The 59,565-nt window shown below is 31.4% G+C and overlaps 1 protein-coding gene across 1 annotated transcript; it reads left to right on the forward strand.

Annotated features, from left to right (window-relative positions):
- Positions 1–27,342: 27,342 nt before the first annotated feature.
- LOC132732082 (large ribosomal subunit protein uL11-like) lies at positions 27,343–54,199 on the forward strand. The gene is made up of 6 exons (XM_060718429.1): positions 27,343–27,512; positions 42,269–42,342; positions 45,145–45,325; positions 45,819–45,926; positions 52,578–52,669; positions 54,049–54,199. The coding sequence occupies exons 1-6, from the start codon at positions 27,476–27,478 to the stop codon at positions 54,052–54,054; spliced, it is 498 nt and encodes a 165-aa protein (XP_060574412.1). The 5' UTR covers positions 27,343–27,475; the 3' UTR covers positions 54,055–54,199.
- The last annotated feature ends 5,366 nt before the right edge of the window (positions 54,200–59,565 follow it).

A 59,565-nucleotide genomic window follows, 5' to 3' on the forward strand; every position in this document is an offset into this window, starting at 1 on the left:
ACATGTGCAGCTAGTCCCTGTTATGAGAAACATAAAAGTAGTGGCAAGCAAACGCCAGTGTACAAGAAACATACTTGACAAGGCTTTCAAGATAAAAATTTGATCAAATCCATGCAACCTAAATTGTCATTGTTTATCTCTATATTATCTTTAATATATGTAACCTCAGGCATAAACTCAGTTTTATAAGTACGTACAATTCAAAACTTCAGATATTATTAAAAAGTATCAGAATACAGAAAATGCAAACAACAGAGGCTTTAACACATATATTTGTGTGAAAATCTGAAAACAAAGTAATCCCTCGGAAGCATTAATCACAACAAAATTACATGAAAATCGCAGACTCGGTTGGATTGAGTCTGTACATGAGGGATAATGGATAAGTGCAACATCCCTCACGCCCCTAGCACCGGCTGAGCGGTACTCAATTCTCAACACTTAATAGTGCTGGCATCAATGGTCGCGAAGGACAAAAAATATAGCAACACTAAAGTGAAGTACGGGGCAACTTTTTACAACTGCAACTCAAACACCTACCCAAACATATTCTCTGATTTCGGAAATGCATAGCATAGTCATTTAATATAATTAATTGGACTTCTGTAGAAAAGCCTGTCAAGACATTAATGCCTCACTTCAATTTTTTTGCCAAGAATTAATTTACTATGTGGAATGACAAAATTACCGGACCCACCAGTTACTTCATAATCAATTCTGTCATGAAACATAGTAATGATCATGAGGCAAAACAATTAGTCACGTTATAAAACGTGTAATGCATACTGTTTTTGATTGGGTTTTAGTCGTCACACCGACACAGTATAGGTCATAATTATCATTTATTTTTACACACAAAAACAACAAATTAACCACCAACAACAACAACGACAAAATAATTCACAAATATATATAAAACACGATAGATGTATTTTGCTAATAATTACTGCTTAATTTAACTATTAATGTATGATTATTGTGAAATAACTTCTCCTTAAACTTGTTCTAGGGGCTTATCAGTACAGAGCTTTCTGCCCCAACAAAATAAAACATGACTGACCTGAAATTGACCTAAGATTCTGCAAAGCGTCTATTATCTGGTGATTTACATCAAATCGGCATGTTTCGTTCATTAACTAATGTCCAAACAACAGTTATTTTAAATAGCATTTATCATCAGAATCGAACATTAATCTGGTCCTAGGGAGGTGTCAAATGTGCTAGCATTTTTGACACGACAATACCATTAGCAGGATACAACAATGAATTAATCTAGGTTTAAACATTACAGCTATTTCATCAATTGCACAGTACATGCTGATCTAAACAATGAACTCTTGAGCCAAAAAGCTGTATGAAAATAATGTGTATACAAAAATAAGACAACGGAAATGAGATCTACATGTATCATGTATTAAATAATACAAAAATAAGGTCTGTAAAAACAATTAAAACCTGTATGAATTGATATTCATTTGAAAACAAAACCTGTATGGAAATACTATATGTACGCAATTAAGATCCTATTGAAAATAAATCTATACTAAAATAAGATATGTATGAAAATAATGTCTGTATTTCGTAGACCCGATTTTATTTTCGCTCACACGACACTGAGCTATTTTCGTACATATGTATTTTCGGCTCAACTGCACTTTTGTTTAGATATTTTTGGTTCTGAAATTTTAATTTGCCGTAAAATCATCCAAAGAATGCATAAATATATAACTAACATAATTATTTAAACAGATAAATGCACTAGCTATTTCAAAAATTAATCTTATTTTCGTAGCGCGATCTCATTTTCGCGAAATTTATTTACGGTATCCATCTATACCGCTCTACAATTTGATACAGGTCAGCTAGGTTCTTCTCTTAACTAACAAACTAGTTTGTTTATTTCTGTTTTTATTGACAATTAATTATATCTGAGACAAGGACGGTATCAAAATTACCTAAATTGCCTACACTACAGTACCATGTGTCCGGACAGAATGCACATGACGTGATTTAATTCAGATAAAAGCTTGGGTGTTTTGATTTTTAACATGATATAAAATATGTCAGCAACAAATGCTGAAGTTTTGGATATTCTATTATTCACTCAGCACATGATTATAGCTGGTATATGAGGTCAGGCATTGCTTTCTTGACCCCCAAATTTCAACGTCAACATTCTTGAAATAGACATTAAAATATTACCATTTACGAAGGTTGAAATAAATTTATTTACTTGATTTTAAAATAAACATGAACAACCACTGAACAAAGAAAATACTAAATTAAACAGTTTCGGGACCGTCCGGGTTTGGTGGTTTTGGTGGCTTAAAATTTTTTTTATTAATTGTAATCATATTTTTATGAACAAGTATTTAACTGTTAGTGTAAAATAATACCCCACAAAATCAAATTTATAGAATTGATAAGGTTAAATTTAAATATGCTCCATAATGGATAATTAAATAAGTGTTTTAAAGCTTTTTTTCAATGGCCATGTTTTTCAATTTTTCTAGTGTACAAATGGGAAAAATCAATGTGATAATTCTGGTCCAGGTTATTTAGTTTGTAACAACATAAACTATTTTTCATAAGCTCAAACAAATCAAGGAAAGGTTTATATTTAAGCTAACATATTATTTCTATAATATATCAATTCCTTATGTTCAATATTGAAAGAGAATTTTTAAAACAATATACTGTGATAATTTAGTATTCAACTGTGTAACGCTTGCATATGTTTTAAAGAATATTATCCATAAAATATATAAATTTGATAACTTTATTCAGTATTTCAATATTCAAAATTTAATGTAAAAAGGGAAATTTTTTATTGAAGAGGAGAATCTCAAGTCATGCTGTGTATTGGTATTTTCAGAGAGGGACTGTTTTCATTATACCACCCTCCTGCTGATAAGAGGGCCTCATGGTAATTAACAAAGAACAGTCAATTTTGCAGATTATAAGTATGCATTTAAATTCCTTGGTTTTCTCAAAATGCATGCTAGACATAAGCCTGGGACTCATCAGGCGTTGGCACTCAGGCTAGTTAGTCGTATAGATAAATGACCATAATTTTTGTATAATCAAATATACAAAAAAAATCATAATGGCATAAATGCATATTATATATTATTGTCTCTAAAGCGGAATTTTCTATATTTATCCATTTATCCACATTTCTTCCCATTCTGCATAATAATATAAAACTTAAGAGGCAATTCTTCATGTTCAAGATTGAAAGAGAATATTAATTCATTGATTTTAAAACAATCCATACACTGTGATATTATGTTTTTCAGCATACTTTTTAACGAATAAATAATTAAAAATTTTCCATGAAATAAATAAAATTGACAACTTTATTCAAGATTTCTATATTAAAAATTGAATGTATAAAGGGGATGCTTTTATACAAGAGGAAAGTCTCAAGTCATGTTGTGTATTGGTACTTTTCTGAGAGCAACTGTTTTCATTACACTGGTCTCCTGCTGATAAGAGGACCTCAGGGTAAATAACAAAAATGCAGATGTATGCAATATTAATTTAAAATTTCCTGTTTTTTCTCTCCAAAATGCATGTGAGACAAGATAAATGACTATAATTTTTGTATAATCAAATGTAAAAAATAATCATAATGGCATAAACGCATGTTAGATATTTTTGTCATTATTGTCTTTGAAGTGGAATTTTCCAATCTTATCTTAAAAACTGGTTTAAAATCAATATCAATGTTAACTATTCTATAAAGACCTCATATCAATATTTATCCACATTTCTTGCAATTCTGCATTAAAATTTGCAGCATCTTTTAGTTTCTGAACTGGGAAATGTTTTTTTTTCTATTATTGATTTGACAAATTTGCCTTGTCAGTTTTAACACATTTAGAAGATAATATATTTTAAAGAAAATATTTAAATACATGATTATAAAACTTTTGCAACTATCTTTTCACATAAATGCAGATCTGTTTTTTTTTAAAAATAAAATATCATACATGAGCAGAAAAAGTCCTGCTGTGTATTGGTGTTTTAATATAGACACTGCTGATAAGAGAGCTCCTCAGGGCAAAAGGCAGATGATAAATATAAATAGGCAATGTAAATTCTGCATTCTCTGGATGTTGGTGCAAATAACTTTCATTACAAGTAGTACAAAAAGAAAACTGAAATATTTTTGCATTTTATAATAAACTCATAAAAATAATCATATTTCATAATTATGTTACAATGCATGAAAAAAAAGATTGGTGTCGTCATTGAAAGATTTTCTAATCTTTTTGTTAATATCCATGTCAGTTAAAGTATACTAGTGTCCCACAGGTACATATCAATACTTAATCCACACATATCAATACCTCATCCACATTTCATACATACCACCATTATATATAAATATTTATTTTCAGAATAATATACATGTATATCATTTATATTAATCTTAAGTAGATCTCAGTTTGAGAAGGTAAGACAGATTATAAATGAGATAAAATTGACAAAATTTTGGCCAATTATAAACATATTTATTCTTTAATGTATTTTAATGCTTAAAATCATTACCTTTAACTAAAACAACCAAAAATAACTTATTGGTATAATTTGCCTCCCCCCACCAAAAAAAAAAAGACTGAAATTTGTTTTATTAGCATTTCAATGTTTCATATTTTATTACAAGATTATAATAAAGTAAAATCATATTAAATATCAATTAATTTTGTTTATTTATGCACTTATCAACATTAAATTTATAATTATTTATATTTACTTATTCTAACAATTAAGTATTAAAGTACAAAATCTGTAAAATTAATGACTATGAAAAATTATTGTTCTTATATTTTATGCCATATTTTACAAAATCCAATATTCACAACTTCAAATTTATTATGAAAAACTATTATACAGATATATATATTTATCTATCTTTTTGTAAAAGTCAAATTGCTATTCATTGAAATAAAAGGTAACTGCTTAATACATATAATAGGTCTGGTGCACTACAAAGTGAACTATGAAGTGCCCTAGTAGTGCACTAATAGTGCACTTTGTAGTGCACTAGTAGTGCACATCTAGTGCACTCCTAGTGCACTTTGTGTAACCTTTAGTGTGAACTCAACTGTATATATACAATATGATAAACAAGATCAACAAGGAAAGGCGGCGTTCAATGAACGCAACCCCATACGACCCAGCAACAAGAACCAGTGGCAAGGAGCCCAGGCGGACCCAAAACAAAAACAGGTCTAATATAACATAACATGCATGATACAAAACTAGATATATGTTAATCTAACAGGATATAGAACATATTATTGTTACAATTCTAAAATATATATAAAGTGTAGGCCATATCATTTCATTTCAAATCACTTTTTTACGTATGTTGTTAGAAAGCATCATGAAACCAAAATACAAGCCCTCTGCCGAAAATGCACCACAACCTGACAAAGTTTTATTGCACTGGAAACTTTGATAGTTAATGTCGGAGCAACATATTTAAATGATTTTATCACCAAGTTAGAATTGATTATTTCATTTATTTGTGTATATGTTGCTCCTATATTTATGCTAATGCATCAGCTGAGTGTTTCTGATAAACATATCGAATCTTGAACAAAATATTGAAATATTAGTCCCTGACAGGTGAAATGCTGTTGCGTCTATAGGAGCATACAAGTTGGAGATGGAAATTTCACAACGTCCTGCGTAGAGGTTTTCTAAAAACTTCATTCACGAGAAGCAGTCTGACTACCGACTAGATAATCCTGTTTTAAAAAATATTTATTTTACATAGTCTGACTGAATTTATCACATAGACAGTAAATCAACTTAAGTAAGTCAAATAAAATGAAAATATTTGCCTCATCATTTCTGCAACACTGAAAAGCTATTCATAGATCATGCTGTAATGTATCACAACAAGTATACCTGCTGAGTATTAATCAGTAGTTTATTGTCGGTGTCCACAAAAGCAATAAGATTTGATCTAATGTCCTACACCTTTATCAAAGAGTAAATGCATGTTAGTTTTTTTTACTTTAGCTACTATTAGTGTATAAGAAGGTAGTGTGCACGGAAATGGAACACAATCTATAATGTCTCATCCTTTAGATATTGCAAGAGGAATTATAAGGTAACTACTACATCTAAAATCCTAAAGAAAAAAATCTAATATTGAGTAGATTGAATCGAAACAACAAATTAAGGGCCGTTAATGTGTATTTACGGAGGCCGTTAATGTGTATTTACGGAGAGATCGCACACTAAGAAACGTAACATTGGTCTAATTCGTTAATAAAAGTCTCAATGATACATTAATACATGTATATATTCAGTGCTTACTTGTCGTGCAGCCTATTTCTGTTCTAAATTGTTAAAACAAGCATTACATTTTATTCATTGCATACAAATCCAATTTACATTATTTCGCTTTGTATTAGATGATTATAACATTCTGCAAACATTCGTGATTATATAAGAAATGACGTGTTTTGGGGCACCATATTGATTCATACTCTAGAGAAATCAGCTAACAGTCTATGATCAGATTCTATAACTAATTGAACGTTTACAATTATGTGTGTGCAATTTATTCCACTTTTTCATGTTTATCGTTTTTATCTCCAACGCCAGTCGTGAGACTGATTTTAACTCTATATTTGCCTACAGCCTAGTCCAAATAATTGTACTCTACGGTAAATATCGTTAAAATTATGCTAGGCGCTATCCAGTGTCCGAGCACCAACAAGACACCCGGCTAACCTTTGAAAATACTTTGTTCTTTGCCTATGTAATGCCAAAAAATTTTTTTATTGGGGCAAGAAAACAAATTGCAAAACGGGTACTGTCAATGATTTATACATTTTGTTGTTCTTTTAATATTTCTAATCATTAAAGTGTAAAAACTGAGAAATTATCTCAGAAAAATCGAATTCCCACAGCAGTTTTGGTGGTTGCCGGAGACATATAAGAACAGACTATAAAATTACCATATTTAAAATGAGTCTGCGTTTGAAGTCTGATTATCGAAACTAAACTGTCACTTAGCTTATCAAAACTTATACATTTCTAGTTATAAATAATAAATAACACTTTCTAAAAGCTAGCCTTGGCTAAAGAGAGGTCATAATAACACCATCATGCGTGCGTATTATTAAAAGTTTTGATCACTTATACACCCACTTGCATAATTTATATAATTGGGCTTTGGCAATGTGTAGAATTAGCCCACTGGCAAAAGAATAACAAACCACCAAACTTCCATTCCAATAAGTAAAAAATAAGAGTATTTGGTTATGAACAATACATATATAAACAGATAGTTATGTAAATTTAGATATTTAAGTGTAAAATTAGGATAATTTCTTAAATTACAAAGAGTAGATTGTTAATATAGTGCTAGTGAATTAATTTAAATATATTGACTGCAAACAAACAGAGTTTACAAACTGGTATTGTTTTGCGCATTCGGTGTTGTATTACGCTGTTTTAGTACACTGTAAAACTGAAAGATTTTACATAACGCATATGTACTTTTCCTTGAGACTTATTTCTATTTCAACCGAAACAATCTGGACTGATTCGCTTTTCAACTGAAAACGAGCAGAAAATGAGCAGATGTTGAATAACCTTTTATCAACGATTTTTACCAACAGTATATTATATGACGAGAGTGATTCTGAGAATTTGACTATTAATAACGATAGTGTTTTCATACCGACTTCGCCTGATAGCGTCAGTGAATCCAATATGGCGGCAGAGAGTGATAAGACGCCCTCGTTGTCAGATGTTATGTCTTGTTTAAAAAATATTGAAGGTAAATTATGCAACATGGACAAGAGACTGGATGCTTTGGAGGTAGTTAAGCAAAAAGTTGATAGATTTGACAATGAAATTAAGAAGCTATGGGTTACATTAGAAGACAAGAATCGGAAAGTGTCAGATAGAGTATCAGTGGTAGAAGACAAGGTAGAGAGTTCTGACTTTGCACTGGGTATGTTGAGTGATAAGGTGGTTACATTAGAAAAGGAAAGAGATAGTTTAAGGCAGGAAGTTACTTACTTACAATCTCAATCAATGAGGAGTAATTTGTTATTTTCAAATATACCAGAGGTTCCGGCTGGGGTACACGAGGATGCTGAGGCGACTGTTAGGGAGTTTATCTGTGACAAGATGAGGGTAGCGAAGGATGCGGTTGATAAAATGGTGCTAGAAAGGGTGCACAGAATGGGGTCCAAACAAGATGGTAAGTGCAGAACAATAGTGGCTAAATTCCTTTAATACAAGAACAAAGAATTTGTGATAAAACAATGGAAGACTTTGGAAGGCAGTGCTTTCTACGTCAGTGAAGAGTTTCCGAGAGAGGTGGTTGAAAAGAGAAAAAAGCTCGTTCCTAGGATGAAAGCCGCGAGGAAAGAAGGCAAGAGAGCTTGGATCGCGTATGACACTTTGTATATAGATGGAAAAGCAGAACAAGGCTAGGGGTTCCGGAGGGGGAAGTAAAGGTATTGTCATGGAACGTAAATGGTCTTTCGAGGGGCAAAATGGAATGCAGTGAGTTTATAAATATCATAGCTGAAAATGACATTATATTTTTATTTGAGTCATGGACGTGTTCTTATAGTAAAGTTGAGTTTGCTGGTTATTCATATCACAATTTTAACAGAAAATTTTAACATAGACAGGCAAGGAGAAGTAGTGGTGGTGTAGTGCTATACTATAAGGACTCGGTTAAAGATGGCATTGAAATTTTGAAAAATAGGCATGATTCTACGATTTGGTTAAAACTTGACCATACGTTTTTTAAAACTAATAATGACATGTACATTTGTGGAATCTATTTATGGCCTGAAAGTTCGCCAGCATATACTAGTAATGTTGTGAATATAGATTTTTTTGAATTTTTGGAGACTGATATAAGTTATTATAGTGAGTTTGGCGATGTATATGTGTGCGGCGATTTAAATAGTAGAGTGGTTTAAAGCCGGATTTAATTAGACATGATAATGTTAATGAATTATTTGATGATCAAGATATATTCCAGATGTTTATAGTGACAGGGCCTCTTTTGATACAAAGTGTAATAGTTTTGGGTTAAGACTTCTCGATGTTTGCAAATCCTCCTGCGTGAGAATTGTTAACGGTAGAATTGGCAATGATCAAGGTTTATTTACATATGTGTCCCGTAACGGTGCGTCGGTGGTGGATTATCTATTATGTAAAGAATGTAACTTTTCTAATATCACGTGTTTTACCGTTAAATCTATGAATGAATGGAGTGACCATGCACCAATTACATTTTCACTCAGTTGTAATAATGTTATCGACTATGATGATGATATATATGTTTCTAAATATAAGTGGTCACAGGTACATAGGGATTCATTTAGAGCCAGTCTTATTGGCCAATTGCCACTATTAAATCATTTAGTACATGGTATTGAACCAACAGAAAATTGTATAAATGAAGTTGTATCCGGGTTTACGAATATTGTTAAAGATGCTGCTGACAAATATTTTTTGAAAACTTATAAAGAATCAAAAACAACATGTTTTATAGATTCCCCTTCTGTTAGTAACGCTGATTGGTTTGATGGAGAATATGTTAGCGCTAGAAACAATAATGTAGAGGCTTCAAGGGATTTTAACAACTGTAAATCAAATATAAGTAGAATTCATTATTGTATTTGTAAACAAAAAGTATAAGAAGTTGATGCAAAAAAGAAAAACTAAGTATAAAATTAGATAATTAGAAGGAATTGAAAAACTTTGACTTTGTAAACCAGAAGCCTTTTGGAAAAAAAATAAAAAGAAGAACTTAAAGTCAGAAAATTCAATTACGCAAGATGATTATATCCTTTTCTTGAACGATGGCACTTTTTCATGTCAAAATGAAGAAGATGAACAGTTTGATGATACTCATGATTTTCACAGTTGCTCTGTTAATGTCGAATTTGACCGCCCCGTATGTTCTGACGAAATTATGAAAGCTGTTAGAAAATTAAAAACAAATAAAGCATATGGAAATGATTGTCTTTTAAATGAATATTTTATAGAAACTATTGATATTTTGATGCCGTACATATGTGATATTTTTAACGTTATTTTAGAGTCTGGAGTATTTCCAGAAAAATGGAAAGAAGGAATTATCATACCCATTTACAAGAAAGGTGATAAAAATGACGTCAACAATTATAGAGGTGTCACACTGTTAAGTTGTTTATCAAAGTTATTTACATCAGTATTGAATAATAGAATCGTTTCTTTTTGTGAAACAAATCAGGGAATAACAGATGCACAATTTGGTTTTAAAAAAGGTAGTTCAACTATAGATGCAATATTTTCTTTATACACTCTAATTGAGCATTATCTTAATCATAATAAAAGGTTGTACGTAGGTTTTATCGACTTAAAGAAATGTTTTGATTCTATATACAGAAACGCACTATGGCTTAAGCTTTTTAAATCCGGAGTCCAAGGTAAAGTTCTTAGAATAATTAAAGATATGTATGATGTAAAGTCATGTGTTAAACACTGCAATTCTTTTTTCTGGATTTTTTAATACTGTATTTGATTAAGACAAGGATAGATAAGGTCACCAGTTTTAGTATCATTATTCCTCGAAGATATAAAATTATTTTTGCAGGATAGTATAAACAGCGGTTTGTAATAGATGACATAGTTATATTATTTTATTGTTACTTGCTGATGATTTGGCTACTTTTGGAAAAACACTTGAAGAATTGCAGCACAATCTTAATTTATTATATAGCTATTGTATAAAATGGAGCATTGAATTTAACGTGTCAAAAACAAACATTATGGTATTAAGAAAAAAGTGGAAGATTAAAAAAAGATGAAAAATGAACATATAATGGCACTGATATTGAAGTTGAGGACAGTTTAAATTATTTAGGAACGTTATTTTCCTACAATGGTAATTTTGACCTTAATAATGAATATTTTTCTGGCAAAGCATTAAAAGCTTAAAATGCATTATTATATAATTGTACAAATTCACCGCTAAGATTGAAAGTACTCTGTCAATAGTTTGACTCTTTTGTAGGGTATATATTATTGTATGGCAGTGAAGTATGTGGTTTTAGCAAGTCTAAGGAAATCGAACGGTTACATTTAAAGTTTTGTAAACGTATACTTAAAGTACCTATTAATTCGAGCAATAATGCTGTATATGGTGAGCTTGAGCGATATCCTTTGTATATTTTACGTTATTGTAAGATTATTAAATTTTGGTGTAAAATTGTTAATTCTGAAAATATTATTGTTAACAAATTGTATAATTTAGCGATGCAAGATAGTTTAGAAGGTCATACGAATTGGATAAGTCGAGTAAAAAAGATTCTAGACGATTATGGATTTTCTAATATATTTGTAAATAGTTATGATAGTTTATCTTTAAAACATTTCCAAGTTGTATTTAAAACTAGAATGATTGATTGTTTTAAACAAGAATGGTTTGGAGCAGTTAGCAGAAATGGTATCCTTGATGAATACACACATTTTAAAAGATCCTTTACATATGAAAACTATTTAGACATAGTACCCTTTAATTTAAGATTTTTCATTACCAGGTTACGTATTTCTGCTCACTCTCTTCGCATTCATACCGGAAGATTCGGGGAAAATAGAATACCTAGACATGAACGAATTTGTTTAAACTGTAACTTACATGACATAGAAGATATTTACCACTTTGTATGTATATGTCCTTGCTATAGAAATCTTAGAGTAAAGTATGTCAATGATAATATATATAAAAGACCATCTGTATTCAAATTTTATGAATTGTTAAACAGCAATGATAAAAAAGAACTATGTAATTTAGCAATGTACCTTAAAGAAGCTTTTAAACATAGAAATAATATAAATATGGTAGCACAATAATGTCACATGCAAATTGTATTTTATGGAGACCGTTTCACCATGTTTATTAACTATGATAAGTTGTATTGTAATATACTTTCACTCTCCTGTTATTTGTAGATCAGTTTATATGAAAACAAAAATTAAAATTGTATTGATTTGTAACGCTTTAATCATGTGCAGAATATTTAGTTGTTAAATATATATGTGTTGAAGATGATGTACTATGTACAAGTCTGAATAAAGATATGTTCTGTTCTGTTCTGTTCTGTTCCGTATTATTAAAAGTTTTTATCACTTATACACCCACTTGCATAATTTATATAATTGGGCTTCGGCAATGTGTAGAATTAGCCCACTGGCAAAAGAATAACAAACCACCAAACTTCCATTCCAATAAGAAAAAAATAAGAGTATTTGGTTATGAACAATACATATATAAACAGATAGTTATGTAAATTTAGATATTTAAGTGTAAAATTAGGATAATTTCTTAAATTACAAAGAGTAGATTGTTAATATAGTGCTAGTGAATTAATCTAAATATATTGACTGCAAGACAAACAGAGTTTACAAACTGGTATTGTTTTGCGCATTCGGTGTTGTATTACGCTGTTTTAGTACACTGTAAAACTGAAAGATTTTACATAACGCATATGTACTTTTCCTTGAGACTTATTTCTATTTCAACCGAAACAATCTGGACTGATTCGCTTTTCAACTGAAAACGAGCAGAAAATGAGCAGATGTTGAATAACCTTTTATCAACGATTTTTATCAAAAGATGTTTAATTTGCCTGTTTGTAATTTTAATTCATCTTAGATATACTAAGATAAATCTTAACAGCACGTCTTTTGGTTTCAAAATTCGAGTGTAAGTCATATGTACTTGCATCTACTACATGAAAGAAAGTTTGAATAGTTTCAAATATGTTCAGGAATTAACCTGGTTTTCCAAACGGAAACAAACTGGCAATAAGATTGATGTATGTTACAGATGGGTGGATGTGCGGACGTACGCGCGGGTTATATAGTCAATTAAGATCATCTGATAAAATTATAAACATGCAGAAAAAGGAAAGACTTATCATTCAGACTTGAAATAATAATTAGTAAAATAATTATGTAGAGCTTTAAAAATTGCATTTAATTATTTCAGCCTGTGTTTAAAGTCAAGCAAACTTATGCTGTTAATCTGTGTCTAGTTTTATCTTGTCTTTAAAGCAGCACGCTTCCAGATTCATCCTTATGTTCACGAAAATTTTGAAAATGTATTTCAAAGTACAATATTGTGACGTGAACGGAGAAAGTAATTGACACGTTGTATATCGGTACTTATAATCCACGTTAATTACCAAAAAGAGGTCAAAATATGCAAAATAGACCCTACTGCGTTAGTAACGCAGTAGAAATATGGTGATAAATACTGCAAAAATCAGTCATTAATTGCACATATGATACCGGTATAAACTTGAATCATTTATCCGTTTACTTTTCTTAAAATCTTATAAAACATTTTACCATGTTTAAATGGTATATTTTGGCTAATAAGAGGCATGCAGCTTTAAGACTAAGACTGGATGATGAAAGATTGGTGTATAGTGTTGTAATTTGTAATTGCACAATGCATTACTAAGAAATATCAGACAAATATTCTTTATATCAGAATATATTGTTTTGTTTGTAAATTAAATCTGTTTGCACAATTCATGGCCAGATTTCGAGGGTTAAAATATAAACGTACCTACTTCTATATTTAAGTTTCAGGAAATTAACCCGTAAGTAATTAAATAAAGAATCTGGCTGACATATGTAGAACAATTCTATAAAGCTATGAGAGCAGGTCTGCAAGTTTCACATTTTGAATAATTTTGTGCTTTTGATGGATCTATCCAATTCAAAACATAATAGAAATCCTAACAATTCTATGTTTATAGTTCTATGGTGGTTTTTGTACAACTTGTAAAAGATAATACATTGTTGTATATATAAACGATCACAGGTTCAGAATGATTCGATCGTATTTACTGGGCATCTCTCAAACGATCGAAACAAAACATGCAGTTTGCGCACTGTCTGGTCACAATGTCATTTAAGTTTAATATCTTGAAGTGTTCCACAACTGAAACTCGTTCGATTCAATGCAAACTATTAGTCGACCGCGGCCTATTATATTTTAGATTAAAAGAAACTGTTCATCTTTGCTCTCTGGCAAAGAAGTTGTATAATTATGTAATGCACTTGCTATGCAGGACACCATTTCAATAACAACGGCATATACAAAAAGCTTAATTTAAAAGAAAATGCTCCCATCTATCATCATAATTAATGAATATTAAACATTTTCATTACATTATTCATATGTCATGATACTGATGGAAAGGCACACATCAGTTACGCATTTACAATGTACAGACGGTTGTGTAGTTATGGTCAAAGACAGTCAGTGCCTTTTTAACGCCAGGTCAGAATGAAATAAAAAAATAGATGACATACGGTTATGTAACAGTTAAATTATAGTATTTGACAATAATTTTTATTTGTGCTTGTGTTCAGACTCTATCGAATAATGTTAGCATAAATCTGAAGTCTATGCATTTGCAAAAGTCACAAGTAGTCCGTCTACATAAATTAGGGGGCACATTCACATAAATAAAAGATCTTTTTTGCATATTATGCAGAAAAAATGTAAACAATCAAAATTTCCAGTCAGCTTTATGGAATGATTGAAATAAATGCACATCAATTTGTTTCTTTTAATTGTTTTTATACAATTATGCAGGAGTCAACAAACTTCTTTGTAAACAAATCATTAGGTCAAGGAGGTTATTTTATAAGAATGTTAATATCTGAATCAGAAATGACACAGTTTGCACCAAATTTCTAACACGCTGGTTAAATTCATTTCCATATTTAAAATAAGCGATCTTACTAGCTGTGTTTTTGAGTCATACGAAGATAATACGTTTACTCGTTATTATTTGGTAAATCAATTGCGTTTATATATGTCTACTTGGTTAATCTTGTAATGGACTGAGCTGGTATTTTTAGAACTGACGAACATTCTGTTTATCTTGCTCGGATTGTTTGTATTTATACACCTCTACACACTACCACAAACTTCAAGAACATGTCGTACACATTATCGAAAACATTCAAAAAAGATCTTTATTCAGGTTTATATGTAACTTACTCAGAGTCTTTGTTATGATGCTTGTTGCCAAAAGAGAAAATGTGTTGATTGTAAATAAACAGGGTTAATGGCTGTCATGTCAAGATGACAAAAGAATTTTACTATTTGGGGCTCAAACAAATTCAGCGCATTCAGTGCCTTGATTTTTACTGGTATCATTGTAAAACGCCGTTGTATGTATTATAAGCCTTATGCACCGTATCAACCATATATTGCATGTTATTCATTATATTTACACCAAACGATATCACTAAACAACGAAGAAAAAATACCCTACACGAGCGGTTTGTACTCTTAAAAATGAAATGATCAATATAATGTAAAGAAAGTCACATTTTTATCTTTTGTGAACTTGGTTTGAAAGTTTCGTAAGCTTTAAAATTTAGAACTAATTTATCTTATGTGTACATAGCTTTATCTTATAAAATATTTTTTTACAATATTTATAAAAATTCTCTTCGAAAAACACCCTCTGATGAATTACTTAAACTGTGTTAATTGAGGAAATAACTCTTTTTGCTATCATTATGCCAATCTGGCCCTCTCTTGACCCTAGTTTATACCGTACAGCCTATCCCTATCACTATCCTTCGTTTCCACGATTCACCAGCAATTTTCTTTTAAAATAAACGAATAGTCAAGTTAAAAACAATTACGTTTTCAGATATTTTACAGATATTAATATTTCTTATCATTTATTTCGTTTTATTTAAATTTCAAAGTTTCAAAATATTTAGGTATTTACAATGAATCCTACTTAACTTAGTTAAAAACAATTACTTTTTCAGATATTTTACAGATATTAATATTTCTAATTATTTATTTCGTTTTATTTTATTTCAAAGTTTCAAAATATTTAGGCATTTACAATGAAGCCTGCTTTATCTAAGCATTTAAAGTTTGCCAACAAGGTGTTTTATCTTCAACACTTATTGAAGCGCTTGGCTAAATTAAGAATAAAACGTTACCTTAATTATACATTATAAATGTAATAATGTATAACATAAAAAATATTATGGTGGCTGATTTGTGTCAAATATAAGACCTTTATTTTATGAATTTTCAGGAAAAAAATACACCTTTCATTGTGTTTAGAAAAGCACCTTATTGTTAACACGGACTAGCTACAAAATTAGTTAAAGCTGATTATGATGCTGGTTCTTCGGGAGCGTTAATGGGAATTTTATTGGCTTGATGTAACACCCTGATTAAATGGCTGATTTTTACCAGTTCAATATAATAGATTCTGACTGGCTAACATGATCAAGGGGTGTGAACATTTGTTTATTACTACAAATAATAAACAAGTTAAATGTTGATGCTGCACATCAAAGACGTCGCCAAATGATGTTAACTTTCACAGGTAATGTACAAAATCAGCCTTGACAATTGTTCTCTATTACAGTTGAATATCCGAAGCACTAATCAATTTTTCTCCATGTTCTTGGTGTGTGCTCGTTGTTAATAATAATAATTAAGTTGCATTTTTGTGAAAAAGTAGAATCTACTGTAGTAATGCCATGTTTGAAATTCTGAAATATTTGTCTGTTGCGACAAAGATTGAAAGGTCTGGTCGAAGCAAAAAAAAGTGGATAACAAGTTAAAATCAAAGCAGAAAAGGGTGCTGAATTTGTTTGGGTCTCAGAATGTCAGACAAGTGAAAGTTGTGAGATTATAAACCAATGTGTTTTTGTATAGTGCCCTCAATGCTGTTTCCAGTGTTATAACTGTGGTAAACTGGCTATAAGGCTTATTACAACACTGATATTCAATTCAATGTTTAATTGGTTTAAACAATTAAAAAAATGCGTTACCTTAGCTGGGATTTGGACTCTAGACCTCTCGCATTCTAATCGAGCGGTGTAACCCCTCGACTACGCATTGTTTACTTGTTTATAAAAGATTAAACCAAATGATTAAACGCAACATTTATATTTGCCTGGAATTTACGTACACAATTACTAAATGTAATAAAAAATCGAGGCAAAAGAAAACAGAATCCTTGAAAATAAACTAATGCAAACATTTGTGCTACATTTTAAAATAAACGTACATTTTTATCAGTTAATCTGTTTTATATCTTAAATGTTATATTGTTATATATTTTCATGAATAAGCACACGTTTTGCCAGTTTTGTAAAATATATTTTCGTTGTACCCGAAACGCCGAAAAAATGCATTGTGTATTTTAGTCAAACCCCTTGTTCGCTCGAATTTGGTTCCCGTCATTAGAATATAGACTGGCTCATTGGTACGTTATCTATTACGTAAACAAAATTAGAAAATGATAAACAGAATATGATATACACAGATGGCACTATCACTTCAGTTAAACGATTATTTTAATTCCTTAGGCCTCGGTGACATGCTGTACATCATGAAAGCTATTCTTATTAGAAAAATTGAAAACAGTGTGATTTTGTTAAAACAAAAAATATAAACAAAAGCACGACTAACATTTTCTCCATTTCTAAATATACGAATGCATATCTACTAGACGCCCTAATGAATTGACGACAGATTAATCCTTGAATTTGTGCAATGAATGGTTTGCTGGGAACTCCAAGCTGCCAAGCTAAGGTTTTAATCAGAACAGGAAATTCACAACTTCCTGAAGTGTTTGATGTGGTTAAAATCCTTTATGAAGGAGTTTGCATAAATATTGGCCGTCAGTTCCTATAAAATTGTTTCACAGTTTTTCAATCAATGAACCCATTCTTGAGTTTTTTTTTCACTTTCAATAAATTAGAGAAGGAAACAGATACCCACAAATAATTGATTTGTGTGTAACTCTTTTTTCTGGCAATAGTTTCAGTGAAAAATGTGTTGCATGGGCCTTCTATACTGCATATAAAATTTTGGCTCATTTGAACCACCTATGAAAGATTTGAATATGTTTTAATACAACAGTAGACTTTTTCATATTTTGTTATCATAAAAGAAACTTGTAAACTATTATTTAAATACAATTTTATTTTAGCATGCAACACTTCAGACATGAAGAGAAAAATTCAGGCATGTTATGGCAAGTCACTCCTGTACTCCCTAGTGTATTTCAAAAAAGGTTTAAAAAAACAATATCTGCATTCACATATTAATGATGTATGCAGCGTTTTATTAAAGATCGTGCTATTTCTTGTTGACTTCAATGAAAATTTAAAACATCATTATAATTATCATTAAATCTTACAAATTCAAAGTGAGACTTTATGTAGGAAAGTATACGATTATGTTATGAACGTTTTATTTTGAAATTGAAAATGCGAAACAAAAACAGTAAAGTTATATAAGTGACACAAATAAATTATAAATCAGTTTTAAGGTTTTATGTGCGAAATTCAATTTAGATGATACATTAATGTGTTCATGAATTGTTAAAATTATTCAGAAAATTGCATGCCATTGTTAACTTTTAATATGTGATTATGTATAATTGTTAACATACATGTGTTATGATTCACGACATAACACACGTGATTCTCTTTAAAATATTATGCTTCACATACATCAGACACGATGTTATTGGTATTTGTTTCAAATCAATCAGATCTATTTGAATATTTAATACTTATTTATTGAACTTTAATAGAAATATTCAGGTTAGATAATTTCACCGAAATTTTTATTTTATTTACTCATTATATTCGCATTTCTACGGCTGCGTTTTTATTGACGCTATATGTTATAAACGGAAAAAATGTCGTACATTCTTGATATTCAGGGAACTTATAATATGTAATGTGATTATGAATAGACAGAATGGAAATAAAAAAAGTGGATTTGTTTAAATCTTTTCCTTTTCCAATGCATTGTGTTATAGCCAGGATAAATGCTACGTACTTATTATTTCCATACTTTTTGTATAATAAACTTACTCGATCTGTCAGTATGTCAGTATATTTGGTAACTTAATTAATATATCGATACAAGAAGCTTTAAATTGACAGAAAATTAAACAAATTTCAATCTAAATTACTTCTGCACCATTGTCTCAGTCTACGGAAAATGGCGGTTTTCGAAGACATCTTAGCTTGGAACTGATAACAATCTCTGATTGGCTTATCTCTGTAACCCCTGCCAGTTTGAGTGACAGGCGGCGTAGTGTCAATTCTAATCGCCGATTGGCTATCTTATTATCGATGCATCGATTTGATAGACAGCTAGCGTCTGGTCAATTATTCGATAATCTACAGTAGGCGGAACGTCGTAAATTAATTAGCTACTGGCGGGGGTCAATTACGTCACGCGCCCACACAGTAGTCAAGTCGAACATTATTATCAAAGGTGTTTATTGATCAATCTTAGATGAAAATAGGTTTTTGTTTTGCAATTATGCTTGAACAACATTCATCCTAGTCCCAGTACTGATAAATACTTTCTAAAGATAATTTATCCATAAAAAAGATATATTGACAAATATTTTTTTAAAATAATATCTGTCAACACTGATATAGACATCGATATTTAATGTCCATTTTGCTTTCTCTTCTGCATTTTATTTTTTTATTTAGTTTTCAGAGATAAAATGTATATAAATTACGCTAAAAGTACTTGCTCTGAAATAATTCCTACTATATTATACAGTGAGCGCATTTTAAATAAATGATTTTTATTTAACTACATAATATGTTTACCTCAAATAAGTTATTGGCACACTTTCGTACATATACTCGTTATATAGTTCAATACCAAAGAACATTTTTTTGCTGGAACGTTTTCATATGGGCACATTCTGTTATCTAAACCACGTGCTATGGAACTGGTCTAAATAGGTCTCCAGGTATTGATATCTTTATGTTTATACTTTTACAAATATTTTTAGATAAAGTTGCAGTGCAGATAACAACTTGTCCATCGATATATAAATTGTGTCCCTTTCTTTCAATTAAATATTTAAAAACCGATAAACCGATGACCGATAAAAAGGGCGATATGAAATTCAGCAGTCAGCATTTTGGCTTATTGTAAATCCAATAATCGGACGAAAGTTTTTAGAAGCCGAAATTAATGTGGTGACTAAATTATTTATTTGTTAATGTCAAAACAACAAAAACAGTGAATATCTTATTTTCTATATTTTTGTCGTTTACGTGAATGGCTAAAATTTATTCTATATATTGAATATAATATCACAATAGAAGTTTGTTCTAAAATTCAATACGAACATTGCTTTATTTTTTAATGTTTTGTAGGATTATATATGCCGACAAAATGGATGTCATGAATTTATTTTAAGTATACCAATCATTTCAGTTTTAATTGTTATTCAATTTATTTTGCTTCGACCAGACCTTTCAATTTTTGTCGCAACAAACAAATATTTCAGATTTTCAGACATGGCATTAATTTTTGAATATATGCATTAAAAATTTAGTATATATATGGTCTTCTTTTTGACAAAACTATGCGATTTTCTAAATAACGAGCAGAAAAAAATAAAAAAATGATTAGTGCTTTGAATATTCAACTGAAATAGGGAGCAATTGTCAAGGCTGATTTTGTACATAACCGTTGATTGTTCGGCGTCTTTGATGTGCAACATCACCATTAAATTTGTTTGCATTTAAGACACAGATTGTCAAAAAATCAAAATGGAGCGAACGCTTGCTTCAATTCAGCGATCTTTTATTTAAAAAAAAATAGATTTAATGAATAAACGTAAAAGGTATATTAAAAAGTAAGTCAGAGCTAGATAAAAAATTATGATAATTTGGATTTATTGGTTATTATTTTGGTAATTAATGATCCAAAAATACTTACAGTTATTATCTAACTTCTTTCTTTTATTTGTATAACAATAATGTGAAAAATTACTACTTGAACACTCAGTGAAAGACACCAAAAGCCAGTGCTCAAAATTCAAGAAATGCAGTGCAGTATTTCAAAATTTTCTGAGGGGGCATGCCCTGCCGCCCCCTAATATGCCTGTGACATTATAATATTATTACATGTATTATGAACCCTAGCCCTGTTCTCTGAAATTCAGTTTTTAATATAAGCCGCTCATAATTATTTCCAAAATTAAAGGGAGCTTATCAGGACATAAGATCAATAAAATGAAGCGTGCGTGATTTAGTGCCCTTATAACCTATTTTTAGAACAATCTAAAAGGGATAACCAATTATCGGGATAGACAAAGGGAAGCAACCTGTAGATCTTAAATATGTAACTTAATTCAGTTATAAAAATGATAACTGCTTTAAGTTACACCCCTGACTGTTTTACCTTTGTGTTTCTTTGGTTTTTCTCCTTTTATGAAAATCTAGCATACAAAAATCACATTCATTATAACAAATGTAATCAAATTAAAATATCATTATATGTCCAACAAAAATATATGATATAAAATCGAAGAGGTGCGTTTGAAATATTTGTGGTATAATAAATGAGGACAAATCTATATGCTAGAAAATAATTTGATCACGTTATTGTTAGCGAAAATGTAAACGAAGAACGGTGTTTTGGACACTGACAATTTTTATTTTCAAACATTTTAATAAACATAAGATATTTGCAGACTAGTATAACATAGCACGTAATATCTGATTAACAATTTAATTTAACATTCGTCATCAGTTGTTTACAAAAAGATCTCCGGCAGCGGAAAATAACGCTGAGAAGATACAAATGAGAGTGGAAGATAACTTGTTGCCGTTTCTTAATGAAATGTAAAATATTCCTTGTGTATATAAATTACACTCATTACAACAAATGCAATGAAATAAAATATAATCAATTATTCATCGAAAATAAATAATGTAAAATCAAACATATAAAATCGAAGGGCTGCCTTTTACATATGTTTTTCATTATACTATAAAAGATGAAGACAAATCTATAGTCGCATGTAAATAACTTTGTCACGTTAATTTGGCGAAAAATGAAAATGATGAAAGGTATTTATGACACTGCAATTTCTATGTTAGAATATTTTAATAAACATTAGATTTTGTAGACTAGTAAAGTATATCACGTAAACATTCGTTTCTGCTTTATACAAATAGATCTTGAACAATGAAAATAACGTTGAGAAGATACAAATTCGAGTGTAAGATAACTTGTTGCCGTTACTTAATGAAATGCAAAACCAATATCAACATTTATAAACCGTTTGTTTATTTGTTTACGATATAAAATTAAAATATCTTATTAACACATAAACATCTGTCTTCTAACTTTGACATCGGAAAATAACGCTATGCAGTTACAAATTAGAGTGTAAAATAACTTGTTTCCGTTACTTCATGCAATGGAAATGATTCATCGTGTGCATCAATTATACACATTATAACAAATACAATTAAATAAAAATTATCAATTCTCCATCAAAAATGAATAACTCATATAATACCGAAGAGATGCATTTATATATGTTTGTGAAATAATATATGAACACAAATCTAGTTGTAAGAAAATAACTTGGTCACGTTATTTTGGAGATAAATGAAAACGATGAACGGTTTTTTGGACAAAATCCTATGTTCAAATTGTTTAATAAACATTGGATTTTTGAAGACTAGTAAAACATAATATAATGACGTAAACAAGTATCTTATTAGAACTTAAAATGAACATTCGTCTTTTTTTTCAATTAGAATTTTGACGACGGAAAATAACGCCGAGAAGATTTAAATTCGAGACAGTGTAATATAACTTGTTTTCGTTACTTAATGCAATGAGAATGATTCCTCGTGTGTATAAAACATACTTATTATAATAATACAATCAAATAAAAATATCATTAAGCCCCAATCGAACATGAATGATACCAAACCGTAGAGATGCCTTTATATATGTTTGTAATATAATATACAAAGACAAATAAGTTGTAAGAAAATAACTCGGTCACGTTATTTTTGGCAAAAAATGACAACGATGACCCGTATTTTGGACATTGAGAGAATCCTTTGTTTAAATATTTTAAAGAAAATTGGATTATTGAAGACTAGTAAAACATATTACGTCAATATCTTATTAGTGCTTAAAAATGAACATGTGTCTTTTTTTATTTTGCATTACATCTTTAAAAGCAAAAAATAACGCTGAGAAGTTACAAATTCGAGTATAAGATAACTTGTTGCCGTTACCTAATAAAATGCAAAACATTAACAATTTATTGTTTATTTGTATACGATATAACATTTAAATATCTGATTTACACTTTACATAACTATTTTGTCTTTCTACAATTAGATATTTGTCTACGGAGAATAACGCCGAGAAGTTACAAATTCGAGTGTAATATAACTTGTTTTCGTTACTAAGTGCAATTGAAATGATTCCTCGTGTGTATAAATTACACTTATTATAAGAAATGCGATCAAATAAAACTATTATCAAGTCACAATCAAATATGAATGATATCAAACTGAAGGGAAGACTCAATATATTTTTGAGATAATATATGAAGACAAATGTAGTTGTAAGAAAACAACTTGATCACGTTTTTAGGCGAAAAATTGAAACGATGAACGGTATTTTGGACACTGACAAAATTCTGTGTTTAAATATTTTAATGAACATTGAATTTTGAAGACTAGAAAAACATATCACGTTTATATCTTATTAGTACTTTAAATAACACTTGTCTTCCTTTTTTTGCAATTAGATGCTTGGCAGAAGAAAATAACGCTGAAAAGTTACAAATTTGAGTTTAAGATACATTGTTGCCGTTACTTAATACAATGGGAATGACTCGTCCTATGTATAAGAAACACTCATTATAACAAAAATGCAATCAAATAAAATATTATCAATTCTCCATCAAAAATGAATGATACAAAATGGAAGGGATGCCTTTGAATATTTTTGTGAGAAAATAAATGAAGACAATTCTAGTTGTAGGAAAATAACTTGGTCACGTTATTTTTGGTGAAAAAAATGAAACGATGAACGACACTGTGACAATTTCTGTCATAAAAGTTATCATGAAAATGCTGAACTTTTTTTTTCTAAAACTCGATTAATTGTCTTTTGCAGCATAAACATGTAATAACATGTTGCCGTTGTCATTGAACGACCGTGGTCGGTTATTTGCTGGACTTTGCTGTTTCTTGCCGGTGTGCTGCGTCTTTTATGTTAACCACGCAGCCCAAGTGTGATACTTTTAAAATGCAAATTATTAATAATCATTTATAAAATGTTTTTGATAAAAAAGTATTTAATTTAATTAGCACTTTAGATGTTAATAGCATATGTCTTCTTATTTTTTACAAAATAGATCTTTGCCAGAGGAAAATAACGCTGAGAAGTTACAAATTCGAGTGTTAGATAGATAACTTGTTTCCGTTACTTAATGAAATAGAAATGATTTCTCCTAATTATAACAAATTTGGTCACGTCATGTTTCATGAAAAATAGAATCTTTGAAAAGAAAAACAATGGACAATATTTTGGACACTGTGATAATTTTCTAATTTCAAATATTTTAATAATTTTTAGATATTTGTCGACTGGTATAACATATAAGGTTAGAATAACCATATACACTTTTTTCCATGAAGTACTTTTTCTGAAAAGAACAACCGCTTTTAACATGTTTAAAGATGCTGCACTCACTGATGGACTACTGACGGTAAAAAATATAGTTAAAATGATTTTCATTTATAATTTCAGGGCCATAGAAATATGATCAAAGACAATTTTTCGAAACAAAAGTAACTAAGAAAATGTTTGTTTTTGCTATTTTTTATTGTAGAAAAAAAACCCAGTGACTTACGCTATGAATTTATTGGTATATAAACATTTTAAACTCGCAGTGTAGCACAATTTTTGTAAGCACAAAGATCCTAGTTTGAATTCTTTAAATAATTTATTTTTCCTTACAATGTTGGCTCCTACACAAAGAAAATGATTTTGACACTCATACATTTAATATACATTGATTTTAACAAAAGTTGAAATGTACTTATATATTGGAATGCAGTCAGTAAGATAACCTGTTTCCGTTAGTATTTAAACGGCATGGCTCATTGGCTTCACTCAGCCAGCCCGCATAGCTCAATCGGTTAGAACGCGAGACTTGTATTCTCGAAATTGTGGGTTCGATTCCCGGGATGGCCAACTAAATTTACTAATCAGTCTTTCGGATGAGACTTTAAATCGAGGTCCCGTGTATGAATGCTTAAACACTTAAGCACGTTTAAGAACCAGGAGAAGCTTCTGGAACTGGGGCATCTTTCTGTATCTTGCACTATCCTCCAAACTCAAAATGACCAATGCTCTTCTGGAGGACTCGACCATATGTGCAACCGGTGGCGAGTATTTATAAACGCAAATACACACACAAAAAGATTGGCTTCACTTGTACCTTGCCGGTCTTGTCAGTTTTTACGCCTTTTATGAAAAACACGCATCAGTGTAAAACTAATTAGTTAACACTTTTGTCTTCTCGATTTCTTGAATAGACAGAATGAATGTCTTTGAAGTATATTTGTGGAAAATAACTTTGTGATCGGTCTTATATTTAGTGAATATGGAACAATGAACCGTTACAATATTTTGCACACTGTATTATTACGGACATTCAAACAGTTTTCAAACAATTTTATAAACATTAAATATTTGTCGAATGGTATAATACATTGTGTAAAATGTTTGAGTACTCGTTCTGTAAATATTTGTTGTTCTCAATAGAACAATTGCTTTTGCAGAGTATGATAACTTATACGCGTTAAAACATAGTGGGCCAATATTACGTGCTGCCGTTGGCTGTCATTTGCTAATTTAGTACATGTTGTAAAAAAAAACTTCATCATTACATACACACTGGACGAAGACGTGCCGTGACTGTGTTAATCTATCAATTTGGACGTTGTTTTTATTAAAGTTTTTTTTGCGTAAATTATGCCGTGGTGATACAATGTCATAGTTTTGTAGATCTAATGGTTTTACTAAATATAGTTAATGGCATATACATTCGCAACTACATTAAAATATGGAGTAAATATTTATGTTATAATAAATAATTCTTGCAGCGGGAGACTTTTTTCCACGGACGCTGCTTTTTACTTATATTGGTGCAACGGATAAAACTACTTAGTTGCTGCCGTCTAGAAATAAAAGATAAAAATACCTCTACAAAAAATAAGTTTTTAATACGGTTTTTAGACACATTAATTTGTTTTAAAATAAACGTTTAAAAAGCCATGTCTACAAACTTACACGAAAACAATGTATTTAACATTATTTAAGCTGTATATGAAATATTGGTATTGATTTCAGTATCGTTTAACTCACTATAAACCCACAATTTATAATTACATTGCAGACAAGAATTTTATTATGTTAAGTAGTATAAATGGTAGACAATTGGGAATAAAGCCTGATAGGGTAGCAAGAGTTATTTTTCTTGCTTCCCCTACTTTCCGGAAATAACGCAAAAGAGTTAGAAATGATTTTGTATTACCTTTTTTCAAATGCCCTGCGCACAACTTTATCAGCTTTGCTCACCAAGTCAAAGACAGACATGTGAAAGCATATTGTTTATACTTTCATAAAAAAATTATCAGAACAATAGGAAAATTTTGAGATTCGCGCAACAGCGATCTCAAAATTCGAAAAATTGGTCATTTTTGAGCTAAAAATAGCACATATTTCAAATTAATTAGACCGTGACCTGACTATGAGATGCATTAACCTGTTGATTTATCGGTACTGTACAAAATACGTGTACTTACAGTCACTTTTCGATGTAAACGGAGAACATATACGAATAAAATAAACATTTACAAAGTTGATCCTGTTAGTAAACGGATAAAATTTTATAACGGCTATGGGTTATAAAAATGATAACGTGTTTAAGTTACACCCCTGACTGTCAGATTCAGTTTTTTTGCAAGTACCCCATATAATACAACATTAAACAAAACAAGGTAAAATATAGGCACTTTCATTTCAACGGATAAAAAGTACGATATCCGCTTTAACATAGCAATTTGTTTTTTTTGTAATTCATTACAGACATACTTTATTTGAATATTTCATTTTAAGTTTTCATCTAATTATTTCTGTGATTTCTCTGTTCTGTCGAATTTTCAATGCCCCGCTGTATGTATATCAATGGTTAAGTATTTACCATACAACGAAAGCTTTATTTTTATCACGAATTTTAATTTCAGTCCGTTATTTTATATAGAGTTAATTGCATTTCAAAATAATTTCATTTGAAATTGCACTTGTTTTGTTGTATATTATTAGTTAGAGCGAAGAATGCCTCAGTAGCGTTCAACCTTTCTTATTTCTGACAACTTAATTTTACAACGACACCGCTACAGCACTTCCTTTTCCGCCACATCAATTCTTCTGGGTGGTGCAACTTTTTGGTCGTGTCCTCAATATCGGACTCATCCAACACAACTTCGAAGAATTGAAGCTATTCAACTGTGTAGTAAAGCTTAAAACATGCCTCCTAAATTTGATCCAACCGCAGTTTCCATTGGTAAGCTTGTATGATGACATTAGATTAAATGAAATTATGGAGCATTTGAGAGCACAGCAATTATATACATGTGAAAGATGAAAACGGTAATTTTGTTAATGTTGACTCGTTATAAAAAACCTGTACGAGTTTAAATTTCGTTTAATTTATTTGCAACTAAAATCTCATTCATGTAGCTTTATTTTTTACAAAGGGGTACGGCTCATTGAATGTTCACAAAATATGTATTTGATGGTAGAAAACATGTATCCTAAGTCAGAAATGAATTCTAAGTCCATTCCCATTACACTATATACTAATATATAGACAAGGGTAACAACTCCCATAAGAAGGTGTCTATGCCCAATCAGGGTTTTTGCCTCGTAGTTTTTTACACGATACAGCATAAATAAAAAGGAATTATGCAATTTGTAGTCGAATGATTTATCTATCGAACCAATGTAAAACTTTTCTTATATCTCTTATACTTAACGAGTACTGGCCGTCAAAGTAACAAAAAACTGTTCATTTTCGCGAGGTCGACATCGATCGTGGCTACGCAGGAAACACAAAGTTACACGACTGTTGCAATCGTTGGAGATAATATCACAAGCATTTATCATGCTGGGCAATTAAAAATACCTAAAAGTAATCAAAATATACCAATAACCTATAATGACAATGTGATATAACTCACCTGCGGGCTTCAAAATATTTCCCCGTTGAAATTTCTATAAAACACCGCCATCTTGACGAATGTAAACAACCGTCACCTGAATTGGTCGGTTTTATTCCCGAAAATATACACGTAAATTTCGAAAAAAAAAAACGACCAATCAGGTGACGGTTGTTTACATTCGTCAAGATGGCGGTGTTTTATAGAAATTTCAACGGGAAATATTTTGAAGCCGCAGGTGAGTTTATATCACATTGTCATTATAGGTTATTGGTACATTTTGATTACTTTTATGTATTTTTAATTGCCCAGCATGATAAATGCTTGTGATATTCAGGGATCATTCTAGGGGGCGATTTCCGCGATTTCTCGCAAAAATATCACCAAAATCTCAGAGAAATTTGTGAAATGAGAGAAAATCTCGCACGGCAATTTGAGCCGGAAAATGTCTAAACACAATCTAAGGAATGCTAAAATTACACAAAAATATGATGAAAAATTCACGATTCCCATCAAGAATTTAATTTCAAATTGTTTATTAATAAAATCGGTGTAAAAAACTCCAAAAAGTAGTCCAACACTAAGAATTATTTAGCCTAAAATAATTGCCGATCAGAGACCGCAAATTCACCGTACAGAAATACGGTATGATGGCTAACCTTTATCTGTCTGTAAGTCGAGAATTTACACAAAACACTTTTAATTGATTTTAATAAAAAAATTGAGACACAGACTAAAATAAAAATAGAACATGTCAAAAATAATCTACCGGTAAAATTTGTCTTCTAAAAAAATGTCACATCAACCACGGTAAATTTTGTCGTAAAGAACAATTTTAAAATTTTGTTTTACGATTCCTGATGAATATAGCCGATTAATATATGTTCTTTTATTGAACAAAAAAATTTAATTTTATATAATTGCAATCAGCAACAGCTAGAATTGTGAATTGTTTCAGCGGAAAACAGACAAATTTTCATTTGTCACATATTTTCGCGATGTCATGATTAAAACAAATTCTAAAAGGAAGCCGAGTGTTATTTAAAGTGTTTTTATAACACTAAAAATGATGTTTATGAATAAAAATTACTTTAGTTATTGTTTATATTTGTGGATTATAAGATATTGAGAGATATTTGTTCATTATGTGTTAGGTATATTTTTTAATGAGGGAGGTGTGTGAAGAGAATCATAAAGTAAAAACAAAAATGAAAGGTTACAAAAAATATTTCTTTCAAATCAACAATCACTTCTGTACAGTACAGTGTTGTCCATTGAACATTGACTGCAAATAATAGTTTAGTAAATATCATGTATAATTCTTTTTATAATTTCAAAATAAAGGTGTTATATTTATTTTTCACAATTAGAATTTATATGTTTTAAAAATCACAAAAAAAAAGGCATAGGTGAGTTTAAAAGTGAAAACAAAAAATCCTGTAATAAACAAGGGGAAAAAAACTAAAAAAAAATTTCTTTCTTTTTTATATTTTTCCCTTTTTTCCAATTTTAAATAAACCCAAAAATTTGTATATATGTTACAGTGAATTTTTAAAAAGTTAGAAATTTCATTATTTTTAACCTCGCCATCATGGAAAATTAAATTCTCTCAAGAAAATCTAATTTCTCTCACAAAATTTCTCAAATGATGAGAAAAATCCTCTCATAAAAATCCTGACCAGGAACCCCGATATTATTCCACGTTTGCAAATTTTAAATTTTGTGTTCCTGGACACGACGAGCGACCTCCAAAAAACTTTTTTTGTACTTTTGAGGCCATAACCTTTAATATAAAATATAAAAAAAATTTTTACTTTGGTTCGAAGATAAATCTTTGACAAAATTGCATAATTTTTTTTATTTATGCTTATCGTGTAAAAAACTACAGGGAAAAAAACCCTATTGGGCTAGACACCTTTTTAGGGGTTTTACCTTGTTAATTATAAAAATAGTTTTGGGGAATGTTTGAATCATTTCTGATTTAGATAAATTTTTCAAACCATCAAAAAATTTTTTGTGAACTTCAAGGCCGTCCCCCTTTGATTTTTTTGAAAAAGAAAAAAATTTTATAACCTTTCCTGAACTAATAACCTTTTCCTGATAAAAAAATTTTTGATCAAATTTGATTGCATTGTTTATGCATATTGGGAAAAAAAAATGTGATTTATGATTATTTGAATGGGGCATACACCCTTTGTCACATAACAAATATTTTCATAACGGGGCTATATAGTATTAAAGATATAAGGCCCCCCAAAAACAAAAACACCGACAAACAAAACATGCTGCAAGAAAAACAGACCGGGATCTCTTTTTTGTGCCCTTGAAAGGGTCAACCAACGTTAAAGCTTTTAATTCATTTTTAAAATTTTTTCAAATAGCAAAGAAATGAGAAAATTTCGAAAAACCAATTTTAAACATTATTTTTGACGTCCAACTATTTATGTAACACACGATTCTGGCGTTTTTTAAAAAAAATAGAAAACACTAAAATTTCTCATAAAAATTTATAACAAAAACCTTTTTTTTATCAATTCCAAGTCAAATGAACAGAGCCCCCCTTTACGAAATATTAAAAAATGGTTGAAGCGGGTCAAATAAAAAAGCGCCATTTTTAATTTTTAAGTACGGGAAAGAAGCAAAGAAATAGTATTTTACGATTGGGGCAATAGTACCCTAAATTTTCTTTAACCCAAAAAAAATCCTTTTTAAAAAATTAGAGCAACAGTATATACATGGGTTAATGGCGATAAAACTGTACAACAATCCCTTTGGATTTTTTAAGAATTACGACGAAAAAGGGGATTTGATCAGTGAAAACTTGCAACGATAGGAAAAAGTTTGTTGGAACGTGAAAACCCAGAAAGTACATACATGGTTAATTTTTGGTTTTTTTTTTTTTTAATTAAATTTTTATTGAATAAATTTTTGTATTTAAAAAATAATAAATTTAATGTTGTAAAAAATTTAAACCAAAAACGTTAATCAACTAAACAAATTTTTTTCCAGAATTTAAAAATCATTTTAAGAAATTTTTTGAGCAGAATTTCCCCCCTTTATTTTTTTAAAAGGACTTTCTTATTTGAATTTTTACCTGACAACAGCTTTGACTAACCCCCCGACCGACCACCCAATCGATAAAATTTTCGTGGTCGATGAAAATCCAAATGGTAGCCCTTGGCGAGGGCTTTTTTATATCCCAAATAAAAAAATGTTTGGGAAAAACAAGCAAACAAAGAATGTTTGGGTTTAAAAAACAAATATTTTGCAATTGGATGGAAAACAAAAGTTAATTTTCAACACGCTGTAAGTGAAAACGAAAAGTGCAGGAATGAATCAGAAAAATGGGAAGTAACTCTTGGGGGTTTTTAAATAAATTTTTTATAAAGTAAATTTGGGGAAACATTTTAGGACTTAAACCTATTCAATTTTTTTAACATAATTAAATTTTTTTTACAAAAAATAAAAAAAAAGTTGTACTTGCCCCTTTATTATTGGAAAAATATTTTTTCCCCTTCCATCGCAGTTTTGACTCAATATTTTTTTGACCATTTAGTTTTTTCATTTCGGAAATTTTCCTTTAAAAACAATCTTTGGTATAAAATTTTTAAATTTTATTAATTTTATTTTCATTTAATTTTAATTTCAATAAAATAATCAAAACCAAAGAACGGACTAAAAGTATTGAAAAATAGAGTAGAAAAAGCCCATCTGACCCCGTATGATTTAAAAAAATTACACTTTAAACAAAAACAGTCAGCAACAAAAAATCTGTCATTAATTTTGTGTAACCAAAAAACCAGCAGGAACCCCTAAAAAGGGAAGTTTTTTATTTTTCACATTGAACAATTTTTATAAATAGTTTTGATTTATTTAAAAAAAAACTTTTAAAGGGCAGTAAAATTATAACAAAACAAAAGCAAATTTTTTATAAATTTTTCCCCCAGAATTTTTTATTTTTCTCGATTTTTATGGAAAAACTTGGCCTAAAAAATTTTTCGCTTTTGAACTTAAAAGCGTATAAATTTAATGTTCATTTAAAAAGGGCCCCATGCTTTACAAATGTCTTTAACTTCCCCAAAGTTAAAAAAAACGCGACATTCGTCGACAAACCATGAAAATCTTCGGACCGAAAAAAATCTTGGGCCAAATAAAATTTTATCAAAACAAGAATAAGTTGTTTTTTTTAAACACTTTTTGTTTTTATTTTTTTCGCCGTAAAAATCGGCACATTCCTTACAGCGCATTTTCATCTCCTCCCTATCATACACCAACGATTCACTGTCTTGCTTCTAATTTTCATTAAATTTTGTCTCAGGTCCTTCTTTTTATCCTTTTACTACTGTTCTGTGCGTTCCTCTGACGTAAATTTTTGATTTTTCCAAGGTTTGGCACCTTTAGCGACGCCATTTTGTATACATGCGGCTTGGATAAAAGCCGGACAGTCGGACCGATCCGGAATAAAAACTCGTCGGACCTGATCAAAATTTATCGGACATGTCCGTCGGACCGACGTATTTCGGGAAGTCTGTGTCTTTTCTCTTGTATTTTGAAGGCACTAAGCCAAAAAGGAACACACTAAAAAAAAAAAGTAATACGAAGAGGAATATAAATATGTTGTCAATGCATGTATCAACCGACATGGTTACATTAAACGAGGAGAAGAGTATTTTCAGTTTTTAAACAATTTTTTTTCAGTGTCTGTGGACAATGCCACAGAATTATCAAAATATCCTCTTTTCATATATATAGCAACCCCACACCAATTTTTTTATTTTATTGTATTTATAAACAATTTATTTCATCTTATAGTGCTCATTATAAGCATTTCAGAACAGTTTTCCTTTTCTAAATATCTTTAAAAATAAAAAAGTTATGGCATTTAATAATGTTGAAATTTGCGCATTTTTTAAGAATTTTTACTATATACAGTCAATAAGAAATGCTTGCGCGTTGACGGAACCGAAATGACTTCGTTTATGACAAATTTCACATTTAAAATACCATAACTTTTTTATTATTTGAGATATTTTGATGAAATTTGGAATATAGGTAGATTAGGTGTTACTGAATATAACTGGGTTATTTTACAGACCATTAAATGTAGAAGAGCAATTACTAAGACTAATACAGTGGGCAAGGCATCGATAAATTTTTTGAAAAAATTTATTAATTTTTCATTTATCGACATATATAAAGTAACAAAAAACTACAGCAGCACTGTATAATGAAATCCAACATGAATGAATATCAAATTGCTCTACAGCCAGGGTTCGACACAAACTGTTTTTACCAGGGATCCCATAGGAATCCCTGAGATTTAATTCAGGGATTCCTCCTAAATGTCAGGGATTCCTCAGATCAAAATAGTAAAATATGAAGGCGAAGAATAGCAAGGGAGTGCAGCAATTCGATTTCAAATTCTTTTTATTTTTGAGACTACATACAGGATATATTGTCTTGTTTCAGATGCAGAAAATGAAGTTTATGAGCCCTTTGGAAATATTGCTGTTTAAATATTTAAAAGCGTTTCAAAGTGTTAACTTTACCAGTATATATATATTTGGACTGCTAAGAAAAAATTAAAACATAATATATTTTTACATGAACATGGAAACAGAATAACATTAAGCTCACTGAAAAAGAGTTGGATTTGAAAATAGCTATTTTGCTAAAACCTGTTTTCTCCCTGGAGTTGATAATTGTGAACCAGTTTCTGTATCTAAATGAAGGTATAATGCAAGTGACTTGACAAGGGACTTGTGGTTTGAATTTTTGAAGTTAAGTAGGAAGTTGAACTGGGGAAACATTTTCCCAGATAGCCTAGGGTTCACTGAAATAGAGCCCACTTATCATCTGTAGATCTTTAAAAAATTACAGGTAATGATTAGGCTCCATATTCCAGAAAGGTCTGGTATGGATAACTTTAGAAAATTATTTACTTTCATGTCATTTTTAAAGAAATTCTTAATTATGATCACTTTAAAAAATATTTGATTTCATCTTACATTTTTTGTGTTTAAAAGGAAAAATCCCATAGATTGTTGTAAATTAAATATTTTGATGATTTTTTACTTAAGCTAATAAAAATATCAAGAAAAAGTTTTGTTTGCATTACAAGTACGGTACCTTTAAATGATTTCATTTTTAAAAATAATAAGTTGCTCCAAGTCCATGACAGGATGTGCAATATCCAAATTTATTGTTCTCAATTTTACACTGAAATGTCCGATCCCTTTCCTCCCTGTGTATTGATTTTTTTTTTTAAAGTTTTGACACCTGTCACATCAAAGGCACTCACCGCATACAGCAGTCATGTAGTTCACAACACTGATTGGCTCAAAGCACTGTCTGCAGATGAAATATACGTCATTTGCTGTATATTTCGTCATTTGCTGTATGTTTCACCTAAGGATTTTTCTATTTCTTGTCGGTAAATATTGCGTGACCTTGATTGACCTTAGACTTTAGTTAGACAATGTTTTTTTAGCATTGAAGGCTGTGAGTTTCAAAAAGGATTTTAAACTTAAAAGTATAGATTATTTTTATTTTGTTTATTAATTATACTTTTGCTGTAGTTTACTGTAGGGAAAAAAAATACACCAGTTATCTTTTTTTCACAATTTTGACGAAAATTTACAATGATCACAAGTGCCGAATTTTGGCAATAAAAAAACCAAACAACAAACACTGGATAGCTTTGTAGCTACCGCCGGCTTTGCCGATCAACCCAAATTTGAAGTACACATCGCTTGTGTAATAATTATACGATAATTACATTTCTTTTTTGAATTTTCACAACTCTATTTTATGAAGTCAATGCATGATATAAAATTTTCAAGAATGTTTCTTTTGCCAAAACAATTTTTTCATTAATATATGTCGCAAATGAGTTGATAGCAGTCACTGCACAAAGAAAAACTAGCGTACATAATTCAAGAGTGTAATTTTTACCGGCGGGGTTTTTCATTTCTTTCTTGAACCACTTTTCTTGAATATTTGTGATTCAATGATATTAATTCAGAAAATTTCAAAAATTTACACAGCAATTTTTCAGGGATCCCAACGGAATCCCTAGCTAGGAGTCACAGGGATTCCTCCCGACTTTTTGGGATCCTCGGAATCCCGGGACCCCGTTAATGTCGAACCCTGACAGCATCTGCAATGTCATGCTTTTATGTTTTTTTTTTTTTTTCAAAAAATAATTATTCACTTCTTTTGCAGTTATTAAATAACTCTCTTCTTCCAGAACTCCCGCAGTCTCGAATTATCACAGTACAGTTGAGTTCACACTAAAGGTTACACAAAGTGCACAAGGAGTGCACTAGATGTGCACTACTAGTGCACTTCAAAGTGCACTACTAGTGCACTTCAAAAGTGCACTTAGTAGTGCACCAGACCTATTACATGTATATGTATTAAGCAGTTACCTTTTATTTCAATGAATAGCAATTTGACTTTTACATGAAAATAGATAAATATAGATATCTGTATAATAGTTTTTCATAATAAATTTGAAGTTGTGAATATTGGATTTTGTAAAATATGGCGTAAAATATTAGAACAATAATTTTTCAAAGTCATTAATTTTACTGATTTTGTACTTTAAAACTTAATTGTTAGAATAAGTAAATATAAATAATTATAACTTTAATGTTGATAAGTGCATAAATAAACAAAATTAATTGATATTTAATATGATTCTATTTTATTATAATCTGGTAATGAAATATGAAACATTGAAATGCTAATTAAACAAAATTCAGTGAAGTTTTTTATGGGGTTTCTTTTTTTTGGGTGGGGGGGGGGGGAATTATACCAATTATTTATTTTCATCTTAACTTATGGTTGTTTTAGTTAAAGTAATGATTTAAGCATTAATAGCCTTTAATACATTAAAGAGTTAATATGTTTATAATTGGCCAAAATTTTGTCAATTTTATCTCATTTATAATCTCTTTTACCTTCTGAAACTGAGATTTACCTGAGATTAATATAAATGATATATATATTATTCTAAAAATAAATATTTATATATAATGGTGGTATATTTTGTATTGATATGTGTGGATTAAGTATTGATATGTACCTGTGGGACACTTGTATACTTAAACTGACATGGATATTAACAAAAAGATTAGAAATTCTTTCAATTCCATTTTTTTAGACGACACCAATCTTTATTCTTTTTTCATGCATTGTAACATAATTATGCAATATAATTATTTTTATGAGTTTATTATAAAATGCAAAAATATTACAGTTTTCTTTTTTGTACTACTTGTAATGAAATTTATTTGCAAAATACAGAATTTACATTGCCTACTTATATTTATCATCTGCCTTTTGTTATTTACCCTGAGGGGCTCTCTTATCAGCAGGGTACTATATTAAAACACCAATACACAGCATGACTTTTGACACTTCAATCTTCTGTAACCGTTTTCTGCTCATGTATGGTATTTTATTAAAAAAAAAAAAACAAAAAAAAAAACAGATCTGCATTACAGTGAAAAGGAAGTTGCAAAAGTTTTATAATCATGTATTTAAATATTTTCTTTAAAATATATTATCTTCTAAAACTGACAAGGTAAATTTGTCAAATCTATAATAGAAAAAACTAACATTTCCCAGTTCAGAAACTAAAAGATGATTTTAATGCAGAATTGCAAGAAAAATGTGGATAAATATTGATATGAGTTCATTCCAGAAAATTTAACACTGATATTGATTTTAAACCGTTTTTTTATGATAAGATAAAATTCCACTTCAAAGGCAATAATGACAATAATATTTAACATGCGTTTATGCCATTATTATTATTATTTTACATTTGATTATACAAAAATTATAGTCCTTTATCTTAGATGTCTTACATGTATTTTGGGGAAAAAAAAAACAGGAAATTTTAAATATATATTGCATACATCTGCATTTTTGTTATTTACCCCGAGGCCCTCTTATCAGCAGGAGACCAGTATAATGAAAAACAGGCACTCTCAGTAAAATACCAATACAACAGCATGACTCGAGACTGTCCTCTTGTATAAAAGAATTCCCTTTATACATTAAATTTTTAATATAGAAATCTTGAATAAATTTATCATTTTTTTTTAATTTCATGCTTATATTTAGCTCCATGATTTCATGGAAATTGTTTTATAATTTATATCTTTAAAAAGTATGCAAGCATTTCATGGTTGAAAAACATAATATCACAGTGTATGGATTGTTTTAAAATCAATGAATTTAAATATTCTGTTTCAATCTTGTACATGAGGAATTGCCTCTTAAGTTATCTATGATTATGCAGAGTGGCAAGAAATGTGGATAAATGGATAAATATTCAAAATTCCGCTTTAGAGACTTATAATCCTATATACGCAAAATTGACTGTTCTTTGTTATTTACCCTGAGGCCCTCTTATCAGCTGGAGTGGTGTATTGAAAACAGGCACTCTCAGTAAAATATCAATACACAGCATGACTTGAGATATTCCTCTTCAATAAAAGCATTCCCTTTATACATTAAATGTTTAATATTGAAATCATGAATAAAGTTATCAAATTTATTAATTTAATGGATAATATTTTAATTATTATAAACATATGCAAGCATTACACAGTTGAATACTAAATTATCACAGTATATTGATTGATTTAAAATCAATGTATTAATATTCTCTTTCAATATTGAACATGAGGAATTGTCTCTAAGTTATATATTATAGGAATAATATTTTAGCTTAAATATAAAAATTTCCTAGATTTGTTTGAGCTTATGAAAAAAAAGTTTATGTTGTTACAAACTAAACTAATTGGGCCAGAATTATCACATTGATTTTCCCATTTGTACTCTAGAAAAATTGAAATACATGGCCATTAAAATAGCTTTAAAACACTTTCACACAATTATCCATTACGGAGCATATTTAAATTTAACCTTATTAATTCTATAAATTTTAAGGGGTATTATTTTACACTTACAGTTAAATACTGGTTAATAAAAATATGATTACAATAAATAAATTTTTTTTTTGATGTTAAGCTTTAACATGATATCACCTAAAATGTTAAAATTAATTAATCACGAATAGGCCATATATTCCCAAAGTTTTTTTTTTCTTACAGCAGCTTATCAATAGATGCCCCCTGTCACTTAATATACAATTATCCAATAAACCTTTTAGGTGTCAACTTCCCTGGCCAGCCTGGTCATATGGTCTAGTGCACTAGAAGTGCACACGGTGTGCACTTCTAGTTCAGCTATAGTGCACTAGAAGTGCACAAGGGTGGGAAGTTTAGTGTGAACTCAACTGTATATTCTAAATTGAACATAAGTCAAACAGCCCGAAATTCCACACTAGACCAAAAGAAATGAAATTGATTTGATTTGCTATAATTTATTGAGATCAAAATTAAGAAAGTTTTTCATTGCTAACATAAATTGATGCACCTGGATATCAGTTGTCTTTGTCAAGAGCTCTATAATATCAATATGATTTATTTTGCCGATAAATGCCATAGGACATAATTGTTTAAATTAATGTTATTTATAAGGATCTGCTTCTCCCATTTTCCAGATTTGTTTTAAAAGGAGTCTTCTTCATCTTTAACCATTTTCTTTGAAATTAGTTGTCTTCATTTCATCGGATTTCAATGAATAAGCATACATCTCGGCAATTAAACATACTTCCACATTACAATTTTGGGGCAGTTCTTGCAATGATTGGTAATGTATACTAGCTGTTATCATATATTTTACAGATAAATGCCAGTTGGTATACTTTTTAAATGCTATTGAAAGATCTGCTTCTCCCCTTTTCCAGATTTTTTTTAAAGGAGTTTCATCTTTAACCATTTTCGTTGAAATTAGTCGACTCTATTTCTTAACATAGCTGATTCGGGATTTCAATTAATATAAAGCAGACATCTCAGCATCCCCATTAACAATTTTGGGACAGTTCTTGTTGTGTTTGGTAATGTATACTACTGTATGACAAGATTTATTCATTAACAGCATTGGTTTGTCATCTTATATTTGTCCAAATGATCCAAGTGTTGTCAAATATTGTCATCATCAATATTATTTCATGATATTTTTTTTTGTCAGGTCAGTCATGCACCTGGAAAAAAATAAAGTATAAAGTTAGTAATTATAATAAAACATACATGAATTAAAAAGAAATGCTGGCAAAATAAGTTTAAATACATTGTTTAAAAATATTATTTATCCTATGTATATGAGCGTAGAGGTTAACAGATTTTTTTCAGTCAAAACTGTCACTGACAACAGCAGGTCGACCCTGCATTCACCATGTAAATTGCTCATAAGAAATAAATTTCTGCTTTAATTAATTATAAAACCGTAAAAAATTAATTTAATATTTAATAAAAAATTATTTCCTTATTAAATATACGATATCTCATTGAAACCTGAAGCATCGGTAAAAAAACAAATTTTTTTTAGAATTTGAAAATTGGCCGAAACTGAGCAGGTGCCCGCCGAAACATATATCTCAATTTTAAAGACAAATGCGCTAATATTTAAAAAAAATAATTATATATTGATATATTTTATTATATACCAAGACTTTATCTACCATAATTTTATTTTGTTACTCGTTTATACGTGATAAATCAGTAATGGAAATAATCGGATTTCACCGCGTCGGTGAATTCAAAATGGCGGACTCTGATGGACTGTTGAATTTCCACAACTCGCAGTATTTAATCGTAGATGCGGGTGCTTTAATGGCAACATAATTTTATGATTTATGAATCATTTTAAAGATAATTCAATTTATTTTCTAGAACACTATTCGTTTTTCTTCACTTACCGATAGTTTTCAAGCAAATCGTCGGCGAGTATCGGGCATCATAACTTTTTTGTTTGTAAACATATTTAAATGACGAAAATTCCAGGATGAAATGTATACATATTTCTGATTGGTTGCAAAAAATCATGAATATTAATTAGCAACAAATGACCCGCAAATAAGGTCATGCGGCATACATGTGACAAGCGCGTGTCCACAATCGGGTTTTGTAAAATCGGCCGAAAATACACCTGTATATTAAGATTAACTGATAATGATTAAAATGCATATTATGCATGAATAATGAATTTTATATCATTTTGAAGACAATTTATCACTGATTTATTTCATATAACTTTTATAATGGTCAATATTAAAATTTATTGTTTTACAATCAATTTTATGAACACACTATCGATTTTTACGCTAATTTCTTAAGCTGTAGGCTTATCAGTTGGGGTTGCTAATATATAGTTTAAACTCTTCTTATTTAAATAATGAAAGGAAGAAAAGTTGATTAGTTGATATTTTAATAATGTTAAATGGTATATAAAACATATAGAAAGTGTAATTTTTTGTACAAAATGTATGCAAAAAATACCATTTTGGTTCGGGCTAGTTAAAATCTGTTCGGGCTTGTGAACTTTGTAAGCTGCTAGCCCGACTGGGCTAGTGCTGATAAAAAATTAAGGCGAAGACTGGATCAATGAAAATACTTTGAACTGGATACGAATCCTATCAATGAATTCGCATTTCTGCTTGTAACATGAAAAGTTCATAGGTTGACAGTGGGTTTTTTCTCATGTAATTGGGAAAAGGCCTTTGTGGCGTTTGCCTCATAGTTTGGGAAGAACCATAGATTTGCTAATTTGGGAAGTAAAAAAGCTTGTGTAATCTCAGATCTCTTGAGAAAAACCACAAGTTGGAAAAAAATTTCAATTGGGGAGATAGTGTAGGCCTCTGTTATTAGTCCCCTACCGGTTTACCGGAGGGGACTTTAGGTTTACCCTCCGTCCGTCTGTCCGTCCGTCCGTCAGTCCGGCCGTCTGTCCGTCCGTCAGTCCGTCCGTCCACAAAACTGGATCCCGCGATAACGCAAAAAGTACTGAAAATATTTTAATGAAACTTGATATATGGATAGATGGCAGTATGGAGATTATGCACGTCTTTTTCTTTTCTTCCTATGTTGAAAATTCTGGTTGCTATGGCAACAAATAGACTGAAAATATGGGAAATTTTACACATAACCTGGATCCCGCGATAACGCAAGAAGTACTGAAAATATTTTTATGAAACTTGATATATGGATAGATGGCAGTATGGAGATTATGCACGTCTTTTTCTTTTCTTCCTATGTTGAAAATTCTGGTTGCTATGGCAACAAATAGACTGAAAATATGGCAAATTTTACACATAACCTGGATCCAGTGATAACACAAAAAGTACTGAAAATATGTTTATGAAACTTGACATATGGGTAGATGGCAGTATGGAAATTATGCACATTCTTTTTTATCTTCCTATGTTGAAAATTCTGGTTGCTATGGCAACAAATAGACTGAATTTCAAGATTTCTGATTCTAGTTTTTAAGTTTTTTCACTTTTAAGTTCTTTATTTCTTAAGGTATTTTCTTCAAACTTTAAATATAAGTTGATTGTCATCAACCACATCATATGTGACAAGGTTTACAACTCTAGCACAAAATTTATCAGAATTACCTCCCTTGAACTTAAAATTTTCATGAAAAAAACATTGTTTTTTTTTTAATAACTTCTTTTTCTGAATGTATCTACTTCAAACTTCATATAAATGTTTCTTGTTGTCACTCAACATTTGTGAGTGTTCAATACTCTAGCAAGACTATTTCCAGAATTATGCCCCTTTTGAACTTAGACTTTTTTTTGAGAAATTGGTAATTTTTACTCCAACTTCTTCAATAATGATAGGATTTAAAAAAATGTTACATTTTGATAACAGGGATGTTTAAAAGATAACTTTAGAGTGTCCTTCAGTCTATCTGTCTGTACATAAAAACTGTTTCCTATGATCACTTTTCAAGAACTTTTTCAACAAATTTACTTAAAATAGGAACCTAAGTGAATGGCCAATGGCCCTTCAGAATGTTGCTTGGGCTCTTACCGGTAGGGGACTTATGGATTGCTCGCAATACTATGATAATTGCTTGTTAGTATTATTTTAAGATGAAAATCACTGGTTGACATCTTGCTATCTATAATATAACATAACTTTGCTGTTCATTTGAAGTATGTTCTATGTTACAGTCTATGTGAAGGCAGTGGGAGGAGAAGTACCAGCAACATCATCTCTGGCTCCTAAAATCGGTCCCCTTGGTCTGGTAAGTGAAATGACCATTATCATGTTTTTGCACCAAATATAACAAAATTTCAGTTAGTTTCAATTTGTCAGTGTAGTCTAGAATACCTATATATTGAATAACTGTAACAGTATATTCTGTTTTACAGTTTCACCTGTTTGTTATTTTATGACTTGAGCCTACTTTAATTCCAAAGGTTGACACATTTTATAGGCAAGTAAATAACTAAAGAAGATTGTAATGGAAGATTTTGAATGAAAAAAAAACAACTTGATCAGTCTTTCCGAAAGACCGTCGGACCGTCGGCCCTGACCGGTAAAAATTCAGAAGGTCCGGTAAAAATATATGTATTGACGGCCCGACGGTCCTGTAAAGAGTTAAGGTTTTTTAGCTCACCTGTCACAAAGTGACAGGGTGAGCTTTTGTGATCGCTTTTCGTCCGTCCGTCCGTCGTCCGTCCGTCCGTAAACTTTTACTTTAAATGACATCTCCTCATAAACCACTAAGCCAATTTCATCCAAACTTCACAGGAATGTTCCTTTGGTGGTCACCTTTAAAAATTGTTCAAAGAATTTAATTCCATGCAAAACTCTGGTTGCCATGGCAACCGAAAGAAAAAACTTTAAATATCTTCTTTTAAAAAACCATAAGAGCTAGAGCTTAGATATTTAGCATGAAACATCTTCTAGTGAGTGTCTACCAAGTTTGTTCAAATAAAAGCCCTGGGGTCAAAATTGGCCCCGCCCCGGGGGGTCATTGATTTTCCCTATATGCATATAGTAAAAACTTAAAAAATCTTCTTTTAAAGAACCCAAAGAGCTAGAGCTAAGATATTTAGCATGAAACATGTTCTAATGGGTGTCTACCAAGTTTGTTCAAATAAAAGCCCTGGGGTGAAAATTGGCCCCGCCCCGGGGGTCATTGATTTTCCCTATATGCATATAGTAAAAACTTAAAAAATCTTCTTTTAAAGAACTCAAAGAGCTAGAGCTTAGATATTTGGCATGAAACATCTTCTAGTGAGTGTCTACCAAGTTTGTTCAAATAAAAGCCCTGGGGTCAAAATTGGCCCCGCCCCGGGGGGTCATTGATTTTCCCTATATGCATATAGTAAAAACTTAAAAAAATCTTCTTTTAAAGAACCCAAAGAGCTAGAGCTAAGATATTTAGCATGAAACATGTTCTAATGGGTGTCTACCAAGTTTGTTCAAATAAAAGCCCTAGGGTGAAAATTGGCCTCGCCCCGGGGGTCATTGATTTTCCCTATATGCATATAGTAAAAACTTAAAAATCTTCTTTTAAAGAACTCAAAGAGCTAGAGCTTAGATATTTGGCATGAAACATCTTCTAGTGTGTGTCTACCAAGTTTGTTCAAATAAAAGCCCTGGGGTGAAAATTGGCCCCGCCCCGGGGGGTCATTGATTTTCCCTATATGCATATAGTAAAAACTTAAAAAATCTTCTTTTAAAGAACTCAAAGAGCTATGGCTAAGATATTGAGCATCAAACATTGTTCTAATAGGTGTCTACCAAGTTTGTTCAAATACAAGCCCAGGGGTCAAAATTGGCCCCGCCCCGGGGGTCATTGATTTTCTTTATATGTGTTTAGCAAAAACTTTAAATCTTCTTTGAAAAAACCCAAATAGCTAGAGTTTAGATATTAAGCATGAAACATCTTCTAGTAAGTGTCTACAAAGTTTGTTCAAATAAAAGCCCTGGGGTCAAAACTGGCCCTGCCCCAGGGGTGTCATTGTTTTTAACTATATGTGTATAGTAAAAACTTTAAAAAAATCTTCTTTTAAAAAGCCCAATGAGCTAGAGCTTAAATGTTTAGCATGAAACATCTTCTTATGGGTGTCTACCAAGTTTGTGCAAATAAAAGCTCTTGGGTTAAATTGGCTCTGCAACGTTGGGGGGGGGGGGGGTTGGGGGCCTATATACAGGTGAGCGACCTCAGGGCCATCATGGCCCTCTTGTTATTAAAAACCTTACATTCAACATTTTGCAAAGGCCAATCATTTACCTAAATTCAAAACATATCAAAATATTGTCATTACACAATATAAGCTCGTGCAATGCTTGTCAACTGTTATGCATTCTCATAATGCAAACTTTTATGTAACTACGTAAGATAAAAATATCCGACAACTAGTACAATTAAAAGTCAATAAGCGGCCGCGTAAATTACATAAGCGGCCCAGATGTGAAAGGTCACCGGCTATTAGTTTGTTTACACAGATGAAATTGTCAGTGTATTAATTGGAACAATTTACGTCTTTAATCCACAGACTTAGAGTAATGCTTAATTACACGTGTGCTCAATTGTTTAGCTATGAAAGATCGTCAAAGATGTTGACAAAAATTAAACTATACTGTGAAGGTACCAAAATCATTGAACAATTAATCTGTCAACTTCACTAAATTACCGATATACATGTATATAATTCTGTTTACATATGCCAGACTTTTGCTGAAATTTACCCTCTCATTTTGCTAGTATATAGTCTGTATGGAATTAAAGTTTAAATAGCAAAATCCATTGAATACATGTATAACAATATTTATGTTTACATTTTGATTGTGGTAAAAAAAGATAACTTCACTTTGTTGATAATATAGTTTTCTTTTTGTACACAAATTTTTTGACTGCTGACACTTATCAAGTGACTCAAAATGCTATACCAATCAGGTTTTTTTCGGTCCAGTAAAATCATGTTTGGTCCAGTAAAAATTTTCAGTTTACAGGACCTACTGTCCAGTAAAACTCAGAAGTCTTTCGCATAGACTGCTTGATTTCTGAAGAAAACATAAAATATATTTACAGTCCCCAAAGAAGATTGGTGATGACATTGTGAAGAACACTGGTGACTGGAAGGGTCTGAAAATCACAGTTCGATTGACTGTACAGAACAGACAAGCCAAAGTTGATGTGGTACCCAGTGCTGCTTCCCTCCTCATTAAGGCATTGAAAGAGCCACCTAGGGACAGGAAGAAGGTCAAACATGGTGTGAATTGCTTTTAATTGTTTAAAAATTTTATGTAGCTACTTAACGCTTCCAATATTGACAAGAAAATGTACCAGAATCAACAGATGAATTCTTCATATATATATACTCATTTTTCAAGGTCTTGGAGGAAATTGGTGGTAATCTTTTGTCAAGTCATGTGACTTGCACCATTTTTCACCAACTGAAAATGTCCGAGTATCTAAAGAATGTGTATATGCAGCTTCCATGTTTACTATTTATTTTGTTCTAATGCTGGAATATGTGAAGAAATTTTGTGAATCTGTTTTTTCAGATTAAAAATACTTTCACCCCATGTCTGTGAAATGATTACAGAACTAAATTGAGAAAGACCCGTGTTTGTTTTACGATCTAAGAATGATCACAGGCACTTGTTCAATTTTGCTTTGTACATGCATTTTACTCCAAGACATGCATTTACCATACTTTGCATTGAGATGGCTTTTATAGTCATGTTCTGTTTATGTTTCAGTAAAACACTCTGGCAATTTAACATTTGATGATATTCTAAAAATTGCACGTACCATGAGAGAGAGAAGTATGGCCAAACATTTGTCCGGCACTGTAAAGGAAATTCTGGGTAAGTACTAATAATTTGAAAAATGAATGAATTTTAAAGAAATATCTTTTTAATTTGTATGCAGTGTCAATTCTAATATATTTTTTATCATTTACCTAATTGGTCATTCAGTCAGCCAAGTCTTGACTAGGGTCTATATTGCTGGCTTCTTTACTTTTTATATGCCCGAAAGAATTTCGGACATATTATATTATACCCCCTGGCGTCCGTCCGTTAGCAATTTGGTTTCCGGAGCATAACTTTAGTTCCATTTGGCCCACAATATTCAGACTTCATAGGATGATTGTCCATATTGGGTAGAAGACCCCTATTGATTTTGGGGTCATAAGGTCAAAGGTCAAGGTCACTATGACCTTAAAACTGAAAACAGTTTCCGGAGCATAACTTAAGTTCCATTTAGCCTACAGTGTTCAAACTTCATAGGATGATTGTCCATATTGGGAAGAAGACCCCTACTGATTTTGGGGTCACAAGGTCAAAGGTCAAGGTCTCTATGACCTTAAAACTGAAAACAGTTTCCGGAGCATAACTTAAGTTCCATTTGGCCCACAATATTCAAACTTCATAGGATGATTGTCCATATTGGGTAGAAGACCCCTGTTGATTTTGGGGTCATAAGGTCAAGGTCACTATGGCCTGAAAACAGTTTCCGGAGCATAACTTAAGTTCCATTTGGCCCACAGTGTTCAAACTTCATAGAATGATTGTCCATATTGGGTAGAAGACCCCTATTGATTTTGGGGTCACAAGGTCAAAGGTCAAGGTCACTATTACCTTAGAACTGAAAACAGTTTCCGGAGCATAACTTAAGTTCTATTTGGCCCACAGTGTTCAAACTTCATAGGATGATTGTCCATATTGGGTAGAAGACCCCTATTGAATTTGGAGTCACAAGGTCAAAGGTCAAGGTCACTATTACTTAGAAATTGAAAACAATTTCTTGAGCATAACTTAAGTTCTGTTTAGCCCACAATATTCAAACTTCATAGGATGATTGTCCATATTGGGTAGAAGACCCCTATTGATTTTGGGGTCACAAGGTCAAGGTCACTATTACCTTAAAACTGAAAACATATTTCGGAACATAACTTAAGTATCATTTGGCCTACTGTGTTTAAACTTCATAGTATGATTGTCCATATTGGGTAGAAGACCCCTAATGACTTTGAGGTCACAAGGTCAAAAGTCAAAGTCACTTTTACCTTAGAATTGAAAACAGTTCTGGGGCATAATTTAAAGTTCCATTTGGACCACTATATTGAAGGAGGTAATACTTTATTTTACTCCCATGTCTTACAAATGCTTCATCTTTACTAAAAAAAAATCACTTTCGGGCATATAATGCTCTGCCTAGCGGTGCTCTTGTTATAATTTGAGGAAAAAAACCCTGAATTTTCTGAATTCACAAGGTTTGCAAAACATTGCAATCTTTACACAAATTCTGCTTATTCACAGTTATCATGCCTGGATATTTTGATATTTTTGTATTTTCAATTAAATAAGCTGCAGCCTGGCTACAAAACTTTTAGAGTTCTTTCTGAAATCTCTGAATTTTCATTGGTCAGTGTACATTCTGTGGCAGTTTCTGACCAATCAAATACCTGAGATCCGAGTGTGTTACCTCTTTAGATGACCAATGATTAAACCAATTTTGTCATGTATTAGCTTTTGAAAGAGACTGAAAACATGTGAATTTATGAGGTCAGAAAGAGATGGTCATTGCCAGGAGGAAAAAAAAAGACAGGACTGTAGAGATGTTTTTGAATCTGCCATCTTTGTATTTATACATGGTCAAATTTGGGTCAAAAACTAGGTCACCAGGTCAGTCTTGATTGATTGTTGTCTTTTTGTACAGTGTTTGTGATAAACCTTTGCAGTATTGGTGTGACTTAAAATCCAAATAAAAAATAATTGTGGATTTTAACATTTTTCAAAGTGGGAAGTGCAAATATCAAGTTTCATAGTAATCCGTATACAGCCCTAACTTTAACAAAATTTTGTCTTTAATTTAAATTGTGTAGTTTACAACAAACCCTCTTGTAGAGTTACATATCAGTGATTAATCTAGAAATTCCTTACAATGCGTCGGATGACGCACATTTTTGAAAACAATGAGTCCTTTAGCAAAATCAATGAGTCATGTAGCAAAATAAATGCGTCTTAGCAGAAATTTTTTTTTAATAGCAGATCCTTGACATGATTTGCATGTTTTTATAACAAGCGATTAAGTAATTAAAGTGTATAAAAAAGTTTTTTTTTGGTACTAATATTAATTGCAGGCAAAACAATTTTTATTGGCTGCTCAAAAATCTAATTTGCATAATTTATATTTTCTTACTACTTATGTCTAATACTGTGCATTATCCATTTTAATTGTTCGTAATTTGCACAAAATGTCCCTATCACACTGTATACATACTGACGACTTTTATTGCTCCTTGTATGCCTCTGTGTAGAAAGCATACACAGACAGACCTTTTGATCATGAAAAAAAGTCATGCACAATGTTTCCCTGATTGGTTAATCACCCTGTCAAATATTCTGATGACGTAATAGACATCTTTTTTTTACACTCCGCGTGAACTTGAGTGACCTTAGGGGAATTCAATTTACACACCTGTCAGATTATACTGTAACTTACAGCATTTCTTAAAATAGCAACACTTTTTTTTCAGTTACCGATATTTATTTAAAATATTAAGTAGATTAATGATTTTTTGTTTGCTTTATTGGATTAAATTTACGGTAGTGGAAATGCTTATCTGTGTGGAAAAGGGATAAGGTAAGTAGATAACTCGAAAAAATGCTCTAGGGAAATGGATACAGTAAACTCAAGAATATGCGTAATAACAGGGGAATGGGTAACCTGTTGCTGTTGGTACAAGTTTTGTCTGGTACAATAAAAGTCTGGCGCACCCTTGGCCCTTTGCTGACAATTTTCCTGTGCCATTCTCATTTTTTAGCGCCAATGGCGCATATTTCACCATTGTAGGCGATTCGCTCTCATGCAAAATGGACGCTCTGATTGGCTAATGCCGATAATGGGCGGTTACCGATCACAGGGATTTAATGTTTCAAGCAAATGGGGGATTAGTCTTGCTCAAGTAATCATCGGAAATTAAATTATTCAACTAAAGAAATTGAAAAATTATTCAACTGATGAAATTAAAGTAATCAAACAGTACATAGAAATCACTAATCGTGATATTTTGGATTATAAACCACCTGATTTGCATGCGTTAAATTGAACGCACATATTTTGAAACTGTGCGTCTTTTTCGATTTTTATGCGTATTTTACGCAAGACGCACATCTAGATTAAACACTGACATATTATTAAATTTGTTTTTGGCTTCTTCTATTTTTACAGGAAGCCTTTCTTAAGTGACTGATGATTAAACAAATATAGACATGTAATAGCTTTTGAAACAGAATGAAACGTGTTTTAATATATGAGGTCACTTTCATTGAAACTTGTTCACTCAAAATATTTTGAAAGCTTTTATTTATTGAATGTTTAGGTTAAGGTCAGAAAGAGATGGTCAGTGCCAGGGCAAAAAAAACCTTGGGACCATAGAGATGTTTTTTAATTTTCTTCCAACTTAGTATTTATATATGGTCCAATTTGGGTCAAAAACTAGGTCACCAGGTCAGTCCTGATTGCTTGATGTTTACACTTTTTGTACAGAGTTTGTGATAAACCTTTGCAGTATTGGTGAGACTTAAAATCCCAATAAAAAATAATTGTGGATTTTAACATTTTTCAAGGTCTGATTGTGCGAGTATCAGAGTAATCCATATACAGCCCTAACTTTTGATGTATTTTAACAAAATTTTGTCTTTAATTTAAATTGTGTAGTTTACAACAAACCCTCTTGTAGAGTTACATATTAAATTTGTTTTTGGCTTCTTCTATTTTTACAGGAAGCCTTTCTTAAGTGACCAATGATTAAACAAATATAGACATGTAATAGCTTTTGAAACAGAATGAAAAGTGTTTTAATATATGAGGTCACTTTCATTGAAACTTGTTCACTCAAAATATTTTGAAAGCTTTTATTAATTGAATGTTTAGGTTTAGGGTGCCAGGAAAAAAACGTTGGGTATAGAGATGTTTTTTAATCTTCTTCCACTTGGTATTTATATATGGTCCAATTTGGGTCAAAAACTTAGTCACCAGGTCAGTCTTGATTGATTGAGGTTTAACACACTTTTTGTACAGAGTTTGTGATAAACCTTTACAGTATTGGTGTGACTTAAAAACCCCAATAAAAAAAATGTGGATTTTAACATTTTTGCAAGGTCTTAACTGCGAGTATCAGAGTAATCTGTATACAGCCCTGACTTTTTATATGGATTTTAACAAATTTTTGTAACTGCTTCCGTGGTCGAGGGGTTAAGAGTCGATGACTTCTAATCCAGTTACCTCTCTGGCGTGGGTTCGATCCCCGGGAGATGCTTTGGTAGTTTAGCGCGGAGGAAGGTAGTCTAGTACTGGTGTAACTCTCCAGGAACGATGGTTAGGAAACTACCCGCCTATTTTACTGAAATACTGTTGGAAAAAGGCATAAATTGAAACAAACAAACAAACAGCAAATTTTTGTCTTGAATTTAAATTGTTATCAACATATCCTCTCGTAGAGTTACATATTAAATTTGTTTTTGGCTTCTTCTATTTTCACAGGAAGCCTTTCTTAAGTGACCGATGATTAAACAAATTTAGACATGTAATAGCTTTTGAAACGGAATGAAAAGTGTTTTAATATATGAGGTCACTTTCATTGAAACTTGTTCACTCAAAATATTTTGAAAGCTTTTATTAATTGAATGTTTAGGTTTATGGTCAGTGCCAAGAAAAAAAACGTGACTACAGAGATATTTTTAGTTCACCTGTCATTTGTGACAGGGTGAGCATTTGTGATCGCTTTTCGTCCGGCGTCCGTAAACTTTTACTTTAAATGACATCTCCTCATAAACCACTAAGCCAATTTCATCCAAACTTCACAGGAATGTTCCTTTGGTGAAAGAATTTAATTCCATGCAGAACTCTGGTTGCCATGGCAACCAAGAAAGAACTTTAAATATCTTCTTCTAAAAAACCCAAAGAGCTAGAGCTTAGATATGTGGCATGAAACATCTTCTAGTGAGTGTCTACCAAGTTTGTTCAAATAAATGCGCTGGGGTCAAATTGGCCCCGCCCCAGGGGGTCATTGATTTTCCCTATATGAATATGATAAAAACTTGAAAATCTTCTTTTAAAGAACCCAAAGAGCTAGAGCTAAGATATTTAGCATGAAACATGTTCTAAAAGATGTCTACCAAGTTTGTTCAAATAAGAGCCCTGGGTTTAAAATTGGCCCCGCCCAGGGGGACATTGATTTTCCTTATATGTGTATAACAAAAACTTAAAAATCTTCTTTGAAAAAACTCGAATAGCTAGAGTTTAGATATTAAGCATGAAACATCTTGTAGTAAGTTTACAAAGATTGTTCAAATAAAAGCCCTGGGGTCAAAACTGGCCCTGCCCCAGGGGTGTATGTGTAAAAAAAATCTTTTTAAAAAACCCAACAAGCTAGACCTTAGATGTTTAGCATGAAACATCTTCTAAAGTTTGTTCAAATAAAAGCCCTGGGGTTTAAACTGGCCCCGCTCTGGGGGGGGGGGGCTATATACAGGTAAGCGACTTCAGGGCCAACATGGCCCTCTTGTTTAATCTTCATCCAACTTAGTATTTATATATGGTCCAATTTTTTGGGTCAAAAACTAGGTCACCAGGTCAGTCTTGATTGATTGATGTTTACACTCTTTTTGTACAGAGTTTGTGATAAACCTTTACAGTATTGGTGTGACTTAAAAACCCCAATAAAAATAATTGTGGATTTTAACATTTTTCCAAGGTCTGAACTGCCAGTATCGGTGTAATCTGAATACAACCCTTTTGATATGTATTTTAACAAATTTTTGTCTTGAATGTAAATTGTGAAGTTAACAACATACCCTCTCGTAGAGTTACATACTAAATTTGTTTTTGGCTTCTTCTATTTTTTACAGGAAGCCTTTCCTTTTTTTGACCAATGATTAAACAAATATGGACATGTATTAGCTTTTGAAACAGAATGAAAAATGTTTTAATATATGAGGTCACTTTCATTGAAACTTGTTCACTCAAAATATTTTGAAAGCTTTTATTAATTGAATATTTAGGTTTAGGGTCAGTGCCAGGAAAAAAGACGTTGGGACTATAGAGATGTTTTTTAATCTTCTTCCAACTTAGTATTCATATATGGTCCAATTTTGGTCAAAAACTAGGTCAACAAATTTTTGTCTTGAATTGAAATTGCGAAGTTAACAACATACCCTCTCATAGAGTTACATATTAAATTTGTTTTTGGCTTCTTCTATTTTTACAGGAAGCCTTTCTTAAGTGACCAATGATTAAACAAATATAGACATGAAATAGCTTTTGAAACAGAATGAAAAGTGTTTTAATATATGAGGTCACTTTCATTGAAACTTGTTCACTCAAAAAAATTTGATAGGTTTTATTAATAGAATGTTTATAAATTGCAAATTAAAAGATGCATAATACCAGATTGCTCATCTGTCCAATTGTGTAGGTTTTGTTATATGGGTTAAATTTGTAATTTACAGGAACAGCCCAGTCTGTGGGTTGCCAAGTAGACGGTAAGGCACCACATGATGTTATTGATGAAGTTAATGAAGGTGGATATGATATCCCAGACGTAAGTTTCGTTTTGTATATATTTCTCTGTGCACGTTATTTAATAATAACCGCTGTAACCTTGAGAAAAAAATTATTTGGAGTAATTCTTAATTTCGTGGTCAAGGGTTATGTCTAATATTTTAAAGATAGCCAGCTAAGATGAGGAAAATAAAATTGACTTTCGTTCTTCTGAAAGCTAATGTGGAAATACTTAAAATCTGATTGGCAGGCTAAACTAAGAAAACTGTACATTTCTTATGATTCTTGTTTAATTCTGAAAGAGCAAAGAAAGATTTTAAAGATTGCTAAATTTTCACTATAATTTGATCGTGAATAAGTGTTGAATTTATTTGTGTAAAAGTTTGTCTGTTATGAAGTGATCATGATTAGTCTGACTAGCTCAGTAGCTCTTATGACTTAATCTGCTGGAACTGAAGTGATTAGTCTTTGCCATAGAACCTGGCCAGGCAGCATTGCAAGCTGTATTCTTGGCTGACTTAACTTTAAAATTTTCATTTTGAAAAACCCAAAACTGATGATGGACAACTTTCCAATGCCAGTGATTTTTTTTACAATTTTCAAAACAACCTGTGGCTTTCTGAAGGGGAAATTAAAGCACGATAAATCAGAAAAGGGGGAAAATCAAATTCCAACAAGTGAGAATGGAATTTACCCACACATTTAATAAAATTTTCAATTCGATTTAACATGCATGGTACAAATCAGAGGCTATAGGGACAGCTTTCTGTCTTCTAGCTGATATAATAAGTCAGATGCTGTTGAGTCATGTTTCTGGTGAAAAAGTGCACAGGGCATTTCAGGGGGAAAATATACCTATTTCGAGCTAGAGGAAACAGCCTTTATTTGGCTGTAAAATACAGGGAAAAAATCACTGAATGCTTGAAGCTGGACAAGTCAATTTAAGAAATTCAGCTGGTTAAGGACTGAACATAAAAGCAGTAGCACCAATAGTTGATCTATTCATCATTATGTAGCGTTTTTGCACAGAGCTATATCAAAATAATTTTATAAAGTGAGAAATGCAGTTTGTATTTTCATTAAGCACTAAGGATATTTATGGTGCAGATACTGATTTTTTTATGCAATTGTTAAATATCGGTTATTTAGCATCTGTTAAAAAGAAAGATAAAATGAATTGTTCATGGTCGGAATAGTATTTTCTCATAAAAAAATTATATATATATATATATATATTGTTGTCAATTTCTTGTTAATAATTTCTGGCTGAACAAATATGATGAGAAATATTGACTTTCGTTCTACTGAAAGTTTATGTGGAAACTTAACTCTCTGATTTGTTTCTCTTTGAAATACACTAATTTGTGGCATTGTTTTTATTTGAAGAAATGTGAATGAATCTTAATTCTTCTATTTCAGGAGTAAAGGTCAAGAAAAATGAATTGACTTGTGAAGAGAAAAACAATAATAAAAAAAAAATAACAACTGGTCTTTTTAATCATTTAAAAACCCATAAAGGTAATTTCATTTACAAGATTTCAACACCGAGAAACATGTATGCCAAATCTGTACAATCTATGTCTGTAGCAAGCATATGTAGACCAATATATTTTGTATTGTAGATAAAATTGACATAAATTAATTGTATAAGGTTGCTTGGGCATTATATTTGAGAAAGCAATTAAAATAATTTTATGAAAATGACAAACTTTGCTACCATACTAAATTGGACTTGTGTGCCTAAGCGTTACGAAATACTACAATGACTTGTTAAAAAAAACATTTTTTTAGAAACAAAGGTTTGCCCCAGATATTTACTGGTCAGGTGTTGTAAAACATTTGAAGGAAGCTAGCTAGTGCAATTAGAACGCGCAGAAGTGTTCATCATTAAAACAAACGGCACTTCCTCAAAATCATGCCTGCTTATTTGAATATTCAAAAGCTAAGTTTGTGTCTCCCATTATATCGAGTATAATTTGCAATATAATAAGCATTATTTTACTGTATAAGCAAGCATCAAGTAATCTTCCTTCAAGATAGCCAAGTTGTCTATGGAATGTTCATGGACATTTTACTTTTTGAGTGCTGTCCCAGTCAGTCGTGAACAATCACTAATACAAATATAGTTTACCCGAGATCATAATTGTCTGTCCCGTGAATAATTTTATTAATATAGACTTTTAGGAAAACACAAGTTTCATTGTGTGGAACTACAATGTCTAGAGCTGTAGCATTGCCTTTTTGACCTTTTCAGAATAGATAGGAAACGTGCCCCTTGATTCAATATTGGCCCTGCCCAAGGGGTCACATCTTTTTTGTGATTTACCCTTTTCCGTCCGTCTGTTCTCGTTCTGTATCGCACATAGCTCAATAAGGATTGGACCAAGTCATGAAACTTCACAGGAATGTTGCTCAGGATATGAACTTGTGCACCTGGGATTTTGCATGTGGATTTTTTTCTGTTTTAGTTATTACCCTTGACTTAGCAGTCTGCACGAAAAACATTTTATGGTCAGTCATTCGGGCTTGTCCATCGAAATATATAGCCAAACCAATTTTAACTAGCCGAAAAATTCAATTCTAACAGAAGTTTGGATTTACTTAAATCTTGAGAATATAATGCAAAGTGATCTCAATTTATTTCTGATATTCTTAGACAGGGTATACAGTAGATGAATTCAAAACTAAATGGTCGAATGATTTCATTTAGCTTACCTCTCTGGCGTTGTAGCTTACTCCAACGGGCGTAAATGATGCTATTTATAATTTTGGAAAATTTCATGCCAATACCTTGAAAAAATCTGTGTTTCCCTCAGTCATTGCATATATATTTTTTTCAGATCTCAAAACATTGTTAGTCTGTCGGACCACGCTCCCTACATTTAATGCTAGCCTGAATGGGATTTTCCTTGACTCTGGGCTTTGCCTTTTTTTCGCAGACTGTTTAGTGTAAATTTGCAATTTTCAAATTGTTCATGCATAGCTCAAAAAGTATTTGATCTATAGGCCTGAAAAATTACAAGAATGTTGGTCAGCATGTGAACTTATGCACCTTGGGATTTGCTTGTGGATTTTTTCAGTATTTGTAAATTTCTTGCCCTTAACTTTTGACACATATAGCCTAAAAAATATTTGACCAAGAGTCATAAGATTGATGAAACAGTGGCGTGTGGGGGCGCCCGTTACTTATGGACAAATTACTAGTTATCCCCCCTAAAACGAAGTTTGGGGGGGGGGGGTATATAGGAGTCACCCGGTGGTCGGGCGGTTGGTCGGTCCAGACGTCCGTTGCATTTTTCTTGTCCGGAGCATAACTTGAAAACTAATGGTTGGAATTCAATATAACTACATACAATGGTCAAGCACATTGAGAGGAAGTGCAGTGCACAAGAACCATAACTCTATCTTGACTAATTACAGAGTTATTGCCCTTTGTTACTTTTCCTTGTCCAGGGCATAACTTGAAAACTACTGGTTGGAATTCAAAACAACTTCATACAATTGTCAAACACAATAAGGGGAAGTGCAGTGCACAAGAACCATAACTCTATCTAATGTAATTACAGAGTTATTGACCTTTGTTACTTTTCCATTGCTTTTTTTTTGTCCGTTGCATTTTCCTTGTCCGGAGCATAACTTGAAGACTAATGGTTGGAATTCAATATAACTACATACAATGATCAAGCACATTGAGAGGAAGTGCAGTGCGTAAGAAACATAACTCTATCTAAAGTAATTACAGAGTTATTGCCCTTTGTTACTTTTCCTTGTCCATGGCATAACTTTAAAACTACTGGTTGGAATTCATAACAACTTCATACAATTGTCAAACACAATAAGGGGAAGTGCAGTGCACAAGAACCATAACTCTATCTAAAGTAATTACAGAGTTATTGCCCTTTGTTGCTTTTCAATTGCCTTCTTTTTTTTGTCCGGAGCATTACTTGAAGACTAATGGTTGGAATTCAATATAACTACATACAATGGTCAAGCACATTGAGAGGAAGTGCAGTGCATAAGAACCATAACTATTTAAAGTAATTACAGAGTTATTGCCCTTTATTACTTTTCCATTGCTTTCTTTTGTCCGGACCATAACTTGAAGACTTATGGTTGGAATTCAGTATAACTTCATACAATGGTCTAGCACATTGAGAGGAAGTGCAGTGCATAAGAACCATAACTCCATCTTGACTAATTACAGAGTTACTGCCCTTTGTTACTTTTTCTTGTCCAGAGCATGACTTGAAAACTACTGGTTGGAATTCAAAAGAACTTCATACAATGGTCAAGCACAATAAGGGGAAGTGCAGTGCACAAGAACCATAACTCCATCTTGACTAATTACAGAGTTATTGCCCTTTGTTACTTTTCCTTGTCCAGAGCATAACTTGAAAACTACTGTTTGGAATTCAGTACAACTTCATACAGTTGTCAAGGACATTCAAAGGAAGTGCAGTGCACAAGAGCCATAACTCCATTTTGACAAAATACAGAGTTACTGCCCTTTGATACTTTTCCTTGTCCGGAGCATAACTTAAAACGTACTGGTTGGAATTCAAAACAACTTCATACAATGGTCAAGCACAATAAGAGGAAGTGCAGTGCACAAGAACTATAACTCTATCTTCAGTATTTATAGAGTTATTGCCCTTTGTTCTTTTTCTTTCTGGACTTATTACAGAGTAATTCAATTAAACTTCATCAATGGCCAACCACATTGAAAGGAAATGCAACATACATGAACCACAATTATAACTCTGTTTCAATTCTTTTACAAGGTATTCTGTTACTAGTAACATCCTCATTTCCGAAGCAGACTTGTGGGGGTATTAATCACATTTAGTGATAGTTCTAGTTTTGGTTAGGTTTTATGTTGCAATAATACTGTATAAATCACATGGTAATTTTACTGGTGGAGGAAGACCTCAAGATGCCTCTGTACTTATTTCTGCCACAAACGAACCGTGTAGAACCACTGGCGTTTAGCTACCTAGCTTTCTCGCAAAGAAAACGCTGGCGTGGCTTAAACCTACAGCTGTGAGAGGCAAGTGGTTTGAAGTAAACAACCATTACCACTTGGTATATAGATGCCCCATTAATATATAATGTTTTTATGCTCCCCGAAAAATATGGGGGGCATATAGTCAGCGCCTTGTCCGTCCGTTGTCTTGTCCGGAGCATAACTTGAAAACCCTTGGAGATAATTTGTTGAAACTTCATACAGTGGTAGAGGGCATTGAGGGGGAGTGCAGTGTCAAAGAACCATAACTCTATTTTGCCCGGTTTTTGAATTATCTTACCTTATAGAAAAATCTTGTCCGGGGCACAACTCTAAAACTATAAGATATCAACATGAAACTTTGTAGGTGAATAGATCTCAATTGGTAGATGTGCAGTGCATAAGAACAATAACTCTCTTTATCCTAATTTTGGAGTTATAGCCCTTTGTTAATTTTAACACTTTGAACTTTGTCTGGAACATAACTCTAAAACTGTAAGAGATAACAAGATGAAACATTGTAGGTAGATAGATCTCATTGAGTAGAGGTGCAGTGTAAAAGAACCATAACTCTGTTAAGCCTCATTTTTGAATTACCTCCCCTTTTAGAAAAATCTTATCCAGGACATTGCTGTAAAAGTATAAGAGATATCAACATGAAACTTTGAAGGTAGATATATCTCAATGGGTAGATGAGCAGTGCACAAGAATCATAACTCTGCCTTGCCTAATTCTGGAGTTATTTCCCTTTGTTTATTTTTACTTTTTGAAGTTGTCCGGGACATAACTCGGAAATCATCAGAGATATCATCAAGAAACTTTGTAGGTTGATCACATTGATTAGAAGTGCAGTGCAAAGAACAGAAACTCTGCCTTGCCTAATTTTGGAATTATTGCACTATGAACTTTTTCCAGGGACATAACTCTGAAACTACAAGAGGTGTACAGTCTAACTTGCCCATGCGACCACGTGTATTAAGCGACTTTTGTCTTAAACGACCACTTTAAATTCCCCCCGATCATTTTCTCTCTATATCTTTAATGTATTAAGCGACTTTTGCTCAACGCGACCAGCGACCGCTAATTAGTCACCTAATTGACATCAATCTTTTCATTAAACGACCACTTTTACCTGTCAAGTAATTGTGTTTTTAGAGAACGCCACCTCGTTATGTCACAAGTGTCAACAATCAAAACACAACAATAAACGTGTGAAAAACTCTATTTCCCATACCGTTTTAGCGTATGCAAATGAATTTAAGTATACGCGTGACGTGTATTATCCAATAATATCGGATAAACAATGCAACACTTTCCTGTGTCCAAAACCTATTCGGGGAGCATCACCCGGCTCAAATCGGGCTCTTGTTGATTTATAATTTGACAAAGCAATACTGATGATAACACGGATCTGCTGAACAATTTTGAGTATAACCTTGATCTTTAAATATACAGGAAAATATTGGGTATAAAATGATAAACACCTTGAAAATTATGACAACATTTTATTAAAGAATTAAAACGTTCAGTTTTTATCAACAATAGAACAACAGTATGTAAAAGAAAACAATTTAATAAACAAGAGCTGTCACAGGAGACAGCGAAGCTCGACTAATAAAATACTGGACGCAGTAAGGAGGACAAAACAATGAAAGAAAAATCAATTATGTATAATTATGTATTAAGTTATAGTAAAAAAATAACATTTGTTAACATTAATTCCAAGATCAAGGAGAATAATTCTAGAAATAGTAATGCTAGAGTTATGGACCTTGTCACACAACATTTGTGTAATGATAAGAAATATATATTTGAAGTTTGAAGTAGATACCTTAAAAAGTAAAGAAGTTATTATATTTCTTAAAGAAAATCCTAAGTTCAAAGAGAGTTAAATCTGTAAATATTGCTTCAAGAGTTATGAACATTGTCACATA

This window comes from Ruditapes philippinarum, unplaced genomic scaffold (assembly GCF_026571515.1).
Source record: "Ruditapes philippinarum isolate M1 unplaced genomic scaffold, ASM2657151v2 ctg237_1_1_1_1, whole genome shotgun sequence".
Lineage (NCBI taxonomy): Eukaryota > Metazoa > Mollusca > Bivalvia > Venerida > Veneridae > Ruditapes > Ruditapes philippinarum.

Coding starts and splice junctions, on each gene's coding strand:
- LOC132732082 (XM_060718429.1), top strand. CDS start 27,476: ATGCCTCCTAAATTTGATCCAACCGCAGTTTCCATTG. Junction 27,513..42,268: donor TCCAACCGCAGTTTCCATTG/GTAAGCTTGTAT, acceptor TCTATGTTACAG/TCTATGTGAAGGCAGTGGGA. Junction 45,326..45,818: donor CAGGAAGAAGGTCAAACATG/GTGTGAATTGCT, acceptor TTTATGTTTCAG/TAAAACACTCTGGCAATTTA.